Source organism: Vicugna pacos, chromosome 7, assembly GCF_048564905.1.
Source record: "Vicugna pacos chromosome 7, VicPac4, whole genome shotgun sequence".
Taxonomy (NCBI): domain Eukaryota; kingdom Metazoa; phylum Chordata; class Mammalia; order Artiodactyla; family Camelidae; genus Vicugna; species Vicugna pacos.
This window is the reverse complement of record NC_132993.1, coordinates 21,259,615-21,319,389: the sequence shown is the minus strand read 5'-3', so window position 1 is coordinate 21,319,389 and position 59,775 is coordinate 21,259,615. Positions and strand designations below refer to the sequence as shown.

General features: G+C 52.4%; 3 protein-coding genes across 7 annotated transcripts; 1 reads left to right on the top strand and 2 right to left on the bottom strand.

Annotated features, from left to right (window-relative positions):
- Positions 1 to 4,007: 4,007 nt before the first annotated feature.
- Positions 4,008 to 14,086, bottom strand: PRRT4 (proline rich transmembrane protein 4). 2 transcript variants are annotated; one of them, XM_072965407.1, is made up of 6 exons: positions 13,961 to 14,086; positions 13,744 to 13,860; positions 11,772 to 12,495; positions 11,583 to 11,687; positions 11,112 to 11,231; positions 4,008 to 6,378 (listed from the first exon to the last, which is right to left on the bottom strand). In XM_072965407.1, exons 3-6 carry the CDS (start codon positions 12,421 to 12,423, stop codon positions 4,553 to 4,555), a joined length of 2,703 nt encoding a protein of 900 aa, XP_072821508.1. In that variant the 5' UTR covers positions 12,424 to 12,495; positions 13,744 to 13,860; positions 13,961 to 14,086; the 3' UTR covers positions 4,008 to 4,552. The 2 variants fall into 2 exon arrangements, with proteins under 2 accessions (XP_072821508.1, XP_072821509.1); XM_072965408.1 differs by lacking the exons at positions 13,744 to 13,860; positions 13,961 to 14,086 and having other exon boundaries at positions 4,008 to 5,117; positions 11,772 to 12,423.
- A 15,936-nt stretch (positions 14,087 to 30,022) lies between these two features.
- On the top strand, positions 30,023 to 34,138 carry LOC140697343 (uncharacterized). The gene is made up of 3 exons (XM_072964544.1): positions 30,023 to 30,473; positions 31,511 to 31,979; positions 33,767 to 34,138. Exons 2-3 carry the CDS (start codon positions 31,523 to 31,525, stop codon positions 34,129 to 34,131), a joined length of 822 nt encoding a protein of 273 aa, XP_072820645.1. The 5' UTR covers positions 30,023 to 30,473; positions 31,511 to 31,522; the 3' UTR covers positions 34,132 to 34,138.
- IMPDH1 (inosine monophosphate dehydrogenase 1) lies at positions 33,131 to 49,805 on the bottom strand. Of its 4 annotated transcripts, none has more exons than XM_072964540.1 (15): positions 49,577 to 49,805; positions 45,347 to 45,445; positions 43,200 to 43,248; positions 41,173 to 41,274; positions 40,959 to 41,033; positions 40,466 to 40,672; positions 40,228 to 40,315; positions 39,189 to 39,388; positions 38,451 to 38,541; positions 38,118 to 38,213; positions 37,002 to 37,145; positions 36,746 to 36,890; positions 36,306 to 36,449; positions 36,113 to 36,196; positions 33,131 to 33,595 (listed from the first exon to the last, which is right to left on the bottom strand). In XM_072964540.1, the coding sequence occupies exons 1-15, from the start codon at positions 49,744 to 49,746 to the stop codon at positions 33,367 to 33,369; spliced, it is 1,923 nt and encodes a 640-aa protein (XP_072820641.1). In that variant the 5' UTR covers positions 49,747 to 49,805; the 3' UTR covers positions 33,131 to 33,366. The 4 variants fall into 4 exon arrangements, with proteins under 4 accessions (XP_072820641.1, XP_072820642.1, XP_072820643.1 ...); XM_072964541.1 differs by lacking the exon at positions 49,577 to 49,805 and adding an exon at positions 49,122 to 49,142; XM_072964542.1 differs by lacking the exon at positions 33,131 to 33,595 and adding an exon at positions 34,210 to 34,930 and having other exon boundaries at positions 49,577 to 49,800.
- Positions 49,806 to 59,775: the final 9,970 nt, after the last annotated feature.

Genomic DNA, 59,775 nt, shown 5'->3' with positions numbered 1-59,775 from the left:
CTAACATACAATAGATGTTTAATAAATATTTTCTGCAGTGCCACCACAGACTCCCAGATTATATGCATAAAACACACCCAGAACGCACGTAAAGACAAGTACATCACATACATCATGCGGACAATTCTCATATTCTTAGAGAATATGAGAAATCTGTCACATGATAACAGATATCTATAACTGTGCCTTTAATACTTCGCAGACAAATTGTAGCTACAAAAGTATATAAATACAGATCATACACAATCATTCTTTCAAAATAATATTTACTGAGCTCCTACTATGTGCCAGGTACTAGGGATAAAATTAGTAAGCTAAAAAAAGACAGGTTCCCTGTCCTCATGGAGAATACAGTCTATTGGTGGAGAGGGTGGGTAGACAGACAGTAATCCAAAAAACTTACAAATAAATCATAGCCTGCACTCTGCAAAATCACATGAGAACTCACTCAGAACAAAGATGACATCCAGCTTTTGCATACAGATCTAGAACCTAGGTCCTTTCAGAGACAGAAGATCTTTCCTCAGGTCAGCTTTATAGGCAGACTTAAGGCTGAGGAATCTCACTGGCCAGGAGATCTGGGGTGCTCCTGGATCCTGAACTCTGGAACACAGAAGAGTCTTCCATCTCATTGGGCCCAGGAACTGACCTGTGTGCAAGACTGCAGCACCCTACAGAACATTTGTACAGAACCAAAGTACTCAGTGCACTGTTTTTAATAATTACTTTTAAAAGATATAACCTGAACACATGGTAGATAGAAAAATCAAAAAGTACAAAAGGTACAGTGAAAAGTGTTTCCCTTTCTCCTCAAACCCCATCTACTTTCAGTAACTTTGGATGGATGGATGATTGGTTGATAGTGATGGCAGAAAATGGAGAATGCTTAACATCAGATTTATGAAGCCCTAGCTCCAAGTAATATATGCTTAAAAGAAAACACTAAAGTTATTTTTGAACACATAACTCAGCAGAGGAAGTATTGAAATACAAAACAGATTTTTAAGGCCATGGGTTAATTCTATCCAGGACACAGAGAGACAAAGAGACAAAAGAAACGGGATGGGTCATTCGAATAAAGTTGGTTTGTGATTCCACATTCCTCTCTCTTTTTTCTCCTCCTTTCCTGCCCCCTCACTACCTTAGAAATCAAAATTCCATACCCAAAGTCTAAATTGCTAGCTTCAGGGCCCTAGCTATGGGAAGGGCTTCCCAGTCCTGGCTGTGGTGTGCACGGGTTGGGGAGAGAATCCTGAGAAGGCTGTTCCAACATCCCTTTGGGACACCCCCTAAATGCTAAGTTGGAAATACTCTGAACCCAAACCTTCCTTAAAGGATAAAAGAAACTGTCCCTGTGCCCATTAGAGGGCAGCAGCCACCCACGGTCCTGATGAATTCTGTGCCCCAGGGGAGGATAAAAATGCAGCTGACCATTTCTACTCTCCCCAACTTTCAGACCTGGCTCCCCATCTCAGTCTCCCAGCCTCAGCCTCAGCCCCATCCCCTCCTATCCTTTCATATTAGAGAGGCCACATGGTTCTTCGATCGCGAATATTTGCTCATCCATCTACTCAGGACACATGCAGTGTTCTTTATTAAATAGCAGGAGTTGTGGTACCCTGCACCACACCAGCAAAGTGGCTTCCAGGGGAAATAAACTGCTGGCTTCTCCCTCATCCATCACTGTGCAGGAGCCTGGAAAGGAAGTAGAGAGAGGCCTGGGCTGTGCTCAGCCAACGTCTTCCAAGCCCCACCCCCCTGGCTCCACTCCCGCTTACAAGCCAACCTTCTTATAATACCACAAGCTCCTTGTTCTTAGCACTTCTCACAACTGCAGTTAATGATTTGTGCTATTATAATCATCTATATGATTTGCTCTTTAATGTCTGCCTTCCCTCAAAAACCTTCAACATCATAAGTTCAGGGCTGTTGTCCACCTTGTTCACCTCTCCACCCCAGCACCTAGCACAATGTGAGCATCCAATAAAATGTTTCAAAGAGCCTGAATGAATGAGGGTGAGTTTGTCTTTCAGACTCCTACACTGACGGTGTGTGTATTAGGATCTACCTGGGTTCCTCTGGGAAATTGCTTTGGTTAAGGAAGGGCTGGGGCATGAGACAAAAGGAAAGTGTTGTCTAACCAAAGTCCTGACCTCTTGATAAAGTCAAAGGGCTGAGGTAGTTCTTGCTGAGGAAAATCAAAGAAGTATTGGAGCTATTGAACAGCAAGCTGTATTCCTGCACCTTCCTCCCCATCTCACCAAGCCCCATTCAGAGCTTCCAAACAGAAAAGGTGTGTGTGTGTGTGTGTGTGTGAGAGAGAGAGAGAGAGAGACAGAGACAGAGACAGAGACAGAGACAGAGACAGAGAGGAAGAGAGGAAGAGAGAGATAGAGGCACACAGACATTCAGAGAGACTGACTGGGGGTATGTGGGGCTTGGACTGCTTTGCTGGGAGCTGTGTGCCTGAACCTCTGGGGAGAGTGAATGAATGAGAGCAGCTGGCAAGGATTAGGATGAGGAACAGAAGGCAGAGAGGACTTGAGTGTGAGCAGAGGCAGAGAGAAGGGTGAGCGGGGAAGAAAGGAAGCAATTTCTCAAAGCAGTGAGCCTTCCTTCCATGACACAAAGCAGCTCCAATGCTGGGGCCACTACAGCCACTATGACACCAGTGAGCAATGCCTATAAGGAGGAGGCTGGCAGTTCTCTGGGCCTCAGCCCAGAGCGACAATGCAGCAAGAATTTCTGAGCCAAGCTGAGCCAGGTGATGGAGGAGACACAGTTAGAACCAGTCCAGTTCCATCCTTCTGCTATGCCTGCCCCACCCTCCTCTCATGTTCTTCCCTACTATGACCCTCACTCACCCCAAACATCACTGGCTCCCACCTCCTTCTCAGGTTCCAGGCCCTGGACACTCCTCTTGGCCAAGACAGATTTCATGGACCAGGAGAGCAGTGCCTTAATTCTTCCACTAGTGATTAGACCTAGTCTAGTGAAGGCCCCACCCACTCCTGGCTTTCCTGCCTGCTTCCCTCTGGGCTCCCTTGCCTCCCTTCTCAAATCCCCACAAGCTGATGGGTGGAGTTGGAAGAAAACCCATTCCTATTGCTGTTTTTCCACTTCAAGCCTAGTATGTGTGCCCCTGTAGGCCTCCCTGTGATGTGCAGGACATCTGCCAAAACACTGCCAGAACTGCATTTTTAAACCTAATCTAGGACGCTGTTTAGTGCCACTCTGAACTTACTGCACTTTAGGCAAATGACAAACACACACTATAGAGCTCAGAGCCAAATTCTCTGGACAAGGGAGGGATTACAGAGTGTCTAGGGGCCGGATGTATTCATGGGTCTCTGCACTGTGAGTTCTGCTTTAGTGGGTAGGATGGGGCTGGGGTTTGGGGAATACAGGCTTCCTCTAGGGAGGGTTTGTGCCTATGCGAGATGAACGTTCTGCAGGAGAAGAGGACTGTGAGTCCAATCTTGAAGAGGCCCTGTTGGTAGAAGGAGTGGGTAGTTTTCTCTGTGAATCCAAAGTCCTCTGTGAATTCCTCTGGGTACATGGCAGGAAGATTGCTGGGGATTCCAGCTCAAGGTGATCAAGCCTTTGAGATGTAGAGCAACATTTACATGAAGGACTTTATCACTAATTTAGTCCCTAGCCAGTTGTCCATCAGGACCTGAAGCCCAGTTCCTAGGAATGCAGACATTTCCACCAATAACTATAGAGTTTCACCTCTCAGAGCCATGGTCCTTCTCTGAAAAGCCACTTCCTGGGGAGTCAGCAGGGTCTTCAAGGGGCTACTCCCAGGACCCTCATTCAGCCCAAATGGGCCATGGATCCTCCTACAGGGAAGGGTCATGTAGAGGACAAGACCTCTTGCAGTCAGGAGTGAAGGTCACAGGGGTCTGAGTTGAACCCACCCCACCCAAACGCTGCTTCTTTTCGTTTTGACAAAACATCTGCTGCTGCGGCCTCATCTAAGTTTTTCCAAGAAGAGCAGACCTTTCTCCTCTGAAAATATTTTATTGATAAATTAACTCTGAAAGCGCTCACCTCCCACCCAACTGCTGTAGAGTCTCCTAGATGGGCCATGGACCCTTCTATGGGGAAGGATCATGTGGAGGGCACGGAGTCTCACTCGCGCAGGGATGGGATTCCTGGGTATAGCAGAGGTGGGGATGGGGACTGAGGCTGGTCCCGAGGTCTTCTGAGGACAGCCCCTCTCACTCAGCACCAGAGTGGGAAGAGGTGGTCAGGAATGGAGCACCTTGGAGCTTTATTGCTGGTGAATGCCAAGGAAAGTGGGACCCCCTACCAGCCTAGAATTGCAGCTGAGGGCATCAGCGCCCAGGGCTCCAGAGAAGGTGGCACTAGTTCCCAATCACCAGAGCCTGGCTGCTGACCCACCCATCCAGGGGCCCCTGGATGGGAAAGGAAGCCGGGAGAGGTATCTGAGCCAGGCAGGATTGGGGAAGGGTTACAGTGTGCAGGTCTCGGACAGAACAGGCGCCAGAAGGGGGCGTATGGTCGGGGCGGCCAGGGGGCCACGTCTTCACAGGTCTATGGTGTCGCTGCCCACGCTCAGCTCGTCAATCTGTCGGCAGGCGTCCAGGAATTGCTCCTGTAGCAAGGCCTCTTCGGCCTGCAGCTCAGGAGCAGGCTCCGGGGAGTCGCGGGAGGGTGGGGACAAGGCCTGGTAGGATCCTGAGGCCGGGAGGCTAGGGCTGCTTCCTGAGGGCCGAGGGGGACTGAGGACGCAGACCAGCGGACAGCGTGGCGGCCTGTCCGGGCTGGAGCAAAGCAGCATGGACGAGCTGTCCCGCGACAGTCCGCACAGCGAGCCTGATGAGGCGCTGCTGCCCGCGGGCCAGGCTCCGGGAGAGGGGAGCTCGGGGGGCACGGGGGAGCCAGGGGCCTCCTCAGACCTCCCATTGGGCCCGGCCCGGGTCTGCGCTCCCAGCGAGATGGTGCGAAAGAGGCCGAGCCCAGGCAGGGCTTCCCCGAAGGCAGGGCCCTGGAAGAGGCCGGGCGCCAGCAGGGCCTCGCTGCAGAGGGCCTCCTCGATGCTGCGCCGCAGGTTGATGGGGGAGGGCGGGCGGAAGTCCACGGTGTAATCGCTGCAGGGGGAGGAGGCCGGGGAAGGGGCCGGGTTGGCGGCTGCGCCTTCGAAGCCCCGGCAGCCGCCTCCCTGGAGTAAGAGGTCGGGGCCTGGCCCTGCCAGCGCGCACAGCTGCAGCAGCTCCGCGTCGCCACGCTCGATGGCGCTCCCCAGGGGCTTCTTGTCCGGGGGCCCGGTGACCCAGCCTCCGGGCAGCAGCGGGGCGGCGTGGCCGGGGGACAAGCGGAAGAGCTTGGCCCAGCAGCGCGGCGGCACGCGGGGGCTGCAGAGCGCCGGGTAGAGGCCCAGCAGCGCTAACGGGAGCGCGACGCCCACCTCGCCCAGGCGTAGGCCGAGCTGGAAGGCCCACCAGGGCCAGGGCCCCTCCAGGCCGGGTTGCCCGCCGTAGCCCAGGGCGTGCAGCACCTCGTAGCCCTGCAGGGCTCCGCTGAGCAGCCCGAAGGTGCCCGCCACAGGGGCCGTGCGCGCTGCGCGCCGCCAGGACTCGCGCGGGCCGAAGGGGCTGCGCGCCTGCGGGAGAGGAGTGCCGCCCTTGAAGCCCGACCCTCCTAGGGGCGCTCCGGCCCGCCGCCGCTGGCCCCCCAGGCAGGAGAGCGCCAGCAGGAGCCCGGAAAGGAGGGCGGCGAGGAAGGCGTGCAGCCCGCGGGAGGCGAGCCGCAGGGCCCTCAGCGGGCGGTGGGCCGCGCTTCCGAGGGCGGCGGCCGCCGCCAGCCCCAGCCCCAGGAGCAGCAACGCGGCCAGGCCAGCAGGACACCGCGGCGGGCGCGGCCGAGCCAGCAGTAGGCAGGCCAGGCCCAGGCCGGCGGCCAGGCAGGGCAGAGGGAGGTCCTGCAGCAGCAGCCAGGCAAGAACCGGCAGCCGATCGCGGTGCCCGTAGGCGTCGTAGAAGAGCGGGAAGGCCCGCGTGGCCCCGGCCGAGAGCAGGAGCAGGTCCAGCAGCGCCAGGCAGGGGGCGCCGGGCGGGCAGCGCCAAGGCAAGAGGGCCAGTGCCAGCAGCGCCAGCAGGGCCACCAGGCCGAAGAGCGCGCCTACCCCGTACACGTGGGCCTCCCAGGCCAGCCCCCAGCGAGCCTTGGCCTCTGCCCAGTCGGCCTCCAGGGTCAGGAAGAAGAGGGGCAGCGGGGCCGCAGGAGGCTGCCCCTCGCGTTCAGGCAGTTCTCTGATGCTGCAGGACCCTGGCCCACACTCTGGCTGCACCGAAAGGTTCCCAAGGCTGGCGGGAGAGGGGTCATCCAGGCCAGAGGTGGAGGTGGTGGAGTCTGTGGGCAAAGAACGTTTGTCTGAGGCGGTCGTGCAGCCTTCCGTATGCCCACCCCACAGCCCACAGCCTGTATGCCAGAGAGTCCTCATAGCATCCAGGAAGGACTTGTCTTGAACAGGAGACTCACGACCTCCCAGCCCCTCATCTTTCCCTTTCCCATCAAACTCTTCCAGCTGCACCCCTCTTCATTCCCTCACCCCACCCCACCCCCAGCTCTCTGCTTTGTTCATTACCCTGTGATTCCACTGAAAAGAGTTTTTCTCAGGAGGTCACAGAATTTTACACCTGGAAGGAAGTGTAGAAGCCCCCTCTAGTTCAATCCTCCCACCAGGCTTTGGAAGAATGAGGATTTTTGTTTGCTTTGCTTACATCTGAATATCCATGCCTGAAGTGGTGCCTGACACAGAGTTGGCACTGAGCAGATATTCATTGAATAAATGAATCCTCCTATTTGCCAGATGAAGAAATTGTGGTACTGCTGAGAGGCAAAGTGATTTGTCCACGGTTACAAATTCGCAGAGCTGCAACTCGAATTCAGATCTGAGCACCAGTCTGAGCTCTTTTCCATCAGCCTCTTCATAATACTAGTTTTCTTATCTCTTGTTCTGCACCCCTGAATCCCAACTCCTACCTTGGTGCTAGAAGAAGTTTCTCCTGCCTTTTTTCAACTGCTTCCCCCTTCTCCCTGTCTCTTCAGGAAAAGCCAGTATGCACACGTGCACACACACACACACACACACACACACACAATCCCCCTAGCACCCTGAAAAAGCACAGCCTTTCCTATTCACTGGTCTTCCTGCTTGCTACACCCTCAGCCCTCGCCCTACCCATGGCCATGGTCCCCATTCTGATGCAACCACAAAACCATTGGTCTGAGGCTCTTAATATATATACCCTTTTGGTTCTCAGCCCCCTTTTACAGAAGGTGACATTAAATGGACTCCCCTGGGAGTCCCTGGAACTCCCAGGAAGGAATAGTTGGGGAGATCATAGTGGGATAAAATGCCATCTTAGCAAGTGAGCCCCTCAGGTGCTCTGGGGTTTGCTAACTTAGGCTCCCAGCCCCATCCTGTGTTCTAACATATTCCCCACATCCCTTGGGAAGGAAAGTCAAGTAAAAGAGTGTGGGACTAAGATCTCTAATTCTTCTCTCCTGGAGCAAGAGAGGAGTGAGAAAGAATTAGACTGAAGGATTTTCCTCATGGCCAGACTGAACCTCCCTACCCCATCTAGCAGGCTCAACAGAACTGCAGCGCAGGCAAGGATGGTGGGGAAAAGACGGCAGTGAAAGATAAGGGGATCCCAGATGTAGAATGAGACAGGGAGAGTCTCCTGACAACCAGATTCTTGCCCCAACTGCCTGGCCAAGTCCAGCCATGTCTCAGCTGGACAAAAGGGGAAGACCCCAGGAGCACCACCCTACCCCAGGCAGTGCCAGCTAGTGTTGGGCACATGCAAAACAGAGCAGTCCTGAGAACAACGGAAAGGAGTGAGAGGGCCAGAAAGCAGCTCTGGAGAGAGGGGTGGGGAAGGTAGAACTGGGCAACTGGGGAGGGCAGAGAGGGTGCTGCCAAAAAATTACATATATATAGCTCGCTGACTACTGCAAATGGCAGCATGTTCTCTGGTTCCTGTCCCATCACATTCCTCCAGTGTGAAATAGGGAAGAGCACTGACTGCATAGGGCTGTTACGAGGATACATAGCTGATGTGTGGAAAGCCCTTTGGAGTGCCTGGTGCGTAATAAACTTCCAATATATGACTGTTGTTATTATCATCGTTATGGGCTAATGTTTATCACTCATCAATCATCAGTGTGTATTTGTGTGTGTGACCATTTCTGGCCTCAAACTAATTCTTGACTTAACTAACACAAGGCCGTTGTCCCTTAGCGCAACCTAAACTTGCTTAGAAAGTCAACAATTAGTCAAATGAGTGAACATCAATGCATTGTCTCCCTCTGTGAACCTTGTTTAAAGAACACCATTTGGATGGACTGACCATCCCTGAACACTTACTGAAGACAAAGCGGTGAATTAAATGAGGAATCATTCAGGTGGGAATGGCTTGCTGTTGTGGGTGGGGGCTGGGGTCAGTCTGACATGAATGGAATCAGATACACACACACACCCTCCCTCACCCCTCATAGTTTGGTCCCCTCAGATGCCCTTGCTCAACCCACTTCTGCAAGATGAATGATTCTCCTTGGTCTTTCTTTGGTTTTAGTGGGCTCTGCAGAGAGGCAGGAAGACCTTGGCCAGGAGCCCACAGCCTGTGTCAGCCTGTGGCCCCTCATACCTCCCCACTACTCACTGTACAGACAAGTACAGCTCTCAGAGGTCTGCTCCAACCAACCCTCTTCCAGCTCCACTCGTCACTCAATGGCCATAGGAAACCCCATCTTTCACCTCTGCCCCAAAGCATTATGGCAACAAGAGTAAATGTCAACATTCCTGAGAAGACAGAAGAATAAAAACCAAAAAATAGGCAAAGTACAACCCCAACTCAAGTGTCAGCAGAAAGAGTTCTGGCCTAGGAGCACTGCTCCCTGGGGGCAGGGCTGGCCCGGTGTGCCCTGCACTAGGTTGGTGTGGGTCAGGTCAGGCAAAAAGAAGTCCCAGCTTCTGCCTTTGAAGAGTCCCCTTGAGCTCATCCTCTGTCTCTCTATTCAAGGCTTCCTCAGTGGGGGCCCTCAGTTTCCCGTAGAAGATAGTGAGTTCCTAGGATCCCTCTCCTGAGCAGGCCTCCCTTACAAAGTGGTCCCACTCTGGCCCTGTGGTCCCTGTTGACCTCAGGTGCGAGGGAGGAGATGAGATGTCCATGTGAGTAACTGGTGAGGCTGGAGCTGATTGGGGAGGAGTTGGGAAGAGGCCCTGGGTGGATATATGGAAAAGTCAGACCTGATTATCCACTAGCTGCCCAGATCAAAGGGCTGGAGAATCACTCTCTCCTCTGGATGCCGGAAGCTGCAGCCTGCTCAGTGGCCTGGCCCCAACTGTCTCCCCACCCCCACCTACAGGATCACAGAGGACTGATACTCTTTAAGGGTGACATTCAAAATATTTAACCACCATTTTTAGCCAATCAGAACAGCTGCCAGTCAGGTGGTCAGGGAGTGGAGGGGTGCTCAGGGGGATAAGGGCAGTGGATACTCATCAACTGATATGAAAGTCTTTCAATATGTTAACGACCTGCACAACTGTCCCAGTGTGCACTGGGTGAACGCAAGCTCTGTCCAAGGTGAAAGGAACCTAATGTAAAAAAGAGAAGCCCTATGGTAAAAGGTTAACTGCATCCAGCTTAGGAAGTTCCTAGAGAATACACAGAGAGACCCCCTTTATCCTCTACTTGCCACACTACTCCCCACACGGGGTGCTGGTGCAAACAAGGCTTTTGGCCTTCTCTCCAGGAGGTCTGAGGCTCTCCTGGGTTTATCCAAGAGGAACAGCCAGGAAGAGGCTGGGTTCCTGTAGCCATGGTGAGGAGGGGGAAGGAGGGTGGGGCCACCAACTGGCTTGGCTGCCTCTGATACTGTCCAGACTCATTAAACCTGCCTGGCCAGCGCTGTCACCAAGGCTGACAGACCGCCAGGCAGCATCTTTCCCCTGCGGCCACAGAGCCTGCCACTGCCTGGATGGGGAGGGGATGGCGGGCTGGTCTTCCACATGCCTGGGAATACTGTGACCGCTCAGGAGTGAGGGACAGTCAGGTGTTAAGGCTGGAGCTGGGAGAAACTCAGGGACCAGTGGTTTCCACTGCTAAGCCAGTTCCTAATGTGAGGAGGCTGAGAGGATTTCCAGGCCCAGTTAACCCTTTGCATGGCTCCCTTGGCCTCACCTGCCAGAACCTCTGCCAGAGCAGTGTGCCCCCTGCCTTGTGGATTACATGTTGTCCCATCACATTTGTGGAGCTAGGGTTGCAGTGTCTGAGAGGTGGGGTCTGGACATGTATTTGGGACTCAGTGGGGGAAGAAGCAAGGTTAACAGCTACTATTTAATGAGACAATGCCTTGTGCCCAGCCTCATGCCAGGAGCTTACATTATCTGGAAGCTTTACAATAATAAAACAGGCACTATTCTTAAACCCTAGATATATGAGAAAATTTAGGCTCAGAGAAGTTAAATAACCTGTCCAAGGTCACCAGTGGATTGGGATTCAAAGTCAAGTCTCAAGATTCTAGAGCCCTTGATCTTTCCTCCGCACCACCCGCTTGTCTCTGTGCATGTTCTGAAAGGCTCCCTTGAACAAAGATGGCGTCTGTCTGCTCAAGGTCTCCTCTTCAACGTCTTCCCAATGAGGAGCCCAGCTCTGTCCATATCTGACAGCATGTCACGTCAGATCAGATGGCAAAGCAGAGAGCCCCAAGGTTGGAGTGGGAGGGTGGGGAGGCAGGCCAGGCAGACTGGAGCGCAGGGTGGGGTTAGTGCTGAGGCTGTGGAAATCATGAAGGAGTTCCTGTGTCTGTTTGCCCCTGATACATCTGTCTACATCCTGCTCTGCCTATGATTGCAAAACTCCAGAGGACCATTACTTAACTCTGTGTGGGACCGTGCCCAGCAACACTTGTTCTCAGACCATTAGTACATATCTCCATGGTAATGATGAAGAGAATGGTGATCATGATTATGACGGCAATGAAATAGGAGGATCCCAGAATGCCCATGAGTGGCTAGCATGTAGAAAGTGCTCAATAAATAACTGTTAAGTTCAAATAAATTGGACACTTACCTAGAGAGGCTGTTGCAGTTGAGGCAGGGCTTAGGGAAGCAGCTGCGTCCAGTGGCCTTGGACTTGGGGGCTTTCTCTCCAGGGGGGATGGGGGCGGGGACAGAGTGGTGCCAAAGAACCCTGCAAATGGAGCACATAGGACTCGAGTACCAAGCTATCAGCCAGCCTTGGCCTCTGGGGCTTTGGAGAAAACCCTATCCTTTCCCAGAGCTTGACCTAAGGGAACCACTGTCCCCGGAATTGTAGCCACATACACTCCAGAAGCAAAGCTACAAGGATCAAACCAGACTCAGTATGGCAAAGAGGGCATTTCTCCATGGGAGCAGTCACTAGTGTCCCAGAGCCTGGGAGAAGCAGTGCAAGCCACCCTTGGGTCACGGGGGAAAGGGAGATGCTGGTTAGGCCCCTAGCACAGCACCAGGCACATAGAGGTGTTCCATAAATGTTTGTTGCAGTGAAATAAACACTCACCTGGAGAATCCGAAACTCTGGAGGCAGAGCTTGGGGATGTAATTGGGCTTGGGGTGCTTGGGCCTGATAAGTTCCGGAGAGGGGACAGGGTAGTGCCAAAGAACCCTGCAAAAGGAGCCAGGCTGAAGCTCCGTCCTACCTGCCAGACTGCCCAGCATGGGTTCTCCTTGGGATGGGGTGGGTACTCACCAAAGGGTCCCAGGCGCCCAGCAATCTCTGCCAGGCTGGCCCGCAGGCTGGGCAGCAGGGGCAGCGTTCGATGCCCGAGCGTGGGGGCTGCACCTGCTCTCAGCGCCATGTCAAACTTCAGCTCCAGCTCGCTCTGGTGGAGTCTGGGAGCACTGGATGGAGGTGCTATAGCTGTCAGAGCAGTATCCCAGGTCACAGTGCCCATCCTGGGCTGATAGGGAGCAGTGGGCCGGTCAGTGGGTCCAGAGAGGAGGGATGTGGACTCCAGAGGCAGGGAGGAGGCCCAGGGGGTAGAGCTGCCTTCAGCAGAGCCCCACTCTGGGGGGGAGTTGCTAAGAGAGCCCACCAGCAGTTCCCAAAAGGGGTCAGTCCTCAGTCCACTGTCCACCTCTTCCTCTGGCTCCCGGCTCGGTCCGGGAGAAAGTGCCTGGGTCTCTGTGACAGGGCTCCCCCAAGCAGCAGCAGGTCCCCGAAGGTGGAATTTGAAGTTAAGTCCCAGGTTTAGAGACAGCATAGAGGCCTCACTCTGAGGTGGTGGGGTCAGAGTGGTGAGATGGGCACCTGGGACAGAGGAGGCAGGCTGGGGGCCCACGGGAACTGCAAGCAGGACCCAGCAGAACAGCCCCAGCCCCAGACAGCCATACCCTGCCATGGCCCCTCCTGGCCCCTGGTGGCCTGGGTGGGCCAGGGGCTCAGTTCTTCAGCACTTTTGATCACGAAGGTCCTGGAGAGAGGAGAGGGCCAGCTATGAGTGCTGGCTGCCTGGGATCTGATGCCCCAGAGAGAGGCTTCTGATCCCAGAGAAGAGAGTGGTGGAGGCAGGACACAAACGGTCCTGCTCAAGGAGAGTTGCCAGCTCCTTCCTGTACTTTCAGGCTGTAGCACAAATCTCTCCCCTGCAGTTTCCCTTCTCTTCCAGCCAAGGCGCCTCCTTAAGCCCCTGCCACCCCCACCTGCTTAATCTGGAGACAGGGGTCTGACTGCATCCAGCTGCCCCCATCCTTGACTGATAACCAAGGGGGTGGACTTGACTCACAGACTCAGATTCCTTTCCTCCCTCTCTCCTCTCTATCCTCCCTTCCACCCTCAAATATTTGTTGAGGCCTACTGTGTGCCAACCACCCTCCAGTAATACAACTGTGAACAAGTTGGATGAGTCCCACACCAGCTCCAGCCCCACTCTGAGAGGCCGGCCCACTCACTCAGACCCCCGGAGCACTGGGATAAAGCACAGGGCTGAGTGATCTGGCAGAGATGGAGAAGGCAGCCCTGGAAAGCAGGGTGCCTTGGTCTGGCAGCTCTGTTCCTTCAGCCTTTCCCCTCCTTCCTGGGGCTTGGCCTGCTCCCCATCCCCTAACCCTAGAAGTATTTGGGGGGAGGGGCAGCCTGGCCACCTCTAGCTTCCGGGGAAGATGGCCAGGCAGGCGAACTGGACAAGAGGCTGCTGCAGTAGACTCCTAACCTCCCCCCCACAAAACCCGCAAACACACATCTGGTAGGGGAAGCCAGGGACACACGTGCACCTAGCACCCTTACATCACACACACAGCCACATTTAGCACCCGTGACACACACTCATCTACTCACCCTTCACACACCCCTGCATGTAAGTGCAGACACATACTCAATTCATCCTGCTGAGCTCCCCTCCCTCTTACATGGGTTCAGACCCAAGCTCTGTGAGCTCCCAGCCTCCCCTGTCACATACACATGTGTGTGTACACAAGACACACACACATGCACACACTTACCCACACACACAACATATAGACACACACAGGCACACACCCCCCTACACCACATTCACACGCTCCTTACAGACACATATCACACACCGTCACACACACACACCCCCAACACACATGCACATTCCTACACACCCATCCACCCCTGCAGGCAGGCGCGCTCACCGCGCGCGCACTCACACACACACACACACACCCCTCCCGCTACCCGTGCCCTGACGGCCGACCTGCTCCTCTGGCTTCCTCCCGCAGGCGGGTCTCCTCAGCCAAGTCCCCCGAGAAGGGGCGATCGCGGCGGCCCAGGCGCCCCGCTGGGCAACGCTCCGCCGTGTCTGGCCGGTGCTCTCCGCGCCCGACGCCCCCTCGGCTCGTCCCGGCCACCGTGGCTTCGCCGTCGCGCGGTCCCGGATCTGGCGCGGCCCGGCCCCGGCCCGCAGCGCTGGCCCCCGGCGGGTTGCCCGGCCCGGCCCGGCTCGTGCTCCGCGCCCCCTCCCGCGGCGCCGCCTCCCGGCTGCGAGCCTCTATCCCCGGCAGAGCCACCCGCGCCGCGCTCCGCGGCAGCCCCGCTCTGACCTCCCGCCCGCCGGTCCTCCCCGCCTCCCGCGCGCCCGCCCCGGCCGCCCGCCCTCTCCCCTCCTCCTCCCCCGGCCGGCGGCCCGCGGTCCGCCCCCTACCCAGCCGGCAGGCGGGCGCGCACCGCAGCCCCGAGCCGCCGCGGCCTCTGTGCCCGCGTCCGCACGCGCGCTTATTCACCCGGCGCTGCCGACCAGCCGCGGGGGGCTCAGCCTGGCGCCGACAGCCGCACGCTCCCAGGGCGGCCCATCACACACATACTCACTCCACGCCCTCCCCGGGAAACACACCGCGGGCCAGAGCACCGCACGCGCACACGCGTGTTCACACGCGCGCGCGCACACACCCGGCAGCCTGCCCAGGACGGCACCCCGGGCAGAACCGCTACATTTATTAAACCGTGAGTGGAAAGTGTAATAGGCACTTCTACGCCCTTTATTTCATTACTCCTCGCCACAACCTTCTGGGTGTTCCCATTTCACAGACAGGTAAATTAAGGCCCAGGAAAAAAACCGAATTTATTACTCAGCTTGGCAAACTGAACCCAGTCTCTCCGCTGCCCTCTCCATCACCTGATGGCTTTCAACAATTGGAAGTGCCTCCAATACTTCAGAGGTGAACTGTCAAATGGCAATCCGTGTGTAACGTTTGTTTGTTTGTGTGTTTTTCTTGAATTCGATCTCTCAAAAATACTTAGCATTTCAGAAATGTCTTTCAGAAAGAATGCTGAGCTAAGCAACTTGTGAAAGGTGGCTTACAATTTGTTTCCAATACGGGGCAAGAGGAGAACAGAGAAGTCAAAGAAAGAGTGTGCAGCCCAGGAATAAAAGAGCACCCAGACCTGTGTTGAAGATGACAAGAGAACACAGCAGTCACTGTGGATACTTCGTGGACCCTGTTATGCTATCTCAGTGACTGATTTCAGCAGTACTGGCTCATTTATGCTCTTGTGTCTCTAAATCCCTTCAAGTGTTCCTCCCCAACTGTTACTATTTGGAAGTAACAGGGGAACATAAAACACAAGAGGCTCACCCACATCACATAAGGCTGTCCCTCAAAACCCAGACATCATCCTGTGCACCAAGCACCATGCTGGTTACTTTAGGCATCTCCTCACTTATTCCTCATCACAAGCCACAGAGAGAGAAGAATGATTGTCACTGGGTTACAGCTTTGGATATTACCCTGACCTCTCTCCCTTACTGCTGTGCAAGACTGGGAAGGGGGTGCTTAAAAAGTTACCTAGGGCAGGTCTGTCTCAAGTATGGAGATCTAGCATAGCACTTGGCCCATGGCACATGCTCGGTGAATTTTAAGACAAGTGAGAGACAAACAAATGAATGATTCTGGGACCCATATGGGCAATAGGTTGCATTTCAGAAAGGCATCCAGGACTCACTTCCTCATCACAGAATTCTCCCAATTGATGTAAGATAAAATTAGGCCACCAAATGAGCCCTTCCCCAGGGAACATCAATGATGAAGTCTCGGATTTATTCTGGGTCCCTAAACAAAACACTGCCAAGGGCGTTCCCTGGATGCACCCCCAGGGATCACTGTAGGGTCCATTCTCTAATAGGGAAACCACCCAGTCCTTTAGGGGCTGCCTAGAGGCTGCATACAAGGATCCGGCCTCTGAGTTCTCTCATATACTTAACAAAAATTATCCCATGAGAGACATTTTCCTTGAATCCTCCTCATAGAAAGACTCATTTCCTGCTAATCATGCTCACTTAAAGACTTCTAAATGGAAAGACAGAAATAAACATACCCCAGAACATTAAAACAACAATCTTCCATGACCAAGTGGGGTTATTCCCAGGAATTATATTTTTTTAAAATATATTAAAAAGGGAAGTTAGGGTTCCGGATTAAGATGGTAATTGAATGTGTGCATCTAATTTCACTTCCTCCCAAAACGCCACTAAAATTTCAATGACGAGATTTTTAGATCAGGCAGTAAACCGATAAATGAAGAGAAAAGGGAAAATTTTTGAAGCAGAATGGCAGACAGTCACGTGGTTACTGACTTATCAGCCCCAAGGAAAAAGACATCTCAACTGGCAGTAGGGAAAATTGAGAGCCAAACTGGTCTACATTACAAGGAACTCAAAAGGCATAGAAATTGGGAATCTAAGGTACCTCTGGATTCCCGGAGGTGAAAGGTGGAAGAGGTTGCTAAGATAAGGACCATAGTGACAAGGGGTTAGACCCCTCCATATCTCTCTCCCTCTCTCTCTCTCTCTCTCTCTCTCTCTCTCCCCCCCCCCCCAAGCCACTAGGCAACAGTCCCTCCCCTATCCTAGCCAGAGTCTGGGGGACTTTCCTCTGAAGAAGGTAAAGCAGAGTGTATCTGGATTGGAGAAGCTTCAGGCACAGTTGTGAATGGAGATACCATGCTGAAAATACTGAAAACAAGGGGATTACATGACCATGTCATATGGAATACTAAATGCAGAGATGCTGAGCTTTCTGCCACCATCAGACTCCCCAGGTGCTGGGAGCAGGACTTATGCAGGACACTGGAAGATACTGCTCTGGGGTATTTCACCAGCCCAAGAAGAAGGACCTAAAGATATTGATGTACGAAACAGCCCAGCTAGACTCAGTGGCAAACCCAGCCTCCAAGCTCTAGGTTTCTGACTAGCCTCTCCCACTCCTACAGCCTTAATCATGGCCAAGGATTACCAGAAATCCAGGAAATTTTCCAGTGAAGAAGAGAGCAACAAAACAAACAACCAGAAAAAGTAACTTGGAGGAAACAGGTTAGAAGAAAGTGTCAAAAAGACCATGGTTAATATCTTTAGAGAGATAAGAGAAGATACTGTATCCATGAAACAAGAACAAGATGCTATACAAAGTAACATCCAGAGAATACCAACAGCAACAATTATGTCTTGAAAAATAAAATCATGACAGCAAAAACAAAAACATCAATAGAAAGATAAGCAGATAAAGTTGATTAAATCTTCCTAGAAAGTAAAGCAAATATATAAAGAGAGAGAAAATACAGGAAAAAAATTAGAACATTTAAGAACAATTTCAGGAGTTAATGTTGAAATAATAAGAGTTCTGAAAAGAAGAAAAACAGAAAAATGAAAAGGAGGAAATCATCAGTGAACTAATCTGAAGAAATTTTCTAGAACAAAAGGATATGAGTTATGAGTTGCCAGTTCGTAAGGGTGGGGTGGATTAGAAGAAACCCACATTCAGGCAAATTAAAGAGAAGGGTCTAGCATAGAAAACAAACATACGGTTACCAGGGGGCAAAGGGAGTAGGAAGGGATAAATTGGGAATTCAAAAATTACATCTCTTGGGAAGTGAAGGAAATGTTAGCTATCTTGATTGTGGTAGTGGTTTCATTGGTGTATATACATCTATCAAAATGCATCAAATTGTACATCTGAAATATGTGTAGTTTATTGTACAGGAACCATACCACAATAAATGTGTTTAAAAAATAAATAAAATAAAAAGAGAAGGGCCTAGAAACTTCCAGAAAGAAAAAAAGGTAATGTACAAATGATTAGATATCAGAAAATCTTTGGATTTCTAAATAGGATCACTAGAAGTTAAAAGCAAGGCTTCCAAAATTCTGAAGAAACTTTTCTTTCAATCTTGAATTTGTATCCATTCAAGGTATCAATCAGGTAAAAAGAGAATATATAGACTTTCAGACATAGAAGATTCCAAAAAGTTTATCTTTCATGTCCATTTTCTGGAAAAGCTACTAGAAAAAGTGCTCCCCCAAAACCAGAAAGTAAAAGCAAGAAAGCAGAAAATGTGGGATACTGGACACAGGAGATCCACCATGGGTGAGAGACAAAGGGGGCTCCTTGGAAGATGACGAAGGGGGATCCCAGGGTGTCAGCTGTGCACCACATGTAGAGGGACACAGGTTCTGATTGGAGAAGTGTGACTGACTCAGGCGATGACACGTTGACAGCTGTCATCACCAAGATCCTTGATGCCAGTGTACCATCTTCGGAACCTCAAGTCAGAATGTTTGAGTGAGCCTGCCCCACTTCTTATTTGTTTTTTTTAAATATATTTTTATTGAAGTACAGTCAGTTTACAATGTGGTGTCAATTTCTGGTGTACAGCACAATACTTCAGTCACATAAGAACATACATACATTCGTTCTCATATTCTTCACCATAGGTTACTAGATATTGAATATGGGTCCCTGTGCTATACAGTATAAACTTGTTGTTTATCTGATTTTGTGAGAATCCTCCAGTATTTTGAAATGAGAGACATTCTGCCAGAGTTTAGTAGGTGTTCTGTGTGATTCAGTGGGTTTGTAGATGTAATTCTTGGTGTATTTGTGGGAGAGGATGAGCTGTGAGTCTCTTTATGCCCCCATCGTGACTCCACCCCTGCCCCACTTCTTATTTGTACTTGCCTTGTCTTGGCCAAGTGCAGTGAGGCTACTGTTCACCCTTCCATGCCTGCTGCCTGCCATGGAAGTGTCCCACTATGACCTGCTCCTGAGAGGGGATGGGAGTGAGCTCAGAAGCAGAGCTCACAGAGCAGCCCACTGCCACTGACCATATTCCATCCACATGTCCAAGGTCTGGGTGACACTACAGCTCCCACTACATGAGCTCTGTGCTTCCCAGGACTCCCTCATGACCTTGCTCACTGTTGGTCCCAGAAAAGGTTCTTGTAAACTCTCTCTTGGAAGCCAAAGCCACACCAAGACCCAGAAGTTCTGTGCAGCATCTCTTCTCCCAGATGAGTCTTCACCTAGTGCAAGATTGTCCTTTCCTTTCATAGTTAGGATTATGCTTGCTTCTCAGCCCTGTTTAGGAATATACACAGATGCAGTGAAACCATAAACAAAAGCAAGGGAAGGATTAACCTAAAAGTCAAGAGATTTGTTCCCTGGGAGAGGGGAGGCCAGGAGGGAGTGGTTACGACCAGAGGAGGGGAACTCAGGGAGCTTCTAAGATGCTGGTCATGTTCTATTTCTTAACCCTATGTGGTGGATACATGAGTGTTCATTTCATTATTTTTTTAAAATAATATATACACTTTTTTCTTTTTTCACTTATACTTTAATGTACTCTTTGAATGTATAATATGTTTTTTCAGTAAAAATTTAAATTCATTAAATTATAGATCAATAGGCCCACTAAGAAAGATATATGACCATTTTTAATAGACATTCAAAAGGTAGATTCAAAAATTAATAATGGAAGGATATCTCCTTAATTGATGAAAATTATTATTTCAAAAGAACAGCTAACACCATACCTAACAGCCAAATACAAAGAAGAATTCCTATTAAAATTAGAAATGGAGATTCTGCTGTCAATGCTTTGTTTGACATTTAACTTTGTTTTGCAAGTTGTAGCTAATGCAAAAAGATGAGAAGAAAAAAGAGGAGGAAGATAGAGAAGAATAGAAGGAAGAAGAGGAAAAATAATACGTAAAAAATATTGGAGAACAGTAAAGGAGAAGCCAAGATATCATTATATTGTGAAACGTTTGGAAAGCCATTAGGAAAAAATGTGACTAGGTTAAAGTTAAATACCCTCATCAATGGTTTACAATCTGGTAATGTGGCTTTAAATATCAACTCTGACCTCTAAGCTCCAGACTCACATTGTCTAACTACCTACCTGACATCTCCGCTTAGGAAGAGATGCTTCAAACTTATCGTATCCAAAACAGAACTCTTTTCACAATCATTTCACACACACACACACACACACACACACACACACACACACACACACACGTCAACCTCTCCACCAAAAGAGCTTTTCCTTCAGCCTCCCTCATTCTTTCCTATTTTATGTAATACTACTACTTTTCTCTATTTACTTGACGAGCCAAAAATCTAGCTGTTGTTCATAATTCCTCTCTTGCTCTTACCCTTACATCTAATTCATCAGCAAATCCAGACAGCTTTATCTCCAAAAGACTTGTCACATCAATGCCTTTCACCCCTCTCTGTCACCATCACTATCTCACCTAGATTACTGCTTTCTGTCCCCAACCCCCACCAACAACTGATCCTTTTATTGTCTCCATACTTTTGCCTTTTCAAGAATGTTGTTTGCTTCCATCGACAGATGACTGGATAAAGATGTGCTGTATATATACAATGGAATACTATTCAGCCATAAAAAAGAATGAAATAATGCCATTTGTAGCAACATGGATGGACCTGGAGATCATCATTCTAAGTGAAGTAAGCCAGAAAGAGGAAGAAAAATGTCATATGATATTGCTTATATATGGAATCTAAAAAAAAAATGACACAAACTTATCTACAAAAGAAAAACAGACTCACAGATATAGAGAACAAACTTATGGTTACCATGGGTTAAAGGGTGTGGGAAAGGATAAACTGGAAATTCGAAAATTGCTTCTCTTGGGGAGTGATGGAAATGTTAGCTATCTTGATTGTGGTAATGGTTTCATTGGTGTATACATCTATCAAAATTCATCAAAGTGTACATCTGAAATATGTGTAGTTTACTGTACAGGAACCAGACCATACTGCAATAAAGGTTTTTTTTTTTTTAAGGTTTTGAAGGGGTAAAGAGAAACAAAAAAGAATATTGTTTGGTTGAAACCATACAGTATGTAGCCTTTTCCGATTGGTTTTTTTCATTTAGTAATATGTACCTAAGCTTGCTCTATGTCTTTTCACAGCCTAATAGTTCATTTCTTTTTAGTGCTGAATAGTATTCCATTGTCTGGATGAACCTCAGTCCATTTACTTACCAAAGAACATCTTGGTTGTTTCCCATGTTTTGGCAATTATGAATAAAGCTGCTATAAACATTCATGTGCAGGTTTTTGTATGGACATAAGTTTCAACTCATTTGGGTAAGTACCAAGAAGCACAGTTGCTAGATTGTATGTTAAGAGTACATTTACTTTTATGAGAAACCACCAAACTGTCTTCCAAAGTGGCTATACCATTTCGCTTTTGCACCAACCGTGAATTGCTGTTTCTGTTGCTCCACATCCTCACCAGCATTTGGTATTATCAGTGTTTCAGATTTTAGCCATTCTAGCAAATGCATAGTAGTAACTCATTGTTGTTTTAACTTGGAAGTCCCTGAAAACGTATGATGTGGAGCACCTTTTCATATGCTTATTTATCCCACACTTGGCTCCCCTCACCTCCTCCCAGTGGTCTGGCGAACATCTTCCCTACAACCACTTCCCTGTCTAGCCTTCCTCAGCTCAGCTGTTCTCTCTCATTCCCTCTTCAGCCATGTCTGAGGCTTTCTGTACCTTCTCCCAGGGCAGAGGATGAGGTCACATTCCAGGGATAATCCTAGCAGCCAAGAACCTTGAACAGCATGGGACTCATGCACTAGCCACCTGAGTGGAGTTTGGTTTGGTCCTGGGAGGCAGAGGGAGCGGGATGGTAGCAGGATGGAGGGGGTCAGCGAGAAGACTCAGGTGTCAGTTCTGGGATGGGGGCTCTCAGCCCAGTTGTGCAAAGCTGTCCCTTCTCAGGAGGTCAGAACACGTCCCCAGCACCCGGAAAGCCAGTGCCTGCGAGTGACTGCATGCTCTCTCCAAGAAAGATGAAGAAAAATGGGGGTGAATGAGAGGCAGAGCAGTGAGGAAAAGGAGGCTAGAGGAACAGAGATGGGGACCAAGGAGCCTCACCTGGTCTGTTTCATGTCTTCCCTCCTGCTGCTGACTCCTGGGGTTGGGGAGCTGGGGTAGGCTGGGTCTTTGTGGCTTTAGCTCTTGGGGATTAGGGGTGAAGAGGGCAAAGGTCAGGGAGGTCTGCTGCACACATTACTCTGTAATTAAAAAAAATAAAAAGAACAGTGCTTTAACCTTTTGACAAGGACAGCTGTTCCCAAGTGTCTGCTTTGTGGGTCTCTCTGCCTCCTCGTTTCTGTTGTCCAGTGTATCTGACTCCTCATTTGCAAAGTGAGGATAATAACAATCCTTCCTTCAAAGAGTTCCTGGGACCGCTAAATGAGCCCGTGCATACGGAGCGCTTTGAACCCGCAGAAGCAGTACGGCCACATACTGTGCAAGTGTTCGCTAATGGATTACTGCGGTGCTGTGGTTCCAGGAGTAACAAATAAAGTCTCTGAGGGGAGTGGAGGAGGTGAAGCTGGGGAGGACAGTGGACAGGGGTACCAGGAGGGGTGGGGACAGGTAAGGGATGAAGGTGGCTAGGAGAGGAGGGTTCCCACCAGGGGATGGGCTATGAGGTGCACTCTAGCCGGCAGGTAGAGCTAAGGTAAAGAGGTTGTGGCTGGTAGGAACTGTGATACCATCTGCAAGGTTGATCTGTTTAAGTTTTATAGGGCAGAGTCAGCCCCAGGGAAAAGTGTCCTGGTTCTCACATCCCTGTGAAAACGCACACGCCCCGCTTAAAGCGGAGGTCTCTATCTATCCTGCCCCTCCCATCCTGCCGCAGGCCCAGGGACCACCCAGGCACAAGATTAGAGGGGGACGGGGCAAGAAAGGTCGATGGCCATGCTGGGGGCTCTGCTCCAAGCCCCTCCTCCCACACAAATGTGGGTTGGAGCGAATCTTAGCTGGGGTTTGGCTTTTGACAGCCTGAAGTCTTCCCACAAATGGCCGGAGAACTCAGCTGTTTCCCGCAGCAAGGGAGTGGAGACCCGAAACCCTGAGTGCTTCTGCCTGTGACCCTCCCTACCCCCGGCAATGTCCCCATCCTTCCAGTGCTGGAAGGACAGAGAGGAGCAGCTGAGGGGCCTATAGGGCCGAGGGAGGGTGACAACAGAGCCACAGTGACAGCCCCGCGGGACACCTGGTCAGGGTGTCGGTGGGGGAAGGCAGCCCCCCATCCCTCTCCCACCAGAGGAGGAACCAGCGCTAGTCCCAACACAGGGCCAGCTCCCCCACTACCTGCGCTGGCCTCCCTCCTCCCCGTGGCCAAGGGCCAGGGAGGAACCTCACAGCAATCTCTGGTCCTCATCTCCACCCTCCTCCCTGTTTCCTGAGACCTGATGCCTTCGTATCGTAAATGGCAAAGTTGATGCTGGGACACTGGGACACCCATCTTCCTCACCTACCACAGGGTCTGGGCTGGGCAGGGATGGAGGGAGGGGGCCGGCTGTGTGCCTGGGGCTGCCCTTGGGGCTGCCCTCAGGTCTTTATCCCCCTCTCCTGCCTGCTCTCTGCGCAGTGGGTGGGAAGTTTGATATCTGGAGTGCTGGCTGAGGGCACAAGCAGCTTGTGCTGGACATGTTTCTGCGCTCTGTGCCCTACTCCCACCACAGGTGCAGCCCCTGATCAGGTTGCCTGTAGGAGGGGAATTGGCGGAACCCCCCTGTAAAACTTTTCTGGAAAGAAGGGGATGGATGGACAGGTGAGAGGGCAAACCAGAAATACTATTGCCCTCAGGCTATGGGAGCAGATTGCTCATAACACACTTCTTGTTTTACAAGGTGAAATAAGCCATTCATCCAACTCCATCAATAATTACAATAATGGGGGCGGAGGATATAGCTCAGTGACATGCCTTGCATGCATAAGGCCCTGGGTTCAATCCCAAGTACCTCCATGAGAAGAATAATTATTATTAGAATAATACTAATAACTAATAATGCATCTGAATCAGCCTCACTTGGGCCCCGGGAGACCCGAGTTCCAGCCCTGTCCTGGCAGAGCCGTGAAGAATGTCCACTGTTCTCCTCTCAGGGCTGGGCTGCTGCTGATAGGAGGGTGAAGTCATGTCTGCGAGGGCAAGGACAGGAAAAGCTTGGAGGGCGGAGACCCCCCGGAGATTGGGGCAGGCGGGCTTGGGAGGTGATGAGGGAACCCAGAGGTGGCCATTGAGAAGCTGCGATGAGGAGAGCCCACCTCATCCTGGCACCTGGGGCAAGGCCCTGCTCGGCCCGGAGGGGAAGGCCGCCCCTGCCCAGGCCCTCTCTGCCAGTGCGGGAGTCGGGGGAGGTGACGTGGGAGGAGGGCAGAGAGTGACATAGAGTGAGAGCTCAAGAAAGACTGAGTCACTGACCGGATGCAGGGAAGAGGGGCCTGCAGGTGGATCCTCGAGACCCTCACCATTCCCACTGTCCACACGGACCAGCCCCTGCCCCCCCCCAGCTCACAGCCTCCCTTGGCTTTGGCCCCTGGTGCTGAGTGAATCCTGGCAACAGACTAGTTCAGAGAAGGGAGCCCAGGAAAGAGGAGTGAGGGCTGGCCCCAGAGCAAGGTTTCTTGATCCTTGGAGGTAGTGCCTTTTCTGAGAATCTGCTGGAAATTCTAATTCCTCTGCCCAGAAAAATAGACACACAAACGTACCCACATGGCAGGGGGTCCTCCAGAGCCCACGCATGAACCGCAGCCCACAAAATCCTCTCTCTTCTTCCATCCTGCCATTGCCCAAGTACCTACTCCTCCATGCCCCATGCCAGGGCTCCAGGGGCTAAGATGCAACCTCTACCTCGGGGAGTTGCAGGCTGGACCCAGAGCGAACCCGAGGACTCGAAGCCAAAGCAGAGGGAGTTCCAGGAGGGAGGGGCTCACTTCCAGTCTGGGGAGGCAGGCTTGGGGTCAAACCAAGCCCACAGGCCCTAGAGTCGGCCAAGCTCTTCACCTATACAGGGGGATCTACGACCACCACAAGGGATGGTGTGAGATAGCGTCAACACGTTTAGTGCAGAGCAAAGCTCATGGTAAATGTGCCGTGAATACTCCCTCTAGCATTGGAAGAGGGGAGCACCCTAGGGGGCATGGAAAGTGGAATAATGGCCCTCCAAAAATGCCCACAACTTCATCTCTGGAGCCTGTGACCTTGTTACCTTACGTGGCAAAAGGGACTTTGCAGAAGAGACTACATTAAGGGTTTTTGACGGATTATCTGGGTGGACCCAATGATTACAGGAGTCCTTAACAGAGGGAGGCAGGAGTGTCAGAGTCAAGGCAGATGTGACAATGGAAGCAGAGGTCAGAAAGGCAGGGAGGTTTGAAGATGAGGCCTTGCTGGCTTTGAAGACGTAGGAAGGGGACAAGAGGCAAAGAATTCAGGTGGTCTCTAGAAGCTGGAAAAAGCAAAAGAAAGGATTCTCCTCTGGGGCTTCCAGAAGGAACACAGCCTGGAGGATCCATTTTCAACTTCTGACTTCCAGAGCTGTAGGATAATAAAATAAATTGGTGTTGTTTTAAGCTGCTAAATTTGTGATAATTTGTTACAGCAGCTACAGTAAACTAATACACTTGCCAGGAGAATTTGGAGCTTGCTGGGTTGAGGCTATGATGCAAGAGGGAGGCTGGAGGGAGATTTTTGCAGACAGCAGGGCAAGGAGTGAGACTGTGACGGGAGGGAGGAGGGGCCGGCCACAGAGTGCTCAGCCCGTGACCTCACCCTTGGCCAGCCAAGCTGCCCTGGCATCCGGACGCCTGTCAGTCCGGGGTTATATGCCTCACTGGGCCAGAAAGGGATCCCTGCGTAGCCAGGCCCCAGGCAAGGGTGGGGGTGTGGCAGAGAAGGCTGGTGCCAGGGGAGGGAGCCCAATCAGCCCTGGGGCCGCAGAGGCCACACAAGGGGAAGGGGGAGGCCAGCAGGGGCTGGCGAGGTGCCCTGTCACCCAGGGCCCCCTGCCAGCTCAGTCCTGCTCGATCTCTCTCCTGCAGGGTATGAAGCACTCCTGTTCTCTCTTCTTTTTCCATCTCCTGCCCTGGGCTCCCCTAGGAAAGTGGGAGGAGGAGGGACTTTGGGGCTAGAGAGCAAGAGAAGGGGTCACAACCTCAGCTCAGTGGTTGAGTAGCTGGGCAACCTTGGGCAAATCTCTCTACCTCTCTGAGCCTGTTTTCTCCTCTGGAACTGAGGATAATAGTTTCCCCTTCACAGGGCTGTATTAAATGACATAATGTATGAATATACAGGGCCCAGCATAAACCCCCCAAGGGCAGCTGGCCTTTGTGTTACCAAGTGTATACACGCCACTGCGCACAGATATAACATTAAGTTTATCTCCCCTGGTGGATACCGAGTTCCTCTAGGGAATACGGTGTGCTGTCTACCTTTGCATCTCAGCACTGCTACATTTACTGGTGTGTATTAAGTGATGAATATATGTTTTACCTATTCACTCCTTCAACAAGTACTTATGTGTGACACTTTTTTCCTTTGGTTTTATGTGTGTGTGTGTGTGTGTGTGTGACACTTTTTGATCATGAAGATACATGAGGGAAAACAGACTGTATACATATAAACAGAGAGGATGAGATGGCCAAAAGGCACACGCAAAGATGCTCAATACCATCAAAACTACAGTGAGGGAGGTGGAGGGTACAGCTCAAGTGGTAGAGCACATGCTTAGCATGCATGAGGTCCTGGGTTCAATCCCCAGTACCTCCTCTAAAAATAAATAAGTATATCTAACTAACCCTCTTCCAAAAAGAAACTATAATGAGGTATTTGGCATACAATGGTATACAATGAGGTATACCAGTATTCTGACTGGTATTTTACACCAGTTGAAATGGCCATCATTAAGAATTCCACAAATAAAAAATGCTAGAGAGGGTGTGGGGAAAAGGGAACCCTCCTACACTGTTAGTGGGAATGTAATTTGGTGCAGTCACTAGGGAAAACAGTATGGAGATTCCTTTAAAAACTCAAAATAGAGCTACCCTATGATCCCACAATCCCACTCCTGGGCATATATCCAGAGGAAACTCTAATTTAAAAAGATACATGCATCCCAGTGTTCACAGCAGCACTATTTACAATAGCCAAGACATGGAAGCAACCTAAATGTCCATTAACAGTTGATTGGATAAAGAAGATGTGATACAAATATACAATGGAATATGATTCAGCCATAAAAAGGAATGAAATAATGCCATTTGCAGCAACGTGGATGGACCTAGAGATTATGATACTAAGTGAAGTAAGTCAGACAGAGAAAGATAAATATCATATGATATCATTTATATGTGGAATCTAAAAAACTGATACAAAGAACTTGTTTACAAAACAGAAAGAGACTCACAGACATAAACAAACTTATGGCTACCAAAGGGGAAAGAAGGGGGGAGGGATAAATTAGGAGTTTGGGATTAGCAGATACAAACTATTATATATAAAATAGACAAACCACTAGATCCTACTGTATAGCACAGGGAACTATATTCAACAGCTTGCAATAATGAACCTATAATGAAAAAGAACATGAAAAAGAATATATATATGTATAATAGAATCACTATGCTATGCACCAGAAACTAACACAACATTGTAAATCAACTATACCTAAATTTAAATAAACAAATAAGTAAATAAACAAACAGGATGTTTGTGATGCGTTACAAAAAACAACAAAGCAGGAAGACAGGCATGCCAGGAAGGGGGGAGGGGAGTGGTTTGCTACTTTGTGCAGGGGGTCTGGGAAGCTCTGTCTCAAGCTGCTGCTGTAGCCGAGACCTGGGGGAAGCGAGGGAGTGAGACACGTGGATTTTTGGGGAAGTGAGGGTTCTGGCCTGGAGGGAACATTCGAGGACAGCATGACCAGTACGATGGGAACAAGGTGGATGAGGGGCAAAGGGTAGAAAACAAGGTCTGACACAATGGGCTGGATCACACAGAGCCTTGCAGGCCACAGTGAAGACTGGATTTTACTTTGACCCCAGGGAAGCCACTGGAGGGCTTTGAACAGAAGCATGATATGCTCTGGCTGACATTTTAGTAGAATCACCCTGGCTGCTGTGTAGAGGAGACTCTGTAGGGAGACAACGTTGGGGACTGGGAGAACGGAAGCTCACTGCAGGAGCCCAGGCAAGAAGTGACGGTGGCCTGGGCCAGCGCTGCTATGAAAGAGACTGGAGGAAGCGGTCAGATTGATGATATATTATGAAGGCAGTGAGAACCTCCATGGATTACACATGGAGTGTGAGAGAATGAAGAGTCAAGGGGGGGGGCTCCAAGGGTTTTGCTGTTGTTGTTGGTTGTTAGTTTATCTGAGTAACTAAAGAATGGAATTGCTATTTTTCTAGATAGGGTAGATTTAAGGAGGACCGGGTCCGGGAGGATGGTGAGAGAGTGTAAAGGTTCATTTTACATGTCAGCCTGAGTGGGCCATGGGACACCCAGATACTTGGTCAAACATTCTGGTTGTTTGTAAGGGTGTTTCTGGATGAGATTAACATTTGAATCTGCAAGACTGGGTAAAGTGTTTTGCCCTCCCCAATGTGGGTGGGCCTCATCCAATTGGTGAAGGCCTGAATAGAACAAAAAAAGCTGTGCAAGAGAATTTGCTCTCTCTGCCTAAGTCATTGAGCTAGAACTTAGGTCTTCTGCTTTAGGACTTGGACTCAGATTGGTTGGCTCTCCTGGTTCTCAGGCATAAGTAAGTAAGAAATAAAGAAAGAAATCCTACTGGTTTTGTTTCTCTGGAGAACCCAGACTAATACAAGGAGTCAGAAGTTGGTTGTTGGTGGGGAGGGTATAGCTCAGTAGCAGAGTGTGTGCTAGCACGCACGAGGTCCTGGGCTCAGTCCCCAGTACCCCCATCATAAACAAACAAACAAACAAATAAACCTACCTACCTAATTACCTCCCCTCCCTCAAAAAAACAAAAAAGAATTTTAAAAAATCAGGGCAGGGGGTAGGTATATCTCAGTGGTACAGGGCATGCCTAGCATGCATGAGGTCCTGTTACTTCCATTTAGGAAAAAGAAAGAAAAGAAATTTTTAAAAAGATAAATTTAAAAAAAAGTTTGGTATTGGTTACGTTCAGTATAAGATCCTATTTAATATCCTGGTGGAGATGCGGAGTAGGCAGAGATAAGATCACAGGGGAGTGAGTAGATTACCTCACTGAACTGAATCTGAATCCTCCAAATCTCTGTCTTGACCCAGTTGAAGCCAGTTTTCTCCTCTGCACAACTGCTGAAATAGAATCCTTTCCTGCCTCTTCTCCCCAGAATAGTCCTGGGCTCCAGCTTTGTGCCCTGCTTGGAGAGCTCTCCTGTCCTTGGTTTCTCTCGGGGGTTCACATAATCTCCAGAATCCCTAAATCCCCTCCCTCCAACCCTGTGGTCCTCTGACAGAGGGGAGCCCCCTGCAAGGTGAGGGGAGCCCTGAGTAGAGAGGCGCCTCACCCAGGTCAGGCAAGGACAGCTGGGCTGAAAGGGAAGAATTCATCAACACCACTGCTCTCCTGGTCTCCCAACAGGCCTGGCCTCCAGAACCCGCCTCACACCAGCTTCCTTTGGGGGCTTGGACACCTCAGACCCACCAGGAGGTGTAGTGGAATGGAGAGGAACATCCAGGCAGGCCCAGCTTCCTAAATGGGTCCACCTGGTATCAGCTGGTGACTCTGGCAAGTCACTTCGTCTCTCTGAGCCTCATTCTCCCCATCCACAACAAAGGAATATGTGTGACTGAGTCATAGTGTTGCTGAGGGTAAGACACCTACCACAGTGGTGTAATGAGTGCTTAGTAATACATGACAACAGTGAGCGGGTCTTTCAGACTCCCCTCTCCACCCTCAGCAGCCTCGCTCCTTTCTGAGAGATTAGATTATTTTACCCCCATGCCCCTACTGTCCTTCAGAAACCAAATTTTACTACAGGCTTGGGCAACCACGGAATGGTTGCCAAGGGCAGGGCTTTCAGAAAGGCTGCCTGTTGCCTAGGAAACTGCCCCAGTCTTGTTCCCTGGGGTCCCACAGGTCGATGGGTTCTGGCGCCACCTTCTGGATACAGTGTCACACTGCTCCTAAAGCATCCAGACCTGGGAGTGCAGCATCCTGTGTCAGAGAACACCCTCTACCCCGCCCCTCTTATCCACCCTCCACCCCCTCTCCAGACCCCCACATCTCCACCATAAAAGGCCCCTCCCTCATCTGTGTCCCTAGATTTTTTGCAGAGACAGGGACATAGAAAGTAGTTAGAAGCACTGTGAACCCCAGGGAGGGGTGGGAGCAACATTCTTCCCACACAGAAGGACAGAGAGGACCAAGGAGCAAGACTCCTGGTAGCGTGTGGTCTGAAGGAAGTCCCTCCCCTTAATTGATTTCCTGAGGACACACGTTTTGTTTCCCAGTAGTCCGCTTTCCACCGAGAGGAAGCAGTGGGGAGGGAAAGGTTAAAACTGGGGGGTGGAAGAGTGACGTATGGGGTCACAGCCAGGTCCTTACGCAACATCCCCTCCTGGCTCCCTCCTCCTTCTCAGCCGCTCAGCCCCTAATGCCCTAGTCCCGACTTCTCTTTTCTTCTCTGGGGAGAACCCCTCTCCCTACCTTGACAGCATGTCAGACAAACCCCTTGGAGCCCTCAGATCATCCTGCCTCAAAGGGAACCTCTCAGGGGCGGAAGAAGGAGAAGCAGAAAGCCCTCAGCTATGAGACCTGGTCTCCTGAGTTGGATTCCTGCCTGAGGCAGCCCCTGTGTGTGGCCATCCTGAGGTCAGCCTGCCCTGAAGGTGAAGGGTGAGGTGGAGCAGCTGATGTGTGGGGTCAAAAGACAGGAAGCTGTTGTGGTGCCTGGGGGTGCTCCTCTTTCCCTGGTGGATCACAAGTAGAGAAACTGAGGCACACGGAGATGGGGGAAGGCTAGTCTCTACGCGTCCCAGGGTAATACTGCACCTCGCAACCCACATGCCTCCTTCCCGACTTTAGCTGGGCTGGGGATGTAGCTGACTTGGGAACCAGACACCCTGGCTCCCAGCCCAGAAGCTAATATGGCCAATGGGTTTAAGAGAGGGTGGAGCAGGAGGCTAGGGACGAAGGTCTCCCAGGTCCCTGACCCGCCCATCTTCCTGAGCTCAGCTGCAAGAGAGGTAACAGAGAAGGCTGGTGGAGGTGAGTCCGGCAGTTTACAGGCTCTGTCCCCTGAGGACAGTAGGTGTCAGGAGCGGGTGGTGGGGCTGGGAGAGGTTTCCGGGGGCTGCGTGCTTTGACCCTGGCTAGTGCTCTGACCAGATGCCCTGACTCCAAACACTCCTCAGCTGGAGGTAGAAGGGCTGCTGGGGGTGCACTGAAGTGGATAGAATTGGTCCCCTACCCCTATTAAGGGGGCCTGTGGGTAAAGCAAGCAGAGGGGGTCCCAGAGAGGTTGGGGTTGGGGTCTGGCCCTACAAGCCAGGAGGGATCCTGAAGGAGCAAAAAGGCTCTTCACAAGTGTGGAGGGAGGAGATGCCTCTCCCCACCCTCCATGGCTGGTCCCTCTTCCTCTCCAGACCCCATTTCCGGATGTGAGAAGAAGGGGTGGAGGGAGAGATGGAGGGCAGCTGAGTAGCCCGCAGCTGGGGTCTGACCCCTCCTCTCCAGGCTGGCTGTCCAGCTCCTGATTGGCCTTAGATTCACAGAAGCTTAAAGGGCTAATCCGGCCCCTCCTGAGCTACCCAGTTGTGCCGTCTGAAAGCGGACGTGTGGGGGAATGTGGAGCCAGAGCGGGGGGGGGGGGGGGCCCACCCACCACCTCTGCTCGGTCTGTCCTCCAGGGTGCACCAGTCATGGCCCCGCTGCTACCTGCCGACGTGACGGTGACCCGGCTCTCCCGCTCCATTCACCTGTACTGCAAGCCGGGCCCCCCAGGGTCCCCCGGGCCCCGCCCGCTGCTCCTGCTCCTGCCGTGGCTGGGGGCACAGCCAGCCGCCCAGGCCAAGTACCTGCAGCTCTACCTGGCCTGCGGTTTTGACGTGCTGGCCGTGGAGAGCGCGCTGAGCCACTTCCTGTGCCCGCGCCGGGGCCTGGGGCGGGCTGCCCGCGTGCTGGCGTTGCTGCGGGGGCCCGGGGCCCTGGCCAGCCGCCCGCTGGTGGTGCACGCGCTCTCTCTGGGTGGCTACACCTTTGCACAGATGCTCCTGCTCATGGGCCAGGACCGGGGGCGCCACAGCAGTGTGGCCCAGCGCCTGAGGGGTCATATTTTCGACAGCCTGGTGGTGGGCAGCCTGGACCACATGGCACTGGGTGAGTGTGCCGGGGCAAGGGTGAGGGGGCACCGGAGCCACACAAACCAGGCTAGACTCCAGGTGGCCACGCAGTACTGCTGACCAAGGGGTCTGTGATCTGCATCTGTTCCAAAAGTGGCTCTGGGCTGCCTCTGAATGTCCACCTGGCGTGGCCTTCCTGCCTTCCTGTCGTGTTGTCCCCCCCGGGCCTCCCCCACTGCAGCTGAATTTATAACCCAGAGTGAGCGTGTTGTCTGGGACCAGCCTGGCATGCATTCATCTCCAGCCTCTATTCCTCTAGGGACGGGGAGGACAAATAGGCAAAATAAGGCTAATTTACTGAGCGCCTAGAACCTTCCATACAGACTCTCACATAGTCCCCACAGTGAGGCCATGGGGTAGGTGCTGCGTCTTCTGAAATTCTTAGGACACATGCTTGGGAAAGAGTCTCAGAAATAATGTACTGTTCACCTTTGAACACAGGTTTGAACTGCGTCGGTCCACTTAAGCAGGGTTTTTTCCCCAATAAATATGTACTACAGCATTGCACAATCCACGGTTGGTTGAACCCACAGATGCAGAACTGCAGATATGGAGGGCTGACTGTAAAGTTATATGTGATCTCTGATTGCACAGAGGGTCAGTGCCCCTAACCCCCACATTGTTCAAGGGTCAACTGTGATTGGCTACACGATTTTCCTCTAAAGCACTGATTCTCAAACTTGGGTGTGCGTCAGAATCACTTGGTGCTGCGTGCTGATTCAGAGGCCCAGACCTCATCCTACTCCAGTGAACCTGGGCCCCTGTGTTCATTTTTTAGCTCTCTACGTGATTCTGATAGACACTGGAATTTGAGGACCACTGTGATGTAACTTCCTCTATAAGGACCAAACTAATGCTAACATACCTCAAGTAACAGGAAGGTCACTGTTATAAAGTAACCCATTCTAATTGACCAATTAGGTCTAGTTCAGAAGGAAAATTTCCCCTTGATGCAGACCAACTTGACATTTCTCCAAAAACCCTTAGATCTTTTCCATCTCAACTGCTCGACAAGCTGCACCCTGTATGGTTTTTGTAAACCAAGGTGTAAGACAAACCATGAAACATGGCCTCATTTTGGTCCATCTCCTCTCATCTTTTACTATCCCTTGGCATCCTTCTCCCACCCAGATGGGTCACCTGGGACTCCGAGGGTCTCACCAAGGCCGCAGATTCCAGGACTCAAGGCCTCCAGTGACTCTCAACGACCCAGTCATTTTGCAACAATTCCTGGAGCAGTTGTCGAACCAGCTTTGACCCCAACCCAAAGTCCTGCCATCCAGCTCTTTCCTTCTCGTCTTTGAAGATGCCACAAAGTTGGCAAATGTCTCAGTGGGAGGCTAACTCCAGGCCAGGTGGCTCTTTTAGGAAGGGTGTGGGAGAGGGCAGGGACCGGAAGGGGATGCCAAGAGTGGGCTGAGGCAGCCCCTCTCAGGCAGTTGTGGGGATGTTTCCAGCTCTTCACTACCCGCAACGAGGGCCTTCTGCATCCTCTGTGCCTTCCTGCCACCAGAGCACTCCCAGGCCATCTCCCGTGCTTCTGCCCCAAGTGGTGTCTGTACCTGGTAGGACAGCTGGGTGCCCACTGCCCAACTACAACAGAGACAGAGAAGGCAATATGAATGTCCCAGGACCCCCAACTCTAGGGATACTCAGCGGCCCACGTGTCACTGCTATCCCCACCAGGAGGGTGTTGAGACTGGGTGGTGGGTCCTGAGCTGCACCTGACAATGGGAACTAACCCCCTCTGCCTGGTACCCACAGGTGTGTCTCAACTGATAAGACCGCAGGCCCTGGGCCCGGTGGTCAAGGCCACAGCCATGCTCTACTTCCACATGTGCCCGGGCTGCACTGTTCGGCATTATGAGGCTGCAGTGGGCGCTTTCTGGCAGCCGCCTGTGAGGCCCCCGACGCTAGTCTTCTACAGCCACGATGACCCCCTCTGCGATAGTGCCCGCCTGCACGAGCTGCTGGCCAGCTGGCAGCGGCTGGGCATGCCGGTGTGGGCACAGGCCTGGGAGACCTCACGCCATGCAGCCCACCTGCGCCAGCACCCCCTGGAGTACCGCCACACCCTCACCACCTTCCTGCGGAGGCTGGGTCTCGCGGTCCCTCTGGCCCGGCTCTGATGGGGCTCTGGGCTCCAGCTCACCTCCAGGATAGGGGCCAGCTGCCCAGTGGACAAGGGACAGAGACAGGATGGCAGAGGCATTGAAACCTCTTGATTTACTCAGATTATTTAACATACAATGACGCAACTGTGACCCCAAAGTGTGCAAAGTTAAAGCCTTCGACCGCAGCTGAGAGGAGAGGGCAGGAAAGGTACACATAGGGTGGGGGGTGAGTCAGGAATGATGGGCCGCCTCTTCCCCAGGGCTGGGGATGGGGGAGTGGCCTGAGGAGCAGGGCCAGGGGAAGGGGGCAGAGACCTCCCTCTGGCCTAAGTCAGGAGCCCAGAAGTGCCACATGGCTGAGAGGGTAGCAGCCCAGGAAGGGGCCAGGAGAGCACCATTTCCAGGGTGGGGGGTAGGGAAGGAGGTGCCCTACAGGAGAAGCCGGGAGGGGCCACCTGCCCCAGGAGTGGGAGCCGGGCCGGAGCAGGCTGCAGCGAGAAAGACCTGAGGCAGGCGCAGGGCCTGAGAGCCCAGGCTGGCTGGGCTCAGGGGGACTGAAGAAAGGGGAACCTGGTGGGCTCCCAGGGCAGCCCAGCCTGGGAGCAGTCCTGACTGCGGGGGAGGCCCAGGGAGGGGTCGCAGACCCTCAGGGCGCCCCCTCCTCTCTCCCTGGAAAGGAGCTGGGGATCCAGTAGTGCAAATCTGTGGACCATTCAGTTATGGAGGGAGTCTGTGCCCAAGGGGGGACCCTGGGACACGCCCCCTCCACCGCCTTGGCCTCCACCACCATCCTCAGTACAGCCGCTTCTCGTAACTGTGGGGTCAAGGCAAGAGAAGAACCGAGAGTGGGTGTGTGGATGCTGCTCCTTTCCCAGGTCCCCTCTCCCAGGCTGCAGAAGCCCCTGCCTCTCAGCCATGGCGGTGGGAGGGGGCAGGCAGCAGGCCCTGTGCCTCTGTCTTCCTCAGGCCAGGCCCAGAGACAGCCGCACTCCCTCTGGCCACATCTGTGGCTGGTACGCTGTCCTCAGTGGCGGGGTGGAGAGACAGCTCAGGAAGGCCCGGCCCATCCTCACAGAGGGAGCTCAGACCAAGCAGAGCCTCTGCTGCCTTGTCTGCACCCCACCCCTGCAGGCACTGGGGCCCAGGCTCCTTGTTGCCCCTGGGTCCAATTCAAGACAGGACAGCCTCAGGCCTGTGGTCAGGGACATCTCTCTGCATCCTAGAAAGGGATGTTTCCTCTAGACGAGAGGCCACTGCCAGCTGCCCCCACCACAATGCTAGTCCTAGGGTCTGTGTCCCGAGATGACACCCCAGTGCCGCCCCCAACCCAATGTCCCCGCCCCCAGCCCAAGTCCCACCCAGACTGCCCCTGCTCTACTCTAAGCTTGGCCCGGGCAGCGCGGTTACTTACACGGCAGAAAGGTATAGCTACGGGAGGATGGGGCAGAAAGAGACACAGGTTAGATGCCCGCCTATGCCTGGGGGGACAGGCCCTCTTGACCAGGGCAGGGCCGCATGCCTGCATCTACTGCTGCCAACTAGCACTGCCCCCACCCACAGTCGCCCCAGCGCCGGCCCTGGCATCTGTCTCTCTGCCCTTCTCCCCGCCAAGGGCTCACGCCCCCAGCCTCCACCTGCCTGCCTGGTGCCACCACCAGCGAGAGCCCAGCACCGCCATCCCCTGCCACCAGCCACCAAGCTTCTGAGCAAGCAAGGGCCGGGAAGCCCAGGAGGGGCTAGTGGCCACATCTCCCGTGCCCTGCTCGGGGGAGATGCCCGAGGGGAGGGGAGGGCCTGCCCGCATGGGGGCTAGAGTACAAAGTTCAAGGGTGGGCTGGGCCCTGTCGAAGAGGGTGATGGGGTCATCCTGCAGCAGCCTCCATCCCTGATGCAGATGGTCCATGGGGTCCCTGAAACCTCTGCTCAGCCTCTGAACCATGGCCCCACCTGCCCGACCCAGTGCCAGCCAGCTGGGCAGGGAGGCCGCCACACTTACGAGTGCAGGCCATGGACACCACCCTCGATCTGAGCTGACATGGTCCGCTTCTCAAATTTGAGCTCTCCTGAGTACATCATAGACCTGCAGACAGGGAGGTGGTGCCGGTCAGGGGCACCAAAGGCAGAGATAAGAGAGAGGAAGCAAGGGGAAGCCAGGAGCCTGCTGGGTGCCCCCAAGTCACGGCACTCACCGCAGGACAGACAGGCTACGGGCACCTATATCCTGGCAGCCGTGCTGGATCCCCGCTATGAGGTAGGGCACGAACTTCTGAATGGAGCCTTTGTCCTGGATGGAGCCTGACACGCCCTGTGCGATCTTCACCTTATCTCCCTCGCTGCATGGAAGGCAGGAAGACTGAGCCTGGCTGCCCATGGCTTAGGGGACCCCATCCCACCTCTGAAGGGCACCAGCAGAGGGGATACCACCCAGAAGGACCCCCAGAGCAGCCATCCCTGGGCTATAGCATAAATAAATATGGACTCCAGCCACTGTCCCAGGTCTGCTACTTGTGCCCTGTGCCTTGGTTTCCAGAACTGTAATATGGAGACTGGGCGCCACCTTGGGAAGCCAAAGGCTCGTGTGGACCTGAGGGGTTGGGGCTAGTCTGCCTGGGGCCAGCGGGCGGGGCACCTGAAGTAGCGCTTCTGGCTGCTGCTGCTCTTTTCCATGGCGTCCAGTGAGCCCATGCCCCGGTACTTCTTGAGCCTCACACCATCTGAGAAGAAGTACTCGCCGGGGGCCTCCGTGGTGGCGGCGAGCAGGGAGCCCATCATCACTGCGGCAGTCAGGGGGTCAGTGCCTCTAGCCCCGTAGTCCTCCCACTGCCCTCGCCCACTCCCCACTCCCTACTGGACTGCCCAGTCCCCAGCAGACGCTCCCCCCTCACCTGTGGAGGCTCCGAGAGCCAGGGCCTTGACCACGTGCCCCACGGTCTGGATGCCACCATCGGCTATGACTGGCACCCCGAAGCGCCGGGCATACTCAGCCACCTTGTACACGGCAGTGCCCTGGGGCCGCCCACAGGCCATCACTGGGGAGAGCACCGAGACAGAGGTGTCAACAGCAATGGGAGCCAGGTACAGGCCCCTTTATCCTTGTGCCCTTCCTCCACTTGGGAAAAGGGGAAGGGCTGGATTGTAATGCAGGAAAAAAAAATAGGTGGCAGCAAATAACATTGGGTGCGTGTCACTCAAGGGATCTGGACCACCTCTCTTACAAGAGCACTATGGGAGACTCCTATGGCCTTCAGGGTACAGTACGCTCAGCCTCGCCTTCTCCAGGCACTAGCTCCCCTTCAAAACCTGTTACTAGGGTTAGGTACTTACAGCTTCCTTCGGGATATTGGCTTGCATTTCTTTACGTCTAACTGTCCAAGGTCCTTAAGTATTAGGCTTTTAAGTGAGAATTCTAAGGAACCAGCACTTATCTAGGGATGGATGCAAGGCTGGCTAAATTAGAAAAGAAGCCCCCTCCGGGGGTACCTTTTGTTTGTTTTGTTCTTACTGCATCCCCAAGGTTTACAACGATGCCTGGCACGTAGTAGGTGCTCATTTGTTAAGTGAGCAGAAGACCCACGGTTCCCCACAGGGGGCAGCCGAGGAGGGAGACAGTTAAAGGGAGAGGCTTGAAGACCAAACTGGAGAGATGTTTTGAGCAGAGAAGACCAAATGGGTCATTCAGCATTTGAGAGAAATGACCCTCACTAGGGGGGCCAGAGACACCAGACTTGGGGCCCAAGAGTGGGCCTCCTTGGCCAGAATCTGAGAAACAGACTGGCTCACAACCAAAACTCACAGTAACCTCATCTTACAGCTGCCTCCCCTGAAGTCAGTGGACCAGACAGTCTGAGTCCAGGTCACGCCTGAACCCACCATCCCAGGAAGAGGCCTGGCTGAACGAGAACTCAGTATGCATCTGGGGAACAAGGTGAGGCCCTGGGGCCTGTGGAGGGCCAATGGGGCTGTTCCAAGTGGCAGCCGCTCACTCTCCTACCAACACCCACCTTCCTGGGTGATGCAGATGGAACCACAGCCCATGCCCACACGCAGCCCGTCCACACCAGCATCAATCAAGTTCTTGGCCTGAGCTGCTGTCACCACTGGGGGAAGGAGGGAGAGGAGGGGAGGAACAGTGTGAGAGTGGGATGGCTCTGCCCTGCCCAGGGGCTTCCTGGGACCCCAGTCTAGACCTACCCCCCTTACAGTGATCAAAACCCATGCATTCAGCCCCAAACCAGGAGCAATGCCATCACCAAGGAATGCCAAAGGCCAGAGAGAGAAAGGTTCCACAGTGAGGGGACGAGGGCTGGGAGGGTAAGAGGGGACCCCACACTCACCATTGCCCCCAATCACCTGGAGGTGGGGGTACTTCTGCTTGATGTAGTGCACCATGGCAATCTGATACACGGAGTTCCCTTGGGATGAGTCCTGTGAGAAGGCAGACAGGAAAGCTTTGACCTGGAGGCCGAGCATCTTCACTGAGGGAGGGAGTCTTGAGTGGACAAATCCTGACATTGTATGAAAGACGTATGAGAATGCACTTTTTGTCTTTTTCTGGGAGGACACTTGACAGTTCTCAGTGGATTCTCAAAAGGGCCAGCTTCCCCCTAAAGGTTAAGCACCACTAATGCATAGTCTGGGAGCAGCCAAAGCCCTTTCATACCCGTGGTATGGACTGGTCCTCACAGCAAAGAGATGGTGCCTGGAGTGGTATCCATCCAGTTCCCACCAGCTCACTAACCAAACGGAATTACTCAACCTCTTGAGCCTCAGTTTCCCAGACAATCCCTTGGCATGGTGATTGTACCTCAGCGGCATTGTGCAGACTGAGTTCATTTACATAAACGTCCAGGTGCGGGGCCTGCAAATGGGAGGTTCTCACTGAACAGGAGCTCTAACTATTATGGTCACCTTACGAGTGTGGAGGGCCCCCAGAGGGGTCAACAGTTTGTTCTGACCTCTCAGAGTACCAGTGACTCTCCTAATTCTGACTCTAGGCTTAATTAGAGGTGAACCTGGGTCTTCATGAACCTCAACTCTACTGAACCACCCCCGCTCCAAGGCTGTGCCCGCACCAGCACTATGACGTCGGCGCCCGCCTGCGTGAGCAGGTCCAGGCGGTACTTGTCATCCTCGCGGGTCCCCACAGCTGCCCCACACAGCAGCTGCTTGTGGGAATCCTTGGAGGCCAGAGGGTAATCCCGGTTCTTCTTCAGGTCGGTGCGGGCAATGATGGCCACTAGCTCGTCTTGGTCATTGACAATGGGCAGTTTCCCTGAGGAGGAATGCAGGGGTGAGATGAAGGAGCAGGCTTCTAGGAGTGGGGTGGGGGCAGTGAGGATGAAAATGGACCAGGCTGGAGATTCCACTGAAGTACCCAAACCAACCACTAGGTGACAGCACCCACCCAGAAAGTGCTCGGAGGGACCTGGCCCTCTGCCCAAGGAACAGGAAGCAAAGAAACCTCGCAACCAAGCGAGCTCCTGGAGCTCTTCCTGCCCTGTGGCCTGGCAGGGCTGGGTGGGCAGCTCCTGAGTACTGGCAGCTTTTCACCTGCTGGGCCACAGGCCACGGTGGTCGAAAACTCCCAGACAGGGCACAAACATGAGGCTGTCCTGCAGGGAGGAACGTGTGTCCTGCCCAACACCACCACCCCTGAGAACAATCCAGTATGGTCCAGGGGAGCATTTCCCAGTGGCCCCCACAGGGACCTAATGAATGTTATGTCAACAACTTCCATGTCAAATAAATTTAACCGTGGGACTTCTCAGAGCCTTTGATAAACTAACGTACAATTCTTCATAAAGATGAAGAAGACAGAAGGCAGCATTTTTCAGACTTATAAGACCACAGGGCCCTTTTCTCGTGATGAGCATTTCACAGGACTAGTTGTTCTGGGAAACATACTTTGAAAATGCCTAGTAAGGGGAATGGGTTTTCCTAAGCCAGGAAGAGGACCACGGGAATCATGCTCCAGCCTGGGGGTTACTCAAACCCTCCCCAAGGCCCAGTCTGGTTGCAGGGAAAACCTGCAGGGCTGTGAAGGAAGCAGGGGTTCTGGGGTGCGGGGGACCAGGCTGAGGGCGCCCGCATTTTCTGCCTACTCCTGGGTACCTTTCTTGCTGCGCTGCAGGATCTCATTTGCCTCTTTCAAAGTCACACCCGCTGGAGCCACCACCAGCTCATTCCGTGATGTCATCACCTGTGGGGCCAGGAACATTTGCCTGCAGGTTGGCAGGTGAGAGAGAAGGGAGCCAGGCCTCCCTCTGGTCCTTGGTAACAGGAACCAGCCTGAGGCCCCAGGATGTGGGGTCCTCTCTTCCCCAGCCACGCTTCCCTGCCCCGCAGGTACCTCACTGAGGAGGGTGGTGTGGTCCTTCTCGGCGAGGAAGTCGATATCTCGGGAGGTGACGATGCCCACCAGCTTGCTGCCCATGGTGCCCGTCTCAGTGATGGGGATGCCGGAGAAGCCATGCCGGATCTTGGCCTCCAGCACATCACCCACAGTGTGTGAGGGGCTCAGCACCACGGGGTCTGTGATGAAGCCCTGTTCAAATTTCTGTGGGCAGACGGGGGAAGGAAAAGGCTGGAAGAAAGCTGGGGGTGGTGTACAGCCTGGCCACAGAAGGTAGCAAGTGGCCTGGCTGTGCACAGGGGAGCCAGGGTCCTCCATGGGGTAAGAGGTCAGTGGAAAAATGAGGGCTGAGCCCTGTGCCCCAGCTGTGGAGAAGGGCAGACAAGACCCCACAGTAATCAGCCAGGGAGCACACCAGCCCACGGGGCTGGCAATGGGAGGTGGGGGTCGCCAAGGGGCATCTTCCTTCTGGGGACAGTCCGGTACTTGCCTTGACCTTCCGCACCTCGTTGGCCTGGAACTCTGGGGTGCAGTTGTGGTGAATGAAACCGATACCGCCCATCAGCTGGCGTGGAACGGAAGTACAGTCAGAGCCAGAGGGCCAACCCTCCTAGCTCTGAAACCCCACCTGATTCCAATTTCTCCTAAAGCCCAGCCCACCCCGCTCAGTCCTCCTGGGGTCCCAACTCAGTGGCCTGACTCACAGCCATTGCGATGGCCATGTCAGCCTCTGTCACAGTGTCCATGGGGGAGGAGATTAGTGGCGTCTTCAGTGTGATCTTCCGAGTCAGAGCTGAAGTCAGGTCCTGAGGACGGAAGCAGTCTATGTGAAAAGTTTTATCAGTCATTCAACAAACATTTACTGAGCTCCCACAGGTACCTGGCACTAGGGCAGGCCATGGGGATATAGCAGTGAATAGGGCAGATGAAGGCTCTGCTATCTCCTCCAGAGCTTATATTCTGCTTGGAAAGAAAAATGACACACACAAAACATGTACAAAATGATTCCAACTGCAATGAAGTCTCCAAAGAAAAGCAGTAAGGCAAAGTGACCACCAGAGGAAGGATGCGGTAGCTGGGGAAACCTCTTTCTTGGGAAGTGACAAATGGAAGCCAATCCCAGGCCTAGGGAGCTGTGGAACCCCATGATTCCAATTCTTTCTGAGGTGCATGTATGAAAGACAAAGGTGAGCACAGTAGAAGGAAGAGTGAGAAGCAGGCGGGGGCAAGGATGTGTAGCCTTGAAAGCCACAGAGAGGAGCTTGGATTCAATTCTGAGATGAGAAGCCACTGGAGGGTCTTGGGCAGAGGAGAGACACAATCTGATTTATGTTTTAAAGAGGTCGCTCAGGCTCCGATGTGAAGGGATTCTAGGTGATAAGGCCTGAGGCAGGGAGACCCGCAAGGAGGCTATTGACAGGTCCAGGTGGGAGATGCTGGTCACTGGGAAGGTGGAGGCGTGGGGAGAAGTCTATCAGACAGACATCCAGGGAAGCAGGTGATGACAGGTCTGCAGCTCAAGGGAGAGGTCAGGACTGCAAACATACATTTGGGAGGCATCTGCCTCTGAACAGTGGTGAGGCCAGATCACAGACTCCTCTGAGATTCAGGCCAATAGCAGTCGATCCTAGCGCCCAGAACACTCAGACACAGACTTTGATATACAATTTTTGGAGGACTCACAGGTCCCTGAAATCCATCCACAGACCCTAGTTCAGAACTCTGGCCCCACAGCCTAGAAAACTCCCCCTTCTCTTCTCTCATCGTAGCACAGAAAAGCCATGGCCTTCCTGACAGAGGCCACAGGATGGGGAGACCCTTGACAGCCAAGGGGGCTTCTTCCATCCCTTTCTTTCTAGCCCCCTGCCAGGATCTGGCACAAAGCCAGGGTACTCAGTAAACTTTGTTAAATTGAACAGCTGAACCACGAAAACTTCCTGGTTGCTGTCACAAGGGAAATAACCAGAACAGTTCAAATTCCCCCCTAAAAATCTATCTGAGTCAGCACTGGCTACACAGGCTGGACGTGAGCTTCCCCGACTTATTAAGTGCTCCAGTCATACTCAGACCCTCTGGCCCTTCATGAAAGTCAGATCAGAATAAATATCAATGATAACAGCAATAGAAAAAAATTTTTAATGCATATGAATTCATCATAAAATAATCTAACCTCTCCATGAAATGACTTACACTCATCAGCATTAGCCCCTTGGCTCCTATGAGTTTGTCCTACGTTAACTGGGTAAAGGACACTGGTCATTCACTTGGTTTATTGCTGAACCCTACGGTAAAGCAAAGCATGGTGTTTCCTTGTATTTGCCCAAAATCTAACTTCTTCAAATCCTCCTGCAAGTTCTTGTATATCATGGATCCACAAACAAGTCTGTCCACCTCTTTCAATGTCTCCGTAATTTTACTGGCTTCTATGATGCCTTTGCTTAGCATTTCAGGCAAGATTCAATAAGTAAGAAGCCACACCCATGCCCTCCCTGGCTCTGTCAGTGACAGAGAGCCCTCTGGCCCTGTGCTAGGCCCACCTCTCAAGATACCCCCTCAATCCCCACAGCTGCCTCTAACCCATTAGGTATAACCCATTGCACTGTGCCAGTTTCTCTGGGAACTCACCATATTCCCAAGGAAAGCCTCTCCCACACTCTGCCCTTGAGCGAGAGGTCAGCCTCTTCCACCACAGACACAACCTCTCTACCCAGTAAGTGGAAGAGGTACTCACCACCTCATCAGCTGTGAAGTCTATGAATCCTGGGAGAATCAGAAAGTCGCTGTGAAGAGAAAAAGGTGGGTGTTACTGGGTGAGGAGAGGTACTTGCAAGGGGCAGGGCCTGCCACGCCAGGGGAAGCAGCTCGGGGGCAGGGAGAGGAGCAGAGCCCTCTGATCCCTGTTGCCCCATCAGGACTGAAACACCCTTGTACTCCCCACTAGCATCTTGAAGACTTTAGCCCAGAGAGCTAGAGCCAAAGGTGGTGTAAACTCTGTGGACCTGACGCGCCACCGAGGCAGTTGGCCCCAAATTCCCATTGCCTTCAGGGCTCAGAGTTTGTTAAGAGACACAGAAGTTCCCTAAACGCCACACACAGCAGATACAGTGCCTGCCCTTGAAAAGTTCTCCATCTTGATAGGGGGAAATAATAATTAGACATGGAATGGATCTCAGAATGGTTTAGTAGCGCAGCATGGCATGAACACCACACAGCACAGGACAAGCTGCACAGCCCAGTGCTGGGGCTGCTGAGTCACATAGGGTTCAAAACAGCACAGAGAGACCCCAGGGGGATGAATGCAGGGCATGTTCCAACAGAGCAGGCATTGGCAAATGTTTGCCCAGTTGGCCTGGAGCAATAGACATGGCCTGGGATGGGAAAGGGGAGGAAGGGGCTTTGTGGTTAGGACCAGAACACTGGGAACCCAGCCAAAGCATGGCAGTGGCCAACACTAGGGTGGGCCACAGTCACAGCAAACCCTGAAGTGGGGTGCAGGCTGCATGGGTACGGCAAGGCACAGTGCCACAGCCCAGGAGCCCCGACGGGTGCAACTGGCCTGAAATCACAGGTCCTTGGCAGACACACCCAAAAGCAAATGCCCCAGTGTTCAGGGACACTCCCGAACAGACTAAGCAAAGCAGCAGTCACCCCAGCACAGGAAGGAAAAACTAGAGGGTGGGTGGGAGGGGTGAGGTCTTTAATTTTCCCCAAGACCTAGAGCAATTTCCCTAGAGGGTTATCCTGGGAGACTCCACTGAAAAATATATCACAGAGATACTCTATCCCCTCTAATTAAAGACTACCTGAAGAAATAAGGAATCTTAACTGCCCCTGCCCCTTGGCAGCCCTTCTGTACAGTGAAGAGGCCTCTGTGGTGCACTTAAAGGCTGGAGAAGAGAAACGCTGGAGTCTGGGCCCCTTGGCATTTTCTAGATATCACAGAAACCCCGCACCTGGCCCGCACCCCAGCTACGAACAGGCAAGAGCAGACACTCCTCAGAAGTGACTGGGTATCCTGACGTCTAGGGAAACAGCCTGCCAAGCAGGCAGGGGCAGGAACTAGCAGGAGACAGGGCAGGGATGCTCTTGGCTCACCAGCATCCCCACTCCACCCTAGTCCCTGGTCCTGATGCTCTCTCCTGGCATGGACACAGTCCTGCAGCCAGGAGGAGAGCTAGTGCCAGGCCTGCAGCCAGCAGGACAACTGGCCCAGGGCCCATGGAAAAGCAGACTAAGCCAGAGGCAAATGGATAGGTCTTCTCCTTCAAAATCCCATGTGGGGTGGGCTGGGGGATGGGTAGTCACAGAATACTCACACCCAGGGAGGTGCACGTACTAACTTGTGGGCAGGCAGGGGCACAAGTGGAAGAGGGCTGGACTGAACAGTGGAAAAAGGAGCCATACCAGCTGCCCGGTTGGGCCTTTCCTGGGGGCAACACCCAAGCAGCTGCCTTAACTGGGCTCCAGGGCCCTCTCTGCCCTCGTGGTGACGCTGGGAGTGAGAGGGTGTCCTGGACCACGGTCTGGGGAAAGTCCCCTTAACTCCCACATCTCACGTTCTCGCACGCCCCAAGGCCCCCAAGATGCCCACGAGAGGGGGGAGAGGGCAGGCCGGACCCTGCTCTGGCAAGAAACGGGGCATGGCACCAAGGGCCGCGATGTCGCTGTGCCACGTCCGTCTGCTCTCCGCGCGGGCCGCCTTCCTTTCCTGGCCCAGCCCTCCCCACCCCCCTCCCCCTCACCGACCAAGTCGCTCGAATCAGGCCGGGGAACGCTGCCGTCTCCAAGTGGGGAGCGGTGCACGTGCAGGGCCGGGACCAGGGGATCGCGGTGCGTTCGTGCGCGCACCCAGGTGGGGCCCGGGTACCCCGCGCTTACTTATAGGTGAGGCCGTCGGCGTTGGCGAACAGCTGCTGCGCCGTGAGCCCATCCTCGGGCACGTAACCGGTGCCGCCGCTGATCAGGTAGTCCGCCATGCTGCCAGGAGACACCGCGACCCGACATAAACACCCGCGCGGGCCGCCCCGCAGCCGCTACTGCCGCTGCCGCTGCTGCTGCTGACGCCGCGCCACGGCCACGCTGCCGCCGCGGGCTGGGCGGGCCGGGGGGCGGGGGCTGCGGCAGCGGCGGGGCGGGCCCGGGGCACCGCCCTCCCCTCCAGCCCCTCCCCCGGGAGCCCGCCGCCTCCGCCCCGCGTCGCACAAAGAGCCCCGCGGAGCCCGGCCCAGCAGCCGCCGCGCGCACGCCCAGGGCCGCCTGCAGTGGCCCAGCGGCCACGCGGGGCCGGGGCGGGGCAGGGGGTGTGGGCCCAAGGCGGGAGGGGGCTGAGCCAAGGCGGGACACGCCCTCCAGCCTCTGCTCGCCCCGCCTTCTTAGGCCCCCTACAGCGTCTCCCCCAGGCCAGCGGTAGCCTAGGCCACCTCGGGCCACCCCGCCCCCTCTGGCCTGAGTCTCCCCTGGCTCTACTCCCTGGCCCCAGGGGTCCTCTAACATCGTTTGCCTTACACAAGACTAAGGCCCAGACTCTAATCAGAGCCCAGAGCCCTGAGGAACTGGCTTGGGCTCACAGCTTCCTAACATACACGAGTCTGAAGTTGCATCCTCAGGGCAGTGCACCCACCTCCCTGCTCCCCACAACCAGGTATCATTCCTAGGGGGTAGGCATTCTTAACAATGACACTTCCTGACCTTTGCGTGGCCTTGGAGCCCTCTGCAATTTACAAGGCACTTTTCATAGGTGATCACATTTACTGTACAATTCATTAATTGCCAATTATTAGGTATCATCACTTTGCAGATGCAAAACCTACAGTTCAGGAGGGAGTGGGGACAGGTACTGCCTCTGAGTCCTGGTCCAGTGCTTCAGACTGACATCCTGCCCTATCCACAGCTCAGAAAGTGGTGTGGATACCAGGGGTTTTAACCTCAGAGAGGAAAGTTTGGTTTTATTAGGGAGGGTATTGTGATGGGAAGGTGAGGGAGAGTCACAGGCTTGGCTCAGGCAAGTAAGGATACATACAAATTAGGAAAGAGACTAGAGAAGTTTTGAGAATTTCTCAAAGCAGAAATTTGGTGGCCCTGAGTGCCCAGCAAGACCCAGATTTCTGCATGAAGGTAGTAAGTTTAGGTAGCAAACTGATTCACATGGGGGTAGATGGGGTGGCAGCGGGCAGGCAGACTCTTCCCCCTTATGTGACCAGAACTATAAATGCTATTCCCTGACCAAAAGCTAGAAAACAGATCCCCCCTGCCCAGATGCCACGTATCCTTCCTCTGTCCTATAGTCTCTACAGCTAATTTCTTGGTGAGGTGAAGGAAAGGTGGGCCAGGGACAAGGTCCTCTTCCTGGCAAGGTGGCTGCCTGTGGCTCTCCCTCCCTCCCCAGCCCTTGAGGCTGGATTTGTTTACCTCTCAGCAGTGTGGTAGCAGCCAGGCCCAAGGGAGGCTCCCTGGGATGCCCAGCCTCTCCCAGTGACGCCCCGGGACCCTGCCAGGAAAACACAGACTGTTCCATCTGTGTGCAGAGGGGAGGGGACGCTTTCCACAGAGCCAGGGCAATGAGGCCCATGAGGCTGAGAGTGCTGCAGGAGACTCACAGAAGTCCACAGCATCGTCTGTCCTCTTACTGTGGGGGACCAGAAAATCATGGAACCCCAAACTTCCCTCTCCACCCAGGGAGCCCAAGGAGGCTCCTGATAGGGGCCTCTGGAGGCTCTCTGGTGTTGGGAAGGAGGGAGCGGGCCTGCCAAGGTTCTCTGCTGAGGGCGGGCTGGGGCTAGCTTTGCCAGGGATGCCTGGGGCGCACTTGTCCCCTGGGCACTCACAGACTCATCCAGAGGGCCTAGGCCATATGGGGAGGGGGTTACCCTAAGGGGACCAGCACTAGGACCTCTTACTGGCCACCTGCATGCAGAGCAGTGAAACCAGCTGGAGAAAGCACTGGCCATTCAAAGCTGTCCTGGGCACCTCTCTGGCCGTAGAAGGATAGTGATGGAATGGCAGTTGCAGGCACAGTGCACAGGCTGCCCCTGGATTTCTCTGGGGCTCAGATGGACATGCTCTGGGTCACAGGAATGGCTAGAGTACTCTTCAGGGTTCCACCAGGACTGGGGCCCAGGACAGCAGCTGAGTTCTGCCATCTCAGATGGCCTTAGTATGACATCTGCCCCAGCCTAGAACTCAGAACCAGGGGAGGAGGCTGCCAGGCTGAGTTGTGTGGAGGGTCCTCTTCCCAGTGGTGACAGGTGTCACAGCACCACTCCCCTTCTCCTGCTGCCCCACACCCTCTCCTGCTCTGACCTATGTCAGGGCTCCTCATTACTCTAAGCTGCTGGGCTCAGCCCTGGGTTAGGCTGTCCTTTTCCAGAGACTGTTAATCCACCCCCCACCCTCCACCCCCCACCCCCGCTTTCCTCCTCCCTTTTCCTGATCTTCCCCAGCTGCTTCCTCCATGGGGAGGAGACACCAGGCAACCAGAGGGACTCCTCAGCTCAAGGAAGGGCTGTGGGTCCCCTGAGGCTCCCCACCTAGCAGCTGTGAGGGCAGCAGGGCGAGAGAGTAGGTCCAAGCCCCTTTAGGCCCCTTCCTCAGGATAGAGGGGAAACAGTGACTAGCTGGGGACCAAGGTCCCGACAGGGAGCCCAGAGGTCTGTTTCTAGTCTGGGCTATTTGAAGGGACAAGATTTCAAAACACCTTTGAGGGGGGAGTTGGCGGGGAGTGGGTAATAACCCTGACATTGTTGAGCTGGGATAGGGGACATAGTTTTCCCAGGTTCAGGCCAGAGAGCAATAACTCTGGCCTCAAACTCAGACTTCTCATGATACCTTGTCCTCTTCCCACAGCTCTAAGCTAGTGAGGGCAGATGGAGGTCTAGGCAGCAGGTTTTGAATCTCACTACACCACCTGGCTGGGTGTCAGGTTTTACACAGGCTGGTAGGGTGGAGATAGCCCCTCAGTGCAGAAGTACAATCTGGAGAAGGGATGCCTCTGCCGGCCCTGATCTGAACTCTGAAATGGTACTTGTGCAATACCTGCTCCAACCAAGGCACTGCCTCCTTCAAGCCCCTATGTGCCCCAGCACACTCCCTCACCTCCTGTGGCCTCTCTATCGTCTATCTACCCTGAGCCCCAGTAGTTGGATTTCTGGATGGGAAGAAAGATAGAGTTGCCTGAAATTAAGTCAATTCTAGAGAGACAGCCTGCGGGGGCAGGAGAGGCCAGGCTTCACCTAGCAGCCTCTTAAGCCGTTAAAAGTTCTTACATAAGCAGCCAGCCCCTGGGCAGAGCTGCAGAGCTAATTCCGGCAGACCCCCCCACCTCCACCGAACCCCAAACCCAGCTTCCAGGTCACCTCTCCAGGCTGCTGAACACCAACAGATGGGGCAGAAAAAGAAGCCCAAATCCTCTGGACCGGAAGGACAGTGGGATTGCATTTCAAGCTGCGATACAATCCAGAGATTAGCCACTGTCTTCTTTTCAGCCAGTCCCCTGGGGCCCAGCTCAACACCCCCACTCTTCCTCCTGTGACCCTTACAGACTCCAGCAGAGTAAGGGCAGAAGTGGGTTCTGAATCTTAGGAGAGACCCTAGGGTGAACTGCACTGGCAGCCTCATCAGACTTCAGTGACTGGTGAGGAGGGGATGGTGTCCTCACCCGGCTCTGAGGAGGCAGTCCATCTGGACACCTGCACCTGCCACTGAGACTCTGAAGATGGATAGTTCTAGGAGGAAACGGCTAGGAGGAGTAAGCAAAGTTGGACATGGACTCCAACAGGCACATTTTGAATCCCAGGAGTTGGAGCCACTTGGACCAGGTGTTATCCGGTGTGTAGCTGACGTCAGATCCAGGGCTAAGATTTTAGGGATCGTTTTTTCCGACCTGCTCCCAAATGCAGCGAAGCACTGAACCCTTTGCACAGTGCCCATTTGCATCCCCCAACCAAAGCAGGGTACGTGGCATCTGAGCCCGGTTTCAGGAAGTTAGAGGTTGCAGGGGTAAGAGGACTTGGATGGTGGGACCTGTCCTTCCCCTCCCCGCAGCGCTGCCGGGTTCCCAGAGCCGCCGCGCCCGCCCCGGATGCGCGCCGCTCGCTTAGCCCTGGGCGTCACCTCTCCGGCTCGTAGCCGGCCTGCAGCAGGCGGGCGCTGTACCGCTGCGCCGCCGTCTCGTGTCCCGAGTGCTGCCGGGCTCCGGGCTCCGGAACATCGGCGGCTCCGCCTCCCTGCAGCAGTGGCGGGAGCGGCCCCGACCCCGCCAGCGGAGCTCGCGGATCCTCCATCCGGAGGCCGCGGCTCAGGGCTGGCGGGAGCCTCTCCGCCTAGAGGCTCCCGGCCGGGGTTAGGGAGTGAGCGCGGCCAGAGGGTCCGGGGAGGGGGCGGGGCCTACGCGCCTGGGGCGGGGTTCGAGTGTCGGGGGCGGGGCAGCTCGGGGGAGGGAGTCCACTGGGCTTTCCGGACTGGCATTGCGCTCCCGACCGACCCTCTACGAGGCTACGTAGTTTCAGCCCCTCTCTCCCATCCCCGCATCAGCGACAGGATACCGAGAGGTGGATGCGGAACTGCAAAGGACCCACACCCCTTCCCCGCCGTCCGGACTCTTCAGTTTCTCCTGGCCCCTTCTGAGGCCGAGTGTTATCAGCGGCTGGAGTTTTCTTCGCTTCTTGTGTCGGTTCCTCTTTATCTTAACGAAAGCATGGTCCTTTGAAGCGCCTCCTACAGGCGAACCGCAGACCTACCTCGCTAAAGCAAGGTAGGCGAGGAAGATTATCCATCTTCCTTAGCCTACCCCACCCTTTGCCTGTTCAACAGACTCCCTTAGACAGGAAAACAGATTTTTCCTCAGCCCCTACCGGCCACTGCCTGAGGAAGGAGCAGATAAGGCTGCAGGCTCCTTAAGGATAAGGGCCTTGTCTTCCCTCGCCTGGGGTACCCCATTACCAGGGAGTGGGGCTGAGCACACAGGTGCTTAAACTTATTCGTCTACTAGAAAGTATACTTTTTCCTCTTTCATTATTGTTGTTATCATTGGCAACAATGATTTAGCACCTAGCAAATGTGGCAAGGAAAAGTAAGAGTCCTTGCTCTCAGGCAGTTTCTTTAAGGAGAGAGTAGATAGAAAATAAACAATTGACAATTTTTATACTATATTTTTTAAACAAAAATCTGACAGTCTAAGGGAGCAAATGGTAAGCAATGAAGAACTGCAGGCTAAGATGCATTTCATGGAGGTAGAGTTAAGGGTCAGATTTTCCAGCAACTACTTCACAAAGGAAATTGAATTTATGCAATGGTAAAATCTTGAATTTTATCCTGCCTTCTACCTTTTCCTATACATGTACACACCCTCTCCACAGATTCAAGGTCAAAACACAGTTTCTTTGATGATTAGCCACACGTGAAATCTTGTCACTGTGAATGCCATTATACACAATTATTTTTGCTATAGACTGAGTGTTTCCTCAAAAGTCATGCATTGAAACCTAATCCCCAGTGTGATGGTGTTTGAAAGTGGAACATTTGGGATGTGATTAGGTCATGAGGGTGGAGCCCTCATGAATGGGATTAGTGCCCTTATTAAAGAGACCCCATAGAGCTCTCTCATTCCTTCTGGCATGAAAGGACACAGCCTCTATGAACCAGGAAATGAGCTCTCACTGGACGTCAAAACTGCCAGTGCCTTGATCGTGGACTTATCAGCTTCCAGACTGTGAGAAATAAACATTTGTTGTTTAAGCCAGTCTATGGTACTTTTTGTTATAGCAGCCTGAATGGACCAAGACAGTTTTGTATAACAAGATAATGATCATGTCCTTGCAGGTCTCTCACAGAGCAAGGATGGACTGATCTAAACTGTATACAATAATAAAGTCATTTTTCTGGTCCCTATTTGTGAACCAATTATTCTGTACACAGAAAGAGCCAGCACCCAGGTTTATGACTGTAAATAGGAGAGGTAGTACATTAAAGAGGACTAAGACTGGCAGTTAGGTGAGCCTCAGCCCAAATCTGGGCTTCTTACTATATAATCACCCAAGTCATAATCTCTCTCTGAGCCTTGGTTTCCTCATCTTTCATATGGGGTTATAATATCTATCTCATAAGGTTGCTTTGCCATTGGTATGATAACACAGGGAAAGTTCCTGGCTCACAGTAGGCTCTTAATAAACAGAAGTAATAATTATTATAAACTAAATAAGCTGTGGCTAACTTACACACTTTTGACCGACAACTAAATGCAGTATATTATAATCACTATTTCATATTCAATCAACAAATGTTTATGGGCCCCTCTCATGTGCCAGCTAGATGCTGGGAACAAGATAGTCATTGTCTCTGCTGCCTTGGGCCTTAATGTCCACAGGGGCAAAGACAAACAGGTAGTGAGAGTACAACGTGAGAAGGGCCCGGATACGGGAGGACACCCCTCCGTAGAGCCCAGACTCCTGGGCTGCACACAGAGCAAAGCCAGTCATTCTGAGAAAGAAATGAGTCAAGGTTCACTTCAAAGGCCTCTGGGAGTAGACAGAATATGATAAATAAATGATGCATAGATACGTGATGAGTGGATCCCAACAGTGACTGAGACCCGGGCAGGCTCACTACAGAGTGGCTCTGTCTTTTCTCCAGGGCTTATTGGCTACAAATGAGATTTGCCAGCAAACTATTCATTAAAACAGTGTGTTATATGAAGGGATTTTAGCTGTAGTAATGTCTAGATCAGTGGATCTCAGGACATTTGTGATGTCTAGGGACATTTTTAAATGTCATGACTAAGGAGAGAAGGGGTGTATACTGGTGTCTAGTGGGTAAAGGCCATCCTACAGTGCTCAGGACAGACCTTCACAACAATCATCCAGTCTCAATGTCAGTAGTGCTGCTATTGAGAGATCCTGGTCCAGAGGAATTATTTGAAGAAACTAAAGAAAAACTACTTAATTTTCCTAAAGCCGCAGGACAATGGACTGTTTTAGTTTTTTGCATGTGAAAGAGCTATGTATCCTCCCTGGGCCTCCTCATCTGAGAAATGAGAGTTTAGATCTTGTAGAAAGTCTTTTCCAGCTTGAAAGAAAATATATGAATCAACTACATCTATAGGATTAGAATGCAATTAACATGGGGCTAAAAGACTTAGGGTTGGTGGTTGGTCCAGGTGCTAATCTATCGGCAGTCCCTTATCTTCCAGTCTTCCTGATGTCAGATGCATAGTCTATTCATCAAAAATATATGGAGCACCTCCAATGGGCAAGGTGCTGTGCTTAGGGGTGCAAAGAGGAGTTAGATACAGCTCTTGCCCTTGAGTTATTTACAACATAGGAGGGTAGAAAAAGCAAGGATAATTACAAGATGAGACCAAATCTAAAGTTGGGGAGAAGATGACCAACATTATATATGCACCAGACACAAGGAGAGAAACTTTGCATACTCTTCTCTTTAATCCTGCTTCCCATTGTTTATTATTTCTCAGGCAAGGAAACTGAGGCTAAGAAAGGTTAAGCAGCTTATCTACCAGCAGAAAGTGATGATTGGTGGGGCCCAGGTAAGACCCTGGGCCTGTTTACTCCAACACTGAGCCTTTAAATATCTTTCTAGTAGTTCTCGTCTTCTCTTCCCTCGTACAGAACTTGACACCATAAGCAGAGAATCTAATACAAGGTATATAGCCCATTGCAGTGGACTTTAAAAGATATTTTGTGATTCAGATTTTGATCTAAGTATCACTTGAAATAACTGGAGTTTAGCTTGGAGATATTTTTGTCATGGGTTCCATTTATTGTAACAAAACTTCTGCAGTTGACATAGCAAAGCTCCTTTGCCAACAATTGTTCCTTAAGACTTGACTGTGGGAAGAGAGTAGACTGACCTTTTAGTAGCAGGTATGAATATCTTCATCCCAGCAAAGTGTAACTTAGCTCTATAAAGCAATTATGTGCTTGTTGGTAATGCCAACTATAAATGTTTATAGAAGTTGCAGGAAGAGACCCAGTGCTATAGCTAAAGTAATCAGGGAAGATTTCACAGAGAAAAAAGGACCTGCCTGGGTCTTTGAAGGAGTTAGGATTTAGGAAGGAAGGGGACTTGGAGGGGATGTTCCAAGGAAGGACTGTTGCATGGGCGAAAGTGTTTAGGTGAGGTGAGCTAGGAGGTTTCCAGGACAGTGAGCAGGCCGTTCTGGATGGAGACTTATCTCCACTCCACAGTCTGCGGGTTGGGTCAGGCAAGTGATGTCACATCTCCATGTGACGGATGAAGAAACCAAAGCACAGAAAGCTTGAAAATGGATCCTGTGATGGCCCCTGAGCTGGGGAAGAAGCCAGTCTTCCTGTTGCTCAGGCCCTGGGCTTTCTCCACTGTAGTCCACCTCCCCTGAGCCATGGCCCCACCCTGCACAAGTATCTGCCACCAGGGGCATCACCCATACAAAAACTTCCTTCAGTCCTGAATCCAGCTGTCCTACTCTTGAACACCACAGCCTCTTTATTTGAAAGGACACTCCATAGAAATTTAAACACACACACACACACACACACACACACACACACACTAACACATGCTCACACACCTCTCAAGCCAGAAATGGAGAAAGGCTGGTAGAAAATGGAATCACATTCTAGAGAACACAAAAACAAAATTAATTGTCAGTCAACAAACTAGCTAAGGGAACAGATGCTCAATAGAAACAGAGCTCTGGCTTGCTGTGGTATGGTCGTGAGGTCACCATGAACAAAAGAGCCCGTGTACCCAGAGAGTCGGGGGAGGAGGAGCAGGGACAAGTAGGTCTTCAGTGTTGTCAGAGCAGGTGAAATGGGGAGAAAAATCTCACCTGGCGGAGGAAAAGGGAGAACCAGAAGTCTCCAACTCAGACCCTCTAAGGAAACGCAGGCAAAAGTGCCAAGAGGACAAAGGCTGATGCCAGTTTGAGGAGGGAGGGTCCAGGGTCCTGGGGAACTTTCGCGAACCCCGTTCCTATGTCTGTTCTGACTGCCTGGAATCTCTCGTCTCCAGTCTACATTTAGGGAAGAAGGGACCCGGAGGCAAAGTTTCTGGGAGTAGGGTCAAAAAAGGGTGGAAAGGAGAACGAAGGGCAAGTGTTCTAGGCCAGTTGAGATGCTCTAGGGCCTGGGACTTGGGCAAAGCATCAACCAGATTGCCAGGGGCAGAGGAGTCATCCACCTGTGCCCTAAACACTGAGGAGGAGGCAGATGAGGTCAGGGCAGAAGAAACAGCCCTGGCGATTAGAAATTAGAGGTCCTAGGGGAAGCAGAGCCCCAAACCTGGATCTCACTCCCACCCCTGCCAGCCACCCACATCCTAGGATGGGGCTGATGGGAAGAAGCGGGTGCCAGCCTCATAGCACTTCTCCCTCTTGGCATAAATAGCTTGAGAGCTTTGCCATGTGTCACCCAGCTCTTGATTGATTGCTTTTACATCTCTAGTGAGGATGATATTCTGGTCATGCATGGAGTGGGGTTGTGGGTGGAGGTCACTGGTCCAGGAAACATCTATGCTAAGACCACAGCAATTCCTTGTGCCCAGGCCCACAGCACCCTCTGCACTGGATCGCCACTGAGATGCCCTTCCCCTCACCCATCGGGGCACGGGTGGCACCAAAATCCTGTCTTTGAGGACAATCTGTCCACCCTCCCACGTTTTTATTTCCAACCATTTCCCAGCCTGGCTGCATAAGAAAAATGTAAGCAATGTGCAAACTGCACTTTTCTTTTGCCTGGGAGGCCCTGACATTATCACAGCCACAACAAACCCCGGCCTTCACCCCAACCCACACTTGCCTCTTGCCCGGAGCTTGAAAGCAGAGGGACGCAGGGCCCTGGTGGTGCCAGTGTGGGCCCAGGGCACCAGAGCAGGCTCCCACCCTGGTCACTGCATTGCCTGGCCTCGGGTGTGGCTACTGTGGGTGCTTGTCAGTTCCCAGGGTGCCCTGAGGGAACCAAAGGCATTGGTGACAATGTTCCCATCCAGGGAGGGAGGGCAGATGGGCCCCAAGTTTGGAAAGGGCCTCACCTGCCCTCCCTACCTGCCTGGCCCCTGCCTCTTGCCTCCTGCCAGGTCACAGCAGGCCAGTGGAACAGAGGGCAGGGAGAGAGAGGTGAATGGGGCCTCCACCTCCTCCTTGGGGTGAAGGCCTGGATATTGGAGGGGGAGAGACGAGGAGGACGGCCCAGGCACAGGAGTGGTAGCCCCAGGCCCACTTCACTTCCCTGAGCCTCTCTCCACCCCCAGGCATGGTCTCCCCCTTGCTGAATACATCCAAGGGCACATCTGGGAGTGTCACCTCCCTACCCTGTGTCCAGGCCTTGAGACCCTGCTGGTTCCCATGGTCTGTGCTCCCTCCTGCCCACCCCCCCTCCCCACTCACTGGCCTGGGACACTCTGAGGGAATGCTTGGAGAGGAATTATCTGCTCTCCTGTTTCCACCCTTCCTCCCAAGTGCTCCAGCTCTGACCCCAGCTCTGTCCTCAGGGTGACAGCAGCCCAGGGCTCCCTACTGGAGACTTGAGCCTCTTGGTAAATCCCCAGGGCCCCTCAAAGGCTTCAGCCTCACCTGGTTACGGGCAGGCGGGCCCTGTATCCACAGCACTGTCATCCCCTCCCTTAGGTGCATCTGCAGCTCAGCTCAGAGCTACTCGGGAGGGCTAAGGCACCAGAGTCCCAGACAGGGCAGCTTGGGGGTGAGATGGGGAGACAATGTGTCTCCCCACTAGGGCTACAAAGGTGGCCTGATAGCCCCAGGCCAGGGTGAGATCGAGTTGGGATGTCCTGCCCCCTTCATTGCTCCTCTCTCCTTCCTGTCACCGTGCCATTATAGAAGCTCCTACACAGACTTCATTCTATCCCTCAGGGGAGCTGTGGAACCCTCGATACACACCAAAGAATGTAAAAAGGGAATCATACCTGCAGTCCTAAAATGCTGGGAGAAAATGTCCTGCTTCGTTTCCAGCCAACAATACCAAAAAGAGCTCTCCCAAGACTGAGAGCACGTTTAGGAAGGGGTTTGGAAAGCTTGTATCACCACTAACCTGCAACAGAGTGGATTTCTGTGGCGTCTAGACACCATAGCCAGCTGGGGGAGGAGCTGTGGAATGGCATGTCTGTGAGAAGTCCACAGAGCACACAGGCAGCTGGGCCATCATCTCCCTGGGGGGGGCGAGCATGGGGGCGAGGGCCTGGCCCCTGGCCCCAGCCTTGGGCAGTGTGCTCATAACATCAAGAGCACATGGGAGCGTCTGCAACCACTCTGAACCGGGGCCTCCTGGCATAAGTGTGTGTCCACTCCCCGGCCCATCACACCTCGGCCTCTGCTTCCTGCTAATTCATTATTTGTCATTCTGAAGTTTGATTGTCATTGTGATGGAATATATTAAATGCTAGGTGAGGGAATCAGTGAAGTAAGTTACTTGAAAGTGCTTTGAAAAATGTCAAGAACTACACAAATGCTGGGGCGAGGGTATTGCTCAGCGGTACAGTGCATGCCTAGCATGCCCGGGGTCCTGGGCTCAATCCCCAGTACCTCCATAAAAAAAAAAAATGAATAAACCTAATTACCTCCCCTGCCCCAAAAAGATCAAAAATAAATAAATAAAAGAACTGAGCAAACCCATTCTGATTCTTAGTGGTTCCATCAATCAAGGAGGGTCATAGACATCCTCGCCAGACTGCGAGGGATCTGAAAGTTTGTCTGATCCAACTTTCATTTTGCAGATGAGAAACGTGCGGCTCAGTGAAGTGAAATGGTCTTTCCAAGACCATTCAGAGGGATTTAGCCAGAACGAGGGTCCTGGCAGGGGCCAACCATTCACTGAGTATCCGATATGTAACACTATGCTACAACAACCACCTGTCAGGTAGGAAGATTAATTTTTTAGCTGAGGAAACTGGCTGAGAAAGGATTTTTTAATTGATTTTTTTATTGAAATACAATTCACATGTTAAGTTCAGCACTTTAAAGTGTACAATTCAGTGGTTTTTCGTGCATTCACAAGGCTATACAACCATCACCACTATCTAACTGCAGAACATTTTTATCACCCACCCCAGAAAGAAACCCCACACCCATTAACAGTCACTCCACATTCTTCCCTCCCACCAGCCCCTGGCAACCACTAATCTCCTTTCTGTCTCTATAAATTTGCCTATTCTGGACTTTTCATAGAAATGAAATCAAGCAACATGTGGCCTTTCATGCCTAGCTTTTAATTCACTTTAAACATTTACATACAGTAAAATTCACTGTCTTTGCTAGGCAGTTCTGAGTTTTGACAATGTCTAAAGTTATGTCACCACTAACAAAATCAAGGTATCCAACAGTTCCCATGGCTTCCTGCTGCCCCTTGGCTTCCATGGCTTCCCTGTAGCCAACTGTCCCCCCTGCTGCCCCGGTCCCTGGCAGCCTCTAATCTATTTCTCTGTTTCTATAACTTTGCTTTTTCCAGAATGTCTTGTAAGTGGAATCATACACTTTGTAGCCCTTCCAGTCTGACTTCTTTACTTAGCAGAATGCATTTGAGACTCATCCAGCTTGTTACCTATATCTGTACTTCCTTCAACCACAGGTTGTAAGTCCACTCATCATCAGAAGGACGTTTGACAGTGATGAATAACGCCTCTGTAAACATCCACGGACAGTCGGACTTCTGTAGCCACAGGATTCAGCCAACTGTGGATCGAAACTATTTGGGAAAAATAATTCCAGAAAGTTCCCCAAAGCAAAACTTGAATTGTCAGGTGCAGTCTATTTACATAGCATTTACATTGTATTTACTACTGTTTACCTGGTATTTACATTGTATTGGGTATTATAAGTAATCTAGAAATGATTTAAAGTATCTGGGAGGATGTGCATAGGTTATATGCAAATACTACGCTATTTTATATAAGGGACTTGAAACTCCGTGGGTTTTGGTATCTGTTGAGGGTCCTGGAACCAGTCCCCAGGGGATACCAAGGGACCAGGGCTATAGGCTTTTCTATAAACACGAAGGTTTCATTTCTCTTAGGTAAGTAGGAGTGGGATTGATGAGATATACAGCAGGTGCTGTTTAATTTTATACGAAACTGCTAAACTGTTTTCCAAGGTAGCCATACCATTTTGCATCCCCAGTTCTGGCTGATTTGTATCCTTGCTAGCATTTAGTATGTTCATGGGTTTTTGCCTGTTTGTCTTTTTGCCACTCTAATAAGTATGTATGAAAAGTGCTTTGAAATTTGCATAGAGGGGAGGATATAGCTCAAAAGGTAAAGTGTATGCTTAGCATACACAAGGTCCTGGGTTCAATCCCTGGTACCTCCTCTAAAAATAAATGAAATAAATAAATCCCCCCCAACAAAAGAAAAAGTTTTGCTTAAAATCATACATATAGTGAGTGGCAGAGCTGATATAACTGTAATCTACCTGTTTCTAAAATCCATTCCTTTTCTTCTACCCATACTGCTCCTTAAACAATCAATTTCTCCACCTTGACTCAGGGCAAGTAGCTGGTGAATACATTCAGCCAGTCAGAATAGCCTAGGTTGTGTTGCAGTAAGAGAAACAACAAAACTCAACACTTAGAAACTTCAAATAACAAAGGTTTCTTTCTCATCTATTCTGCATATCCACTGTGGGTCAGATGGGACCTCTACTTCATGTTCTCCTCACTCCAAACTCAGGCTGATGGAGCAGACACTATCATGGCAGAGAGGAAGAGAGCTCGGAAGGGCTCACAAAGGCAGTTAAAGTGATGGTATCACTTCCACTTCCACCAGACTGGTCGCACTCAAGCACTAGGGACCAGGGACCAGGCAATGCAATCCTAGCATGTGGCCAGAAGGAAGAAAGGAGGAAAAATTTGTTGAACAGCTTTAATACCTACCGTATTACAGAAAATGGTTCATTATTTAGAAGGTGCAGGGCAACACTAAATGGAAAGGGGTTCATATAAAGCATCACATTATTCTAAGGTTACTCTTATCCAAGATTTTCAACATGAGTTTCACATTTGCCCCAGAAAGCCTTGGCTGGGTACAGAGACCTGCAACCTCACGGGCAAGCCTTCCTGCTTCCCTTTTTCCTGGATTCAGGAAGAGCCTACGTGGCTTATAAATGTGGTTTCCATTAAGGTCCAGCAACAGATTGAAAACCCAGCCCTTCTGCTCCCTACTCCATCCCTCAGAGTCATATTGTTATTCCAGCTATGCCCTAATTCCCTTTGATTTGTGACTATGGGTACAAATTTGTGACTTCATTCTGGGAGTAGGTGACAGGTACCCTCTGAGCACCAGGGTTATAGAGCTATAGGGCTCATTGGGATGGA

Bases quoted from the DNA above. Each gene is read 5' to 3' on its own strand.
- PRRT4 (XM_072965407.1), bottom strand. From the start codon at position 12,423: ATGGCAGGGTATGGCTGTCTGGGGCTGGGGCTGTTCTGCTGGGTCCTG. The intron at 11,232-11,582 runs GTGAGTGTTTAT...CTCCATTTGCAG, and splicing joins CAGAGTTTCGGATTCTCCAG to GGTTCTTTGGCACCACTCTG. The intron at 6,379-11,111 runs GTAAGTGTCCAA...CTTTGCCCACAG, and splicing joins AACTGCAACAGCCTCTCTAG to ACTCCACCACCTCCACCTCT.
- LOC140697343 (XM_072964544.1), top strand. From the start codon at position 31,523: ATGGCCCCGCTGCTACCTGCCGACGTGACGGTGACCCGGCTCTCCCGC. The intron at 31,980-33,766 runs GTGAGTGTGCCG...TGGTACCCACAG, and splicing joins CCTGGACCACATGGCACTGG to GTGTGTCTCAACTGATAAGA.
- IMPDH1 (XM_072964540.1), bottom strand. From the start codon at position 49,746: ATGGAGGATCCGCGAGCTCCGCTGGCGGGGTCGGGGCCGCTCCCGCCA. The intron at 45,446-49,576 runs GTGACGCCCAGG...GTCTCCTGGCAG, and splicing joins GCCGGCTACGAGCCGGAGAG to CATGGCGGACTACCTGATCA. The intron at 38,542-39,188 runs GTGCGGGCACAG...GCCTTCTCACAG, and splicing joins GCGCCGACGTCATAGTGCTG to GACTCATCCCAAGGGAACTC.